At 39.8% G+C, this 53,460-nt stretch overlaps 3 protein-coding genes across 3 annotated transcripts; 2 read left to right on the top strand and 1 right to left on the bottom strand.

Annotated features, from left to right (window-relative positions):
* Positions 1-2,119: 2,119 nt before the first annotated feature.
* Positions 2,120-9,924, bottom strand: acsl4a (acyl-CoA synthetase long chain family member 4a). Its single transcript, XM_037675983.1, has 15 exons — positions 9,861-9,924; positions 7,639-8,162; positions 7,376-7,553; positions 7,189-7,298; positions 6,446-6,584; positions 6,185-6,335; positions 5,862-5,985; positions 5,651-5,722; positions 5,392-5,531; positions 5,106-5,278; positions 4,535-4,609; positions 4,256-4,444; positions 4,021-4,135; positions 2,914-3,071; positions 2,120-2,786 (listed from the first exon to the last, which is right to left on the bottom strand). Exons 2-15 carry the CDS (start codon positions 7,993-7,995, stop codon positions 2,629-2,631), a joined length of 2,139 nt encoding a protein of 712 aa, XP_037531911.1. The 5' UTR covers positions 7,996-8,162; positions 9,861-9,924; the 3' UTR covers positions 2,120-2,628.
* Positions 9,925-13,273: 3,349 nt separating this feature from the next.
* On the top strand, positions 13,274-17,738 carry eif4ebp3l (eukaryotic translation initiation factor 4E binding protein 3, like). Its single transcript, XM_037675982.1, has 3 exons — positions 13,274-13,691; positions 14,991-15,167; positions 17,184-17,738. Exons 1-3 carry the CDS (start codon positions 13,559-13,561, stop codon positions 17,210-17,212), a joined length of 339 nt encoding a protein of 112 aa, XP_037531910.1. The 5' UTR covers positions 13,274-13,558; the 3' UTR covers positions 17,213-17,738.
* Positions 17,739-28,448: 10,710 nt separating this feature from the next.
* zgc:165573 (cysteine-rich and transmembrane domain-containing protein 1) lies at positions 28,449-46,445 on the top strand. The gene is made up of 3 exons (XM_037675980.1): positions 28,449-28,612; positions 34,206-34,521; positions 45,553-46,445. The coding sequence occupies exons 2-3, from the start codon at positions 34,224-34,226 to the stop codon at positions 45,654-45,656; spliced, it is 402 nt and encodes a 133-aa protein (XP_037531908.1). The 5' UTR covers positions 28,449-28,612; positions 34,206-34,223; the 3' UTR covers positions 45,657-46,445.
* The last annotated feature ends 7,015 nt before the right edge of the window (positions 46,446-53,460 follow it).

Here is a 53,460-nt window from a genome sequence, read left to right as displayed (position 1 = left end):
TCAAAACAATCAATCATTAACAAACATCAAAACAATCAATCATTAACAAACATCAAAACAATCAATCATTAACAACAATCAAGTGCTTTAGACAGGATAGCCAACTTGCTACTCGCAGAAACAGCCCGAGGACAACCAAGGCCAAAGTGGTTCAGAAAAAGTTTTGTAAGCTCTATCAGGCCACAGACTGATGAAGTCCTCTGGATGGGGGATGAAACGTTTCTTCACTTAAAGAAACTGGTCCAGATGACACAGTTTAACAGTTTTAACCATTTTTGTTATCTACCTGAATTGAGTTTACAACCTTTTTTTTTTTTTTTAATCAACTCATTGGATTAATACACACCTGTCACCCTCAGATAAAATTAATTTACGGGTAGTTAGGACATTCAAGAACAACTCAAGAACCACCAAAGTTCAAGAGTGCTATGAACTAGAAATCTGTCCACAGTGAAGCTTCACCGTGGACTGAGGATCAGACCAAGGAACAAGCTCTGGACCTAAAGGTGAGACACAAGTTTGACTGAAGTTTGCAGCTGCCCACAAAAAAAAAGTTTGACCTTCTTCAGAGGTTTTCTAGCCTAAAACTGGATCAACTGGCTGCAATAAGAAGTAGTTTGGAGGAGTTAAAGTGAGGCTTTCAAACCTAATAACACAGTAGCATTCAGCATGATGGTAGTAGCATCATACTGTGGTATTGATGCACAAAGTGGAGGGAGTAATGAAGGATAATGTCTTTCAAACTCTTCAGCTAAATGATTGAGACTTGGACACAGTTGGTTTTTCCAATAGGAAAATATTCCTCAACAAATGAACGGATTGATAAAACCCTGACCTCAACCTCATAGAAAATGTGTGGACTGATTAAAAGTTGTGAGGCCAACCAGATTTAAAAACGTTTTGAATAAACTACGAATTGACACATTTCCAGCCTGAATTATGCTAGACGCTTGTTGTCTCCAAAAGGAGTGATTGAGGTGTGACTTGTTGAGGGAAGTTTACACAAACATTAGTGAGAGAATGGATTTATTAAAGCCTGGAAGTAGGTTTGACACTGTACGGATTAAAGAACATCAAAAATACATTAAACTTGTGCACTCAATTCTGCATTAAATCATACACCCCAACTATGTGGAATAATGAGGAAAACAGTCAATTCAACAATAAATATGAAAAACATTTATTTTCTTAAATGATCAACAAGGCATGTGGTCGTAATGATGGGATCAATAACTGCAACAGGTTCCCCCCAAAAGATTAATAAATAAAAAAAGAACAAAGTGAAATGGCCTTAAATTCTAACTTTGAAATCCACCAGAACAGTACTTGAAAAACTACATTAAAACACTCCTATGATGAAAACAGGAACCGACACAAATTCAGATACTTCTCAAACCAAACTTCTACATTAAACTGCTAACTGAGCTCAAATACACACAGTATTACAGTATGCCAGTTCTGACTAGTACTTCTAAGTATTTTAGTCGCTAGGCATGCTTGCTCTTCAATAAATAAGGTGCCCACAGAACTACATGTTCCTATTCAAGAAAAGTCCCCCCTTCTTTGACAATTTCATATACTTCCTGAGTCATGTGACATATTTTAGTCTTCTACCAAAACAAAATAATAAATAACAAAAAGCAACTATAAAAACATCAGTGGTTCAACAAAAGGAGAGAGAAAAAAAAAAGGGTAAACAAACATGATCGCTGCTGCTGTTTAAATAAGTGTGTGTCAGTGGACATGGTACATGTGTTGTAAATCTAACATGGCAGTTCATCGGTGTGTGAAGCTTCTGTTGGCTCCACTGCACAAGCTCTGCAGCCTGAAGGCACAGGTACGTCTGCGCTCCAGCTTCACGAGTATTTGGACCACGGAGGCATGTTTCTATCTGCGACGACAAGAGCCGACACTTCTGATTGGATGGCAGTTATGTGCTGTGAATGTTTCAGGACACCCCCCCCCCCCCCTATTTATTTATTTAAAAATAAATTAAGACTTGTCATCTTCAGTGCAGCTCTAAGACCATCAGAAGTTCTACAAAGAGCAGCACAAATGGATCCACAGCTACAACTATGTACAGCTTTAACTTTTGTATGAAAGACGTTTTTCATTTGAATACACGAGCAGCCTTCAGCTCAGTACCAGCGTTACCATCTTTTACTGGCTTGGAAACCAGAACACTGCTGGGGCTCTTCACGCCTCCGTTTGCTCTGGAAGAATGCGTCTGCTCTCTTCCCATACATAAAAGAAACAGATCTCCACGTGGCCTTACCAGGATCAGTCACAACAGTTAATCTAACGTGAAGCTGCTTTTTTGTGTGTGTGTGTACGACTGGACAGAGGAGAGCCGCTCAGGCACTTTGGTCAACAACCAATGTAGCGGTACCTAATGTGGACAAAGTCTTGCATCTACGAACCTTTCACTAAAAACTGGACGGTAGGGTTTATGTCACAGTAGCCTGCTGTTGCACATACGTGCTAAAATGTTTTGACTTTTTGTGGCTCTACACACTGGAAATCTAAAATGAACTCAAGTTCCAGGCTAGTCCCCGCTTGTGAATTTGGTCAAACTATTTACAGAACTGAACAGTATTGGCGATATTACAGAGTCGTGGTGAAACCCCTCTACTTCCCTCCATACATTCGCTCGATGTCGGACAGGTAGTGGTTCTTCAGCTCTTTCCTCTTCAGCTTGAACGCGTCTGTGACGAGACCAGTCTCCGGAGTCCACGGCTCTGGGCTCAGATGGACTTTAACTGGAATCTCAAACCGTTGGAGTTTAACTACATGGTCAAGCAGAGGAAGAAAACCTTCATGATGAGCAAATTTAAAAATCACAACATCTGGACAACAGAGATATTTAAACAAACGGTCTAGTTGAAGATGCAAGTAATCAGAGTCGGCTCTTACTTTTAGCAGCAACATCTTTAATCTCTCGCAGAACCTCTTTTTCCATCTCGGGGTGAGTGCAGAGGTCCTCCCATTGTCTCTCGATGCCTTTGCTCTTAGCCAGCTCCGTCAGCTTTTTCTGGTTGGGAACTATGAAGCTGATCACATAGTTCTGATCGCTGTAGAAACAGGAGGAAGGTTTAACAAAATTAAAATCAGCAAATTTGCAGTAGAAACATTTACAATTGTTTAATTCATGTGGTGAAGATTTGGTGCAATGGATAGAAAACGTCTATCAACGTGCAGTTGATACAGAATTCAAAACACGTTTCATCCAAGGAATGCACATCGCTCAGCACCGTGCACGTTTTAAACAGACTCCGTGTGATCTGTTCACCGTATATGCTGGGGATCAGTCTACGACCAGATCAAATTTTAACTCAATATCTACATTATTATCCATTTTTTCAATTATTATCTAGGATAAAAATTAAGAAAACTACATGCAAAAATCTTCTGTTGATTTATTTTATTAACAGGCCTTTTATTGTACAGGTACTCAAAATGGAAATAAAAGCCAGACTTTGAATATTTCAAACAAAGGAGGAAAAAAAAAAAAAAAGTGCTTCCAGATAATTTTTTGCTTTGGATCTGTTTGGATGAAAGACCTAGAATTGATGAAGATGATGATTGATGTGCATCTGTTCCTCTTTCCTGTTCCGTTAAGTGCTCTGAGATGACTTCTGTTGTGACTTGGCACTATATAAATAAACTGAACGGGTTTCATCCCAACAGAAAATGTATCGTAACTCGAGAACACCGGAGTCTGATGACGGTTACCGTTTTCCACGCCGCACATTTTCCTTCACACTCCTGCAGGACCTTTGTTTATGCAAACAAATTATCTTCTGTCCACATGTTGTTTGAATAAGATTATGATAGTAAAAGGGAGGTATTGTTCTCGGATGGCACACGAGTTCTTACAAAATTGCAGTAAAAGCAAACGCAGCCTTGTTGGCTCTATACACAGATGTGTCACCGTTTCGTTGGTGTCCGTGTCCTTGATGGCGTTCACTGCATTTGGAACTGTGTGGCCTGTCTCATTGTAATTCAGAGCAACTTACTCACCTGTTGGCGTATGCGCAGATGTTGTCTACGAGCGTGCAGTTTTTCAGAGCTGACTCGACTTTACCCAGAGACACGTAATCTCCGGCCTGCAGCTTGACCAGGTCTTTTTTCCGATCTACATGGGACAATAAGAGCACCTGGTTATCAGATGGGCCGTACAGTTTGTGCAGAAACTACAAGCAGTGTGTGTTTTGGAAACACTGGATTAGCACCGAGTTGGAACGAATATACACACCCACAATTTGTAGACAGCCATCCGGATAGACCTCCCCTATATCACCGGTGCAGAACCACCTCTGTCCCTTCTCGTCCACAAAAAAGTCTTGCTCGTTACTTTCGCGCCTGTAGTAACCCATGGTGACATTGGGACCGCCTATCAGGATCTCCCCTCTAGGATTCGGCTCGTCTTGGCACGTGTAGCCACCTGAGTGACGCACGGATTAAATATCACACATTTTTACCTCACAATTAGGAAACATCTTCTGCGCTGCTCAACATGTTTTTACACGCTTACCCTCAGCCCAGTCCCTGAGTCGGACCTCACAGCAAATCAGAGGAGCTCCAACACGACCGGTGCTGAAATCTGTAACTGTACGATCAGACAGGGAGCGTCATTTTACCGTCTCATCAAACCCTTTTCATGACAGTCACATCCTTCGGGTTTATCCATTTAAACATGCACACATAAAAAAGGGCGTGTATATAAAACTAAAATATGTAAACAAATAAAAACACTCCATAGTTACCCTAACTACTTGTTAGTCACTAAAGTGAGCATTCATGAAAGAAAATTATTCCAGTTACGTGAAAATTTATCCCAATTTAGTTTCATAAACACATCCAGCCTTTATCAACGTTCCTTCAAAAGTCCCTTTCAGGAAGTTTTTTTGGCTTTTTGCTTAGACACACAAAAATAATCTTCCTGCTATTGTGAAGCCAAACAATCCCGGCTTTGCTTTGACATCTGCTAGATGAAGGCAACTTCATCACTAAGACAACAAAAAACAACTTTTCAGAATCAGTTTTTGACGAGTTCATTGCTGACTTCTAGACGAACAACTCGTGTTTTAAAAAAATCAACACACCTTCAGTGATGGTGCCGGCTCCACAGGTTTCTGTGAGGCCGTAGCCCTGACCCACAGGGCAGCAGAAACACACATTCATGAACCTCTGAGTGGCCGAGGACAAGGGGGCTCCACCGGACAACATCATCCGCACCCGTCCACCCAGAAGTTTCTTCACTTTCTTGAACAACAAGCTGCCAAAAAATAAATACATCCGATTACAGACTGATTTTAGGGCAATCTAAAAATGATATGCTAATAAAGGAAGCACTAAAGGAGGAAAAAAAAAACAAAGCAGGTTTCTTACAAATTACAGAGCGGTGCGTCAAAGCCCCTCTTGACTTGCTCCAGTTTATATTTGTAGCCCAATGTAAACAGCGTCCTCTGAATGTAGCCCATTTCCTGCACTTTGCTCATCACATTCTTGTTGATTCGATCCATAATTTCCTTTTTAAAAAAGAGAAAAACGGTTTATTTTAATTTAAAAGAAAAAAATAAATGAGTAGAAACTCCAAATTAAGCAAGAAGGGGAAAAAAACTGATCCAATAAAAGGATGGACTCTTACTGGCACAGCTGCCATCAGGGTGGGTCTGAGCACAGAGCAGTCTCCTTTACTTCCCTTTTTTATTTTAGTGGACTAAGGGGAACAGAAGCAGAAAAACTGATTCATGCAGTGATAACGCCATGAGTAATCCAACACAAACAACGTGTACAAATACGAGCAGTTACAGATGAATAATTACAGTCAGATATAATGTTACAGTCATGGTTCTTACTTGGTCTGACAGTGTCTGAGGGGATGAGTAACCAATCCGGCAGCCGTGTGTGACACAAGAGATTTCAGCCGTCATTTCCAGAACATGAGCCAGGGGCAAATAGGCGATGTAAGTGTCTTTAGGTCTGTCAAAACACAATGAGAGAGACGGGGGGTGGGGGGAATTAAGGCCACCAGTTACCACAGGTTTTCTATACACACCAACTACAAGTTGAAAGCTACTCTAACGTCACGCTGAGTTGAAAAATGTCATCTCCAAGGCAAAGTGCATTTCAGCTACAAATTCAGTAGATTTTTTAAAATCCATGTACTCATGAAACTTACCCCAGTTGAGGGATTCGTTCACACTGGCCTGTCATCCCTCCAATGAGGTTACTGTGAACTATCATGACTCCTTTGGGCCTGCCTGTGGAACCACTGGTGTACATCACCACAGCCAGATCAGAAGGCTGGGGCTTCACAATTGGCCTTTCCACTGCGAGACAAAGCAGCTGTTGTATGGTACTGCATGTGTGAGGGTTGTTTTTACCACCCTCGGATTTGCTTAAAAAGCACACCCCCATAGTAATTCAGACATATACGCACTGTTCTCCTGCAGTGAGCCCAGCTCTTGCACAGCCTCCATGCTGTGGATGGACAGTTCTGCTGGGTAGCCTTCTGTGTTCATTTTCTTCTGGTCTACGTAGATCACGTGCTTCAGTTTGGTGATCGTTGGCAGCACTTTCTGCACAGAAAACCAGACAGACAGGTTCACAACACAGACCTTAACCTTGTGTGAAGCTACTATGCTACTGCCAGGCTGTGAATTTTTTTGCTTTGAAATCACACTGAATTAATCTGTTTGTGTGTCCCATCAACATTACAGAAACTCCCTGCAAAAACCAGGCCAAACTTTGTTGGGGGTATTCTATGCAGAACTGTTGACATCGAGATACAGACTTTAATCAGATGTTGATTAAAGTTAATCCAACGTGTTGGAAACTCTGCATTCACGCTACAATCACCCATCCATGGACACACAGCATCCTAATCAGTGAATGCTGAGAAGTGATGAAATTAAGTGCTGAAGTCGTTTCAGTGTTGAAACGTTTTAAAACGGTGCGTTTAAAATGAAAAACAAATTAATGTCGCGCCTGAAAACATTTCCATGATTACTGAAGTCGTTCTTTCTTTCAGGCATAAGTACACATTCCTCTCCAGTTATGACATTTTTGGTCAGTCTCAGATGAATAGCTCATGATGTACTTAATTAGACACACGTTTTCATGAGAAAAGCCTGATCACTGCTTCTTTTCATTGGTATGGGGGGCGGGTAGAGATCAACTCACTTTCAGTTTGGTCTCAAGCAGCTCAACACTGGTAACCAGATGAGAAACTCCTGTCTCGTTCAGACCATATGCAATCGCGTCTTCTCCCAGTGTGGCGTAGAAAGTCACCACTGCAACCATTACAGAAAACTTCAGATTGGGAACATTATTAGTGCGTTCATTTACCGAACATGCTGTTTGTACTTACAGGGGAAGTTGCGCCTGAAGCACGCCAGGGCTGTGATCATCCACTCTGCTCTGGTTTCACAGAAGATTGCAATGGTGCTTTTGGGCTGCTGCCCCAAAGCTGCCAGTCCACTGCCAAAACTACTCACTATGGAGTCCATTTCATCATAGGACAACCAACTGTAGTCTCCCATGATGAGCTACAACCAGAAATATCTATTTCAGCATGATAGTTTGGTTATTATCATTCATTAAAAAAAAAAAAAAAAGGATGAACCTTCTTACCTTTTTAAAAACTTTGCCATTGGGCTGAATCTCGTTCTCTTCGCTCAGTACCTCCCGGGTGCCAAGACAATGATCTGGTCCGAAACACCGCACAGCATGGCTGAACAGTTTATCCAGTGTATCTATGCCTGGGAACTCTTCTGTTGCCAGGGAGTCAAAGTGGTCCACAGAGCGGTATGGACCCTCCGGGCTCCCGGAGGTGGAGCGGGCTTTTACACGCTTGGACAGAGATTTCTTCTGGCCAGCTCCAGTGATGAAATACCAAGGTAGGAAGGAGAGGACGGAGTACAGCCATATCAAAAAGTGGACTGGCAGGAGGAGGACAGACTGGAGTGTAGAGTCTAACTGCGCACCCATGCTCGCCTCTGAATGTGCAGCAGTCGAAGTCTGGCAAGCCTCGTTTTTCTTAAACCAAAGATTTCTGAGCGCAGTTGTTTTTGAGAATAATCACAGCAGACTGTTTTTCTAAGGGTCACACAGCTGTCTTGTGAAAAATATTTGGTCCAAAGTCCCCGCTGAGTCAGCTAAAGTCGAGATAAAGACAAAAACAACAGGAAAATGGTACAAGTTAAAAAAATATGTGTTTTTTTTTAAACAGTGGTTTCAAAAAGGTAGCTGAAAGACGAACCAACTTTGTCTGACGACAGACTTCACATTTAAAAAAAAAAAAAAATACAGAACTCGTAATAGTTTGTTCCTTAAAACTTAAAAGTGAAATACCAACAACAAGCTGTATCTGAAAAGTACTACAGCCAATCCTACCTGGAGCCCTACTATATACTGTTGATACTACACTCAGTCACATCACTTACCTCCTCCTTGCTCTGCCCCAGTCTCAGTAACTCAATCGGCTTTCAGCGTTTGATTAAATCAACAGCTTACTGAGTGAATCATTCATTCAACATTTTTGTTTAAACACCCGTCTTTCCAGCTACAAAAAGAGCAGGTCATCTAAAAGGTCACCAAGGACCGAAGCGGTGGAGACATGCCCCCTCTGAGCAGACTGACCACTATCCAATGATCACGGCCGCTGTGATAGAGATGCAGACAACCAATGACGACACTCCCGAGGCTCACCCCACTCTGTGGCCAGTGAAAGGCCACTTTAGGGCAAGCTCAGCCTGTCAATGAGGAGGAGGAGGAGGAAGAAGAGCGGGGTTTATAACGGTCCGATAAATGTCTGGATTCTAAGCGAACGAGTGCGTCTGCAACACAGGAACAGGAATGCAAACATGTAAATGTATACATTACAGCTCTCAAATAGGATGTGGAATATCTGAGTATTTTAGAATGTGATCACTGCGGTCAATCCAAATTCAAGATGGTGAGAATGTGTTCAGTTTCACAAATATTGAGACCAGGCCTCCGTTGCAAAAGAGATCCATGATCTGCCTGGTTAAATAAAAAGGTTAGTAAAGTGGTATTAGCTTTCACAACATCTTAAATAAAACTAGAGCAGCAGATCTCTCTGACCGGGCCTCCCTTATCCTGATTGCACCATTCTTCAGAAAATGATTCACATCAGGATTACCAGGTCAAAGCTCTCTCAGTATTTTAGGAAAAAAAAAAAAAAAACCTTGTGCAACGACATTAAATGATGACGCACGCGTGTGCAACAAACCGACTGTCCTTACAACAGAGCATCCGCAAACATTCAAATACCCACATCGTGTGGTTCACAGGAAGTGACCGGTCTCCAACAGAACAATCCAGACGGTTACTCAGCTAACGCAACAGACGCACGTGCATGGATGAGCCATTTCCATGGCAACAATAAGTGTCCGCTTTAAGGCGGATATGGTACAAATCGTATAATTTAAACGTTTTAAACCAAGAGTAACCAGGCTTGTGGTTGTTTTTTTTTTTTTTTTTTACCATCCACTTTTAAAACTATTATAGTCGCCATTAGGAGAATTAAAAAAAAAAAAAAAAAAGATGACGGCGGCGGAAATTCCCGCCGTTAAAACGAGAAGAAACAAGATGTCGTTGGTCTAACAATGATAACAGCGGGGACCGCGGCAGGCGGGTGATGACACAAAAGCCGCCTCAGCTGGTTCCGTTCGAATAACGCACGAGGATGCGCGCGGATTCAACCTGTTCACTGGTCCAAACAAATTAACTCACACACGGTGAAACCACCGGATAAAGGCAGAAATGAGATTAAAGTTTTAGCTAGAGAACGATACCCCCGCTTAACTCTGCGAACCTCGTTACATTCTTACCTTGAGCGAAGGAAAACACAGTCAGTCTGTCGTGCCTCGTATCAGAAATGACCGAAAGTTACCTTTTCACTGAGGTCTAGGAACCCGGAACTATTACGTCATGTGAGTCCATATTTCTCAGCCAATAAGAAGCCGAGGTGGATTTGGCCCCCTTTTTTTTCCTACTACGTCAGCATGACAACAGGAAGTGAGTGATGCCTTTTTTTTTAAATGAAAATCTTTATTAAAAGTAAAACATTACAACGACAGTTATCAACATATGGAACATGAGAAAACAAACTTTGTGTATGATTTATGGGATATTTCCCTAAGAATATTATCAAATTTATGATCTGTCTGGTTTTTTTTGCTTTTGACATGATGGGACTCCAAACAGTACATTGCTCCAGAAGTGAGTCTGTCCCTGGGATGTCTCTCTTGGTTATGCTTACTATTCTTAAAAAATACATTCTAATTTAGTTTTGTTTAATTACAAAAAAATCTGGTGTTTGATGGTCTGACAATATTGCTCTGTTCATCCTAAAGATCCAGTCCCCCGGCACAAACAGAGTAATGTTGTGTATGCTGTTCAGTGTCAGGAGGGCCGTGATCAGTCTTAAATCGGGGAAACAAAACAGCCACTGGCCAAAAGGATGGACCAGCACAGAAGATCAACATCATCAGGCCAGGACTCTGCGGTCTACACACATCTCCAGGCCAGCGGTCACTCTTTCAGGGATGAAGATGTTCACATCCTGGACAGAGAGGAACGATGGTTTGAGAGAGGAGTAAAGGAGGCCATCTTTGTGAAGAGAACCCGTCCATCATTAAACAGGGGTGGAGGCCTCCATGTTTAATGCTGTTATTGCTAGTATCGCTCAGCCCCCTGTGAATAGCAAGCAGCCATCAGTGTACCAAAGATCAAGTGTTAGGCTGATGGTCCTTCTTGATCATGTGAACAGCTAGTTCTGGATGTCAACAACAAACTGGTTGATCCACTGTGTGGAGGTGCTATTTATAAGACTGAGCTGAATACAGCTCCTCAGAATGAAGAAGCCTTTTGGATGAAAGATGAAACGTTTCTACAATTTTTTTTTTTGTTTATTGAACCTGTCCAGAGGACCTGACTTTAAATTTTTTGGATTAAAAGTGGGCTTTTATTTTTTTTTATAAATTTATACATGAACACTTCAATAAAGTTTGTTTCAATGTTAGTGTACAAGGCCAATATGTCTAAAAAAATTGCTGTACTTGTGTAAACGATACATTTCCAGATAAACATCCACCTCAAATGTACATCAGTTTCGCCCTCTAGAGGTCGAAAAGGAAAAAGTACATCTTTTTTGAAAGAACTGCAGAAAAAGCATTATACAAACTGATTATAATCTCCAGATTTACTATTCTTAGTGAATTAAAATCAAATAAAATAACACTGACCTTGGTGTGCCAATGCCAGTATTTTCAAAATGAATATTTTTATATATATATATATATATATATATATATACACCAAGTGCTCCAATGACCACTGGGTCTCCTGACGCTTTGACTCTCCATAACTTGTGTATTTCCTCTTTCAGCCCTTGGTATGTCTCCAGCGTCTTGTGCTTCTTCTCCCTGATGTTTACACTCGCATGGGATTGCTACATCTATCACCGATGTACAAACAGTAAAACAATGATAAATATCATTATATGGTCAAATAAAAAAGCGCTTCAGTGCCATTGGTTTCCCTAAACAAATTCTGATTGTATACCGTGTGCAACAGGTTCATACTATGACCTCAGTAAGAAACACCATAAAACCAAGAGGATCATGGATGTTGCCCTGTAGGGATGAGCATTTCATGAGAAACGTGCTTTCCTCATTCTGACCATATCACACATAGGGGGCAGTGTTATCAAGAGATTGACATTATGAGTGGCTGATGTAAACTGAAACCCTCAAAACACATGGAAGAATGAGAAAGCAGGTTTATTAAAGGGAGCTCCCCTCCACTGGGAAAGTTTTCAAGCATGTTCTACAGCAAAGATTCAACTTTCCCACAAAATAACAACTACTGCTGGTTAGATAATATAAACAGCTAATAAGTTCAGTAAACGAGGACATAACTGTAAACAGATTAATCATATTATATTTGTTCATTTATGACTAATGTTTTAAATGTTTTGTCTAAAAAAGTCTAGTCTGGTAAAGAAAGAACAGACTGCATTAATCACCTCCAAGTTAGATGATGTAACTTCTTATTTTGTCATCTGCCATAATAAACTTGCCTGCCTTTATTCAAATTCTAGATCGTTAGCTTCTTTGTAAAAGTTCACACTCGAGAATACTGCGAAAAGGAGATCATGCCTGTACCGTAGAGCACCACATCAAGTGTGCTCCCTCTACCGAGATTTAAAAAAGCAGCTAAAAAGACACGTTTATTTTCTCAGGTTTTTATTTGATGCTAAAGGTACTCACTGGAATGCATGAATTCAAACATAAAAAGGTTATGCTGGACACATGGTGCAGTTTGAAATGGACTAGAACAGTATTTTTTTTCCAGAGATACTGACATGCAATTTAAAGCAAAGCTTAAAAAAAAAATCTTCATTCAGAGCTTTATAAATCTTTAAATGAAGGTGTGAAAATGTGGAAACTTGAATCATGGGATTGACACATTAGTCTGTGCAGGTAAACAAACTTGGTGGCATTGGACAAAAGTAGGATCTTGGAGATGTTTAGGTGTTAATATAAGAGTGAATCTGCTGTTAAATGCAAAATAAAATAACAGAAGAAAGAAAGAAAGAAAACTGTCGAGACTAATTAAGGAGAATCAAGCTGGGTGTTGGAGTACTATTATGATAGACCTTGGCATTAAACACAAACTTCTGCTACACCGGTAAGATTAATATTTCAACATTAATTGTTGGACTTCTTATTTCCATACGGCTCATAAATGGACGTCATCATTGCTGACCCATTTCAACTGTTTCCATAGGTAAACAAACTCATATGGGCTCTGGTCACAAATTTCACTTACATCTTTTTAACCATATTAAGTTTAATATAAGAACAAAAAAATGTTGTGCTAATATTTTAACTTGGTTTCATATCCATCTTTTTGATTTAAATGGATTTTAATGTTTTTATTTTTATGGCTGTTCCAAAAGCATTCATCACCTTTATGAGTGCACCTGCTGCACAGTGGCAGGAATGAGGAACCATGGAGATATTCTGGGTTTAATTTGTGTCAAATTATATATATATATATATATATATATATATATATATATATATATATATATATATATATATATATATATATGTATGTATATATACATATTATTAAATTATTAGCCACACACGTCATTGTACAGTGTTATCACCGCCCCCGCGGCCTGTCTTTGTGCTCAAATCATTCGCGCGGTAGGACCGTTGGCCCCACGTGTCACTGAGCAGCAGCACAAAAACACAACGGCCGCCCTGCTGCAGCTGCGCGTGCTACAAATACAACGCAGCACATGGTGGTAGCGTCTGGGAGCTGCGCGCGACGACGGACATCATCGGGTTTTTAAACTCCTAGCTTGTTTTAGCTCTTCACGCGCTCAGGTGGGTTAAAGTTTACTTTAAGCTACAAGCTCCGACGTTATCGCTGCACACGGAAAGCTGTGTGAGGAGACACAACTGCGACTCGGACGGGACTTTTTAGACTTGTCTCCCACGTCAAAAGAAACATGTCGACTGGTACAAAACAAGCTAAAAGCTGCCCCATCCCAACCCGGGTCCTCACCCTGAAGGACTGGTCACAACTGCCGGATTGTTACAGCCAGACTCCCGGGGGGACTCTCTTCTCCACCACGCCTGGAGGTAAAACGATCGTTGCCGTCTTATTTTATTTATTGGAGGGGAAAATAAACATTTTGGTTAGGTTTACTCGACTCCTAACAAAAATTCGAGGGGCTACTCGCAAAACGGTGAAATCTCCAAGATAAACTCTCGCGAGAACTTGCGAACAATACCATTTGTACAGTAAAGGCACGAAGCAGGAACTAGTTTGGCTCTGGTTTAGGAATGAATCCAACCAAGAACATGGCAGAACTAAAGAAAACCCAAAGTTGGATCCTCTTTGTGTGCTTCTACAGACTTCTTAAGATCTACAGTAAAAGTTTACAGTTTTAGAGGCAGCTGTGTTCTGTTTGGTCACGTGTTTTGCATTTATATATTTAAAAAAAATGCATTTTAATTTGACCCTGAAACAACTTTTGTTCCCACAATACGGTCGTTTTGGCCTTAAACATCCTGTTTGGAGACAAAAGCAGCTAGCTCGTGACTTTAGAGGAGGCTGTACATGTCTATCATTACAGCAGCCTGATTGGCCTCTGCCTGGATGGTGGGGTTGGAGGCTGTCCTATCTTGAGTTTGAGGAACACTGAAGAACTTTATGTACAAATTTGATGGGGGAGGAGGAGGGGGGGTATTTATTTTGCTTCTAAAGTGGATTGCACAGGAAGTGCCAGTGCTGGGTTTTTACATGCATTCAACCACATGCACAGCTTGGGTTAATGGTGTGTTTTACTGGAGGAACCCCACCTTTTTTTATATAACCATTATACATTGCACTCTAGCCTCGTTACAAGACTCACTCCTGTCTGCTCATCCCCTTCTTTGTCCTGGACAAACCCAGCTGTTACATAAGATGTTTTTTCACAGCGGAGCTGATTCTGTACATAACAGTTCAAATTCCAGTCGAGAAGACTATAAGCAACAGACCACTCCTAACTCGTGTCCTGTTGCACGTCGTCACAGCAAGGCTTTTATAGGCTTGATTGCATGTGGCCCTGGTTGAATTGATGACGGCTTGAAAACATGTCAACATGTTTTTAAATCTAGAGCTGGAGTTGTTGTTTTATTTTTTAAACAAACTAGTACGGTAGTCAGGTGACGGCTGCAGGGTTTAAAAAAAGTCATCTTAACGAGCATGAGCATGCTGCCAGAGTCTCAAACCTCCACAGGAGTTATCATTTAAAACCAAGACTAAATCTTTGCATCTATTTGTAGAGATGCAGTTTAAGTTGAGCTTTAGTTTTAATTTCTGTTTTTGCTTTTGGAGGTGTTTACTCCACATTAAAAGCATCACACGTTCTTAATTTTTCCTATGAAACGCAGGTACTCGCATCATCTACGACAGAAAGTTTCTGCTGGATTGCCGAAACTCCCCTCTTGCCCGGACACCCCCGTGCTGCCTGCCTCAGATCCCTGGGGTAACGGTACCGGCCACACACCCCATGGGGAAACTGCAGGACCTCAAAGAGGAGGCAGAAGAGGAGGAGAAGGAGATCACAGGTGATTTCTTTAATGCTTCTTAAGTGGAGAACAAATGAGAGGTCTGTGCGAAAGTAAAAACAAAACAAAATGTAAATAAAAAGTATTTTAGATTGGAGTCAGTTTTTCCCAACTACTTTTGAATTTGCGATTATTATCAAATAAATGTTTTTTTTTAAATCCTCCATGACTTATTTTGCTTCTAGCAGTTAAACATTTCTTGCAGTGACAGCAGTCATGTGTTTTATTGCTTTAGAGATTATGATTTCTTAAGTGTGGTACTTTTAAAACTAGGCCACCCATTACTGATTACTGATCAGTATACATACCGGTACTGTTGTCTGCTCAATTTTAACTTTAGATAAATCCGTTTAAGCAATTCTGCCTCTGCGTTGCTGACTTACTTGTACAGTAGTCCCTCGCTGCTTTGCGGTTCGACTTTCGCAGACTCTTTCACTGTTTTTCAAAATAAGATTGGACATGACACACAATTGGCTGATTGATGGATGAGCCACACGATTGGCATGGATAGTTTTATTTAAAATAAAATTTAAAAATTATTTAGCACCTGTTGCACTTGTGTGCAGCCCACGGGTGCAGGGATCATGACATGCTCATTTATTAGAGTTTAGAAACATTATTTAAAACACCTTAATTGATAAATAAAATAAAAAAAATATGGATAGATGGATATTAGATAATATTTATTTTATTGTCATTCACATCACATGAGGTGGAATGAAACTATGTACATAGGGTCCCAGTTATGTCCAACAAAAATACAAATTGTAAAGAAAAACGGTAAGATCTGAGACATGAACTAAGAAATACTACATTCACAAAACTAAGAATACACTAATGGTACAAAAACAATGTACCAAAATAACAGCAGCACACATTATATACACACACACACAAAACTACTACTTGTACTTAGGCCTGTTGCAATAAACAATAAGTCAATTAATCCCATGATAAATGAAAATTATCAACCTCATTTTCATTTATTGGCTTTATCCTTTCTTCATGTCTCTCTCTCTCTACTGAGGACACTGGATGACAAAAGGCTCAACTCCAGTGCTCTTCACTGACCCCTTCTTTTCACTGTAAAATTCATCTTAACAATCCAAAATTGTGTTGTTGTTTTTTTTTTTAATCGTTAAAAGCAGCTAAGCTACGAGCTAAGCTAACAGGCTGACTTCGGGGGGGAAAAAAACTGTTGTCGAAGCGCTAAAATTCATGTTTGAAACCCGTGCCTTTGTGTAAAAAGTTGTTTTCTCTGCAAAAAGAAGCTGAGAACTTGTTTACTGATTTTATTTTTTATTAAAAGCTTTGTGTGAAAAATGCCATGCTAAAGAGCTCAAATCACACAAGCGTCCGACATTTTCAGAACAGAAAAAAAAGGAAAGACAGCCCATGTCGCGTCAAAGGGCCTCCCTCCCATTTTTCTTACTCGCTGCTCGCTCCTTCACTAGCCATCCTTCGGTTCAGTTTTATACTACCATCCGGTGGTCAAAAAAGGTACTACATGCAAAACAAATTAAACATTTCTTCTTAAATTTGACAATAATAACGATTTATTGCCAAATTTCAATCAATATCATCTATCAAAATAATTTCGGAGACGGTCGCCCAGCAAAATTTTATCGTTGCAGGTCTACTTGTACTACTCTTCCTACTTCAGTTTTCACTTATCACAGGGGGCTGAGAATGGAAACCCTTTGATAAACAAGGGACTACTGTATTTGTTATGGGCTTCTTTAAAGATGACGACTTCCTGGGATTATAATCCAGTGATTTAAAGGTTTTTGTGTATAAATTCATCAGCGCAGCCCCCTCCTTGAACAAGAAGCTTGGAATAGTCAGTTTGTCTTGTAAGTCTGTTGGTAAACACGGCGTGTTGTACGTCTCCCAGATGAGGACTCTCTTTCTGTGGTCACTTGGGGTGTGGTCGTGTTGGAGAGTTTATAGTCAAATGTTGCCATTTTTAGTCTAACTTGCTTTATTTTTTTTCCTGTCTTGTTTTTTTTCCTACAGATGACAGCCAGTTTGAGATGGACATCTGAGCACCAGTATTGCCTCCTGTGGAGAGTTATTTGTTTAAAAAGCCTTAAGTCATAAATGACTAATGCATTACATATAAAGCTTTTTTTTTTTCACCTTTTTTTATAAAAAAAAAAAAAATAATGCGAGGAACTGAAACGTAAAAATAATTAAACCAGGGTGTTTTTTTTCACTCTGTAAGGAAAGTGTTAAAACAACAAAAAGGGTATTAATTGTTACATCGGGTTGATTGGTTGTTCAACTATTTCATAGCAGCTGTGAGACGAGTAGGAAGTCTAATTTGAGTTGCCTTTTTTATCTTTTGTAAATAAGAAACTTGTCATGCAGCCAATATTTTAAGTTGAGGAAGATTACATTAAGACATGTAGAAAAGGGCGTAGAACGTTTTCTGTTCCCCCAGAAACAGGGAGTGAAACTTTAATTATGATGGGTAGAGGTTGGGTTCCTACTGAAAATCAGCTCTTGCTTTGTTTTGTATGGAGAGAGCGACGAGGTGTGAACGTTTCAAATAAAGATTGTGAACCGTCAGGTGTTGTCTTTTTATTTCCATCCCATCAGTTTTTAGTAATTTTGCGTTTCAGAAATCCACAGCGTGAGTCCTACATGTGTCTTCACTTAGTATTTCTATCACCGCTACCATTAAAGCAGGCGATGATGTAATTGGTGCTAGCAGGTCTTGTATGCATAAAATGTGTCCTGTTCTCGGATGTTAAAACAGGATTATCTTTATTTATTTATTCACACAATCTTAATTCTTGTAAAAGCATGGTTCAGTTTTACTTTTACAGTAGAGCTTGGTTCAGTTTTACTTTATTTACAGTAGAGCTTGGAGTGAATGTTTCATTGTGTTCATTTTACTCGTGACTTGACGATTAATGAATTAGTGTTCTGACAGATTTCCAGTCAGACGGGCTGAATCGGCTCATCTGTTGACTTTAAGCAGTGAAGCTAGACGAGTTACTGCCTAATTCAAGTGATTTATCACTTTTATCTTGATGCAGCATTCAGTTTTAAATGTTAGTCCTATAAATTTCATGTACAGTAAGTTTTTAAAAAGATACAACAGAAACAACTTCTGCTCTTCTATTAACCCTCATCTGTTTTAATTATTTTTTTGATAGGGAACACAAAACGTAATAAACACACCAGGAGGATTAAACCACAATTAGAAGATCTTTAGACCACTCATCTACAGGTGCTGGTCATAAAATTAGAATATCATGAAAAAGTTTTTCAGTAATTCCATTCAAAAAGTGAAACTTGTATATTATATTCATTCATTACACACAGACTGATATATTTCAAATGTTTGTCTTTTAATGTTGATGATTATAACTGAACAAACTTTTAGAAATGTTGGCCAACTGAAAAGTATGAACATGAAAAGTATGAACATGAAAAGTATGAGCATGTACAGCATCAGTACTTAGTTGAGGCTTCTTTTGTCTGGATTACTACAACAATGCGGTGTGACATGGAGTGGATCAGTCTGTGGCACTGCTCAGGTGTTATGAGCCCAGGTTGCTCTGATAGTGGCCTTCAGCTCTTATGAATTATTGGGTCTGGTGCATCACATCTTCCTCTTCACAATACTCCATATATTTTCTATGGGGTTAAGGTCAGGCGAGTTTGCTGGCCAGTTAAGAACAGGGATACCATGGTCCTTAAACCAGGTACTGGTAGCTTTGGCACTGTGTGCAGGTGCCAAGTCCTGTTGGTAAATGAAATCTGCATCTCCATAAAGTTGGTCAGCAGCAAGAAGCAGGAAGTCTCTAAAACTTCCTGGTAGACGGATGCGTTGATCTTGGACCACAGAAAACACAGTGGACCAACACCAGCAGATGACATGGCACCCTAAACCATCAATGACTGGAAACTTGACACTGGACCTCAAGCAACGTGGATTCTGTGCCTCTCCTCTCTTCCTCCAGACTCTGGGACATTGATTTCCAAAGGAAATATAAAATCGACTTTCATCAGAGAACATAACTTTGGACCACTCAGCTGCAGTCTCAGGCAAGACACTTCTGATGCTGTCTCTTGTACAAAAGTGGCTTGACACAAGGAATGCAACAGCTGAAACCCATGTCTTGCATACATCTGTGCATGGTGGTTCTTGAAGCACTGACTCCAGATGCAGTCCACTTTTTGTGAATCTCCCCCACATTTTGGAATGGGTTTTGTTTCACCATCCTCTCCAGGTGCAGTTATCTCTATTGCTTGTACACTTTTTTCTTTCTACCACATCGTTTCCTTCCCTTCACTTCTCTATTAATGTGCTTGGACACAGAGCTCTGTGAACAGCCAGCCTCTTTAGCAATGATCGTTTGTGTCTTGCCCTCCTTGTGCAAGGTGTCAATGATTGTCTTTTGGACAACTGTCAAGTCAGCAGTCTTCCACATGATTGTGTAGCTACAGAACTAGACTGAGACCATTTCAAGGCCTTTGCAGGTGTTTTGAGTTAATTATCTGATTAGACTGTGGCACCAGGTGTCTTCAATATTGAACCTTTTCACAACATTCTAATTTTCTGAGATACTGAATTTGGGGTTTTCATTACTTGTCGGTTATAATCATCAACATTAAAATACATAAACATTTGATATGCAGTAGTCTGTGTGTAATGGATGAATATAATGTATAAGTTTCACTTTTTGAACGGAATTACTGAACTAAATGAAGTTTTTCATGATATTCTAATTTTATGACCAGCACTTGTTTGCTGTTTTATCTCTCCGTGTATCAGCAGGGTCGCGGCCGCGGCTGCTCGCTCGTTCCAGATCTGTAGATCACTGACAGCAGGGGAAGGCCAGGTCTTCCAAGAATGCTGGCAGCTGCACGCTGCGCTCCACACATAGCAAAACCACATCGTCTCATTGGGCAGGAGGACTTATCTTTGTCCAGACGTGCAGCTCCAATTTCAAATTCGAATCATCTGTGGCCTATGTGTTTATTTCAGATTGTGGATTGTAAAGATATTTACGTCGAGGTTCGTCTCGAGCAGGTTCGATGAGCTGTTCTGCGCCCCACGTGTGGCTTCATGATGTAGGTCAGGCTTACGCTGCTGTTCCCGTCCCCAAGGCCTCACAAGCAAGAAACTGCCTCTTCATTCAACACGATCCACCTCTTAAGGTTTAAATCAAGTCAGTGTGTGCAACTATTTCTGAAGATGATGGTTTGTGTCCAGCAGCATAATGTAAGGTTATAAAAGAAAACTTCAGGGTTAAAGGTCACTGCTATCTGTGCTGTTTATGTACAAAAATAGGGAAAAGAAGGTGCCCGGTAACTGATGAGCAACACGTGACTGGCCTGTGTTTCCACGGATTTCCCTTGTACTTGTCACAAAGGCCAAAAACTCCACGTGCATGCGTATAAAAAGCCCAAATTTAATCACTGGCATGCACGTCAAAGAGAATATTTTATTAACAAATGCACATTTAGCGATGTAGCACCACATGTCGTCTATGAATATAAACACAGATTTAATGTCTGCGTTGCAACATTTATCACAAAGACACTTTCTGAGAGTTTCAACAAAATGCATTCAGACATTCTTGAAGTATTTTGCTAACGCACGAACAGGTAATGCAAACGTTCGATTTAAGAGTTTCAGCAAGTTTCAGTGGAGCTTGGAATATGTGTTGGAGACGAGCATCGGCTACTACCACACACAGTTTCAGCCGTGTCTCTGTGAAATCAACCAAGTTATAGCCAAATTTCTATAAGCTAAGCTTGGTTAGCTGTGGTGACCATTTTTAAAGATAATGACTTCAAAATTTAATCACGTGTATAGGTAGACCTAATGGTCCTTTCCTAAAAGCTTTGTTAAAATCCATCCATTGTTTCATGAGATATTTTGCTAACAGACAACGTTGATCCCAATAGATATTTACTTGTCTTAAATAGAAACAGTACTCAAATCAGTTTGTGCTCAGAAAATTTGTTGGGGAATACTCTAAGCTACGTCCACACCAAAACTTAGCTCAACTTCTGTAAAACTGACTGAGTTATAGTCATTTTAGTGTTTACCAAGGTGGGGTAGCTGTGGCAGCCATTTTGAGATGTTCAACTTCAAAATTTAATCAGCTGCAGAAACCTATTATTGGATTATATTCTGAAAGTTTCATTAAAGTCCGTCCTCAGGTTCATGAGATATTTTGCTAACAGACAAACACGCATACAAACGCGTTAAAGCCTGCCTATTGGCAGCAGGTAATAAAACGGATCGAGCAGAACCATACATTTAACTTCACTGCAGTATGTTTGTGGATAACTGACACCAAAACAAAGTGTTGATCTAAACAGATTTTCTATAATTAACTGACACAGTTTTTAATTTTTTTTTTTTGTTTTATTGTGAAACCATGTATTCATGTGAAGAATTCTTCATTGCAGCAGCTGTAACACTCGAGTGGGAGTGGGTCTAAATAGGGTGTCGCTTACTGAGCATGTGACAGTGAAACACGAGCTTGTTTGAAAGTCACTGGAGCAAATCACCGAATTATGATCCAACAATACTAATTTATTACCAAACATTGTGCTAGTAAAATCCAGATTACGTAATCCCTCATTGTTTCTCAGTTTGAATCGTGTACAGACGTGAAGTGTTGTGGAAACTCTTTCGTCGCAGATGACACGTCTTGCTTAAAATGAACCCCGTCAACTCATGCGAGCCCCATCGGAGGCCAAAGACAGGCCGAGGCTCTATTTTAGTTCCCAGCTGAAGCCCAGGGAGCACATGCTCGGGGTAAACATCGTCAGGGTAACAATCTAAATACGCAGCCTGCTTCCAGGTATCCATCAGCTTGGAAATGGATGGTGGGGGTGTCAACATGTGATTCTATAGATGAACACGCTTCACGTTGGGCACATGCTGGAGACGCAGCCAAAAGTCTTTCAGCGTGAGTTCATGAGTAACAAAGCAGCTCATGAAATAACTCGATCCCTCGATTTCTGCTGCACTTTGACACCAAACCTGAGACACAAGCAGCTCTTAACGTCATGGACTTCTAGTATTTGAGTACACTCTATCATTAGAGTAATATTAGCCAGTACTTGGAAAGAGAAACATTAAAACATTTTGGCATTACGTTTTATTGACTCTTTTCTTTTTTCCTCTCTCTCTCTGAAAACAGTCTCTGTTCTGCCTCATCTGACTACTGGTGTATTGTTTTCCTCCAGGCCAGACATTGTGCTGTATTTATATAGAAAGAAAAAAAAAACTTTTTGGAAATTTGCCACACTTTTGAGTTTTAAGTTTCATCCCAATTCACACACAGGCATGAATGTGCACATTGTTGTGCAATATGTTGCAACATCATCCAGTTATGCTGTATATAGTTACACGGATTGTTTAATTTACATTCTACTTTTAGTGTTTTTTTTTACTGTTTTTAATGCCCTCTGACATATTGCTGAACTTATTACGATGAGACTTTTATTCCATCTGCGGTGGCTGTGGCTCAGTAGCGTCGAAATGCACACAGAGGCTCAAAGATTCATTCAGCTAAGTCACTGCAGAGCTGAACGTTCTCAGATTTATTTTAAAAAGGCAAACATCTAACAACTTCTTATGATAGACTGCAGCTGGGAGCTTCTTTTAGCAGCATTAAACATTTGTTTGACAACATTAGATTGTCGGATTCTCTGATGAAAATAAAAACGGTTAGGCTGTTCAGGACCAGACCAGGGCAAGGCAAAGCTCACAGAACGTCAGTGTTCCTGTCCACAGGGAAGCTGGTTTTAAGAGGGCTGCTGACCAAGGAAGAAGCTCCAAGTTTTAGGAGTCAAAGAGATGCTTTCTAACCTAAGAAGGCTGCCTTCAGTCAAGCACGGTGGCGGTAGTTTAATGGCATGGTCCCTTGCACAAATTGACTGCATTGGTGAAGAGGGAGGACCACTTTCAAATTGTTCATCTCAAATCAGCAGCTAGACAGTTAAAAGTTGGGCACAGTTGGATGTTCGTACAGGATGATGAACCTGAACACATCAAAGCTGGTTTCTGATCCTAACATCGAGCTTCTGGAATGGTCCCAACTTCCTGGTGGGGGTGTGTGTTTATCTTTGAGCCTGTGTGTATCAGAGAAACTCTACAATAAATTCAAACTTGTCCTCCCAGTTCTGTAAAAACAACAAAACAACTAGGCCTGTCACAATAAACAATAAATCAATTGATCGCATAATAAAAATAAAATTATCAACCTCGTTTTCATTTATCAGCTCTATGGTTTATTCAATTCACTTTATTTATATAGCACCAAATCACAACAAAGTTGTCTCAGGGCACTTTACAGGAACATTCACATAAAAGCTAATTAGTAAAGTTCTCTATCTAAGGAATCCAGCAGACAAGTTCGTTGCAGTCTCCCATCCTGAGCAAGCACAGTGGCAACAGTAGAAAGGAAAAACTGTTTTAAAAGGAAGAAACCTCCAGCAGAACCAGGCTCAGGACAAGCGGCCATCTGCTTTGACCGGCTGGTTGAGAGGACAGGAAGGAGAGACAGACGAACACAGACTGGTAGGTCCAGGTGTATCTGAAAGACCAAAACACATGTTAAGGATAGAAAAATAATTACAAATACAAAACAGGTAGAGCAGAGTAAGTAAAGACAGTAGCAGAGTGAAAAGTGTGGTCAGTTGTCCTCCAGCAGTCTAAGCCTATAGCAGCATAACTAAGGGACAGCTCAGGAAACCCAAGCCGACCCTAACTATAGGATTTATCAAAAAGGAAAGTCTTAAGCCTAGTTTTAAAACTGGATAATGTGTCAGCCTCACGGACAGAGATTGGAAGTTGGTTCCACAAGAGAGGAGCCTGAAAACTGAAGGATCTGCCTCCCATTCTGTTTTTGTAAATTCTAGGAACCACAAGTAAACCTGCAGCCTGAGAGCGAAGTGCTCTGTTTGGAAAATATAGAACAATAAGATCTGTAATATAAGATGGAGCTAGGTTGTTGAGAGCTTTGTAGGCTAGAAGTAAGATTTTGAATTCTATTCTGGATTTGACAGGGAGCCAATGGAGAGAAACTAAAACTGGATATATATGATCTCTCCTACTAACTCCAGTTAAGACTCTGGCAGCAGCATTTTGGATCAACTGGAGATGTTTTAAAGAAGTATTTGGACATCCAGATAATAAATCATTACAATAGTCCAGTCTAGACGTGACAAATGCATGGACCAGTTTTTCTGGATCATTTTTAAATAAGATGTTTCTAATTTTAGAGATATTACGCAGGTGGAAGAAGGAGGTTCTAGTAAAGTTTTTAATGTGGGTGTTAAAAGACATGTCCTGATCAAAAATAACACCAATATTTTTAACATTAGAGCTGGGGGACAGATTAATGCCATCTAAGGAGGGAGAAAGACTGAAAAATTCATTCCTAAGGTGCTCAGGTCCAAAAACCAAAACCTCAGTCTTGTCTGTGTTCAACAGGAGAAAATTAAGGGTCATCCAGGTTTTTGTCTTTAAGACACGCTTGTAGTCTAGGTAGCTGATTGGATTCATTGGGTTTAATGAACAAATATAACTGTGTGTCATCAGCATAACAATGGAAATGTATCCCATGCTGTTTAATAACTTTACCTAATGGAAGCATATACAGTGCCTTGTGAAAGTATTCAGCCCCCTTGAACTTTTCAACCTTTTGCCACATTTCAGGCTTCAAACATAAAGATATAAAATTTGAATTTTTTGTGAAGAATCAACAACAAGTGGGACACAATCATGAAGTGCAATGAAATTTATTGGATGCGTCAAACTTTTTTAACAAATAAAAAACTGAAAAGTGGGGCGTGTAATATTATTCGGCCCCCTTGTGTTAATACTTTGTAGCGCCGCCTTTTGCTGCAGTTCCAGCTGCAAGTCTCTTGGTGTGTCTCTATCAGTTTTGCACAGAGAGACTGAAATTCTGCCCATTCTTCCTGCAAAACAGCTCGAGCTCAGTGAGGTTGGATGGAGAGCGTTTGTGAACAGCAGTCTTCAGCTCTTTCCACAGATTCTCGATTGGATTCAGGTCTGGACTTGGACTTGGCCATTCCAACACCTGGATACGTTTATTTGTGAACCATTCCATTGTAGATTTGACTTTATGTTTTGGATCATTGTCTTGTTGGAAGATAAATCTCCGTCCCAGTCTCAGGTCTCTTGCAGACTCTAAGACTCAAACATTTGAGGAGTAAACATTTTTAATAATCACTTTAAAAGTTATAAATGTTGTCTTTGGCGCTTGTTTGTTTTCCATATATATTAGTGTGTGTGAATGACAGGCATTAACATAAAACACTTTGAAGTCCATTTCCTTCTATCAGTTGTCCGTCAGTTCTGCCACATCCAATATGGCGGCCACGCCGCCGTACCTCTGCAACGGGCCAGCCCACTCAACCAGGTGTCCACTAAAACTGCCTTACCATTTGTCTGTTGTGAACGCCCTGGCAGATGACAATAGCCAATCAGTGATGGAGAAAGGTCAGGGGAGTTTTGCAATGAAATAATGATGAATGATTGTTTGAAATGTGTTTAATAGGTTAACTCAAAAACTGCAGATCTGATTCCAAATCCACCCAAATTATCCCCACCCGCTCAAAGCAATTTTTACCTGCAAAATCAGAATGAAAACCGCCCAATCTGGCAACACTGGTCAAGAGGCCTTCCTCCCATTTTTCTTAAAGAGACACGCTGCTCGCTCCCTCACTATCCATCCTTCGGTTCAAACAGTCTTATACTGCCATCAGGTGGTCAAAAAAGGCACTACACTCAAAACAAATTAACCAACATTTCTTTTTAAATTTGACAATAATTATTGCCAAATTTCAAACAATATTATCATTTATCGCAATAATTTCTGAGACAATCACTCAGAAAAATTTGTTTTCGTGAAAGGTCTAAAAACAACAAACCCTGAAGTTGTGTTGTGCTCAGTTAATCTGTGGATTGTTCAAATAATTTACACTGGAACACTGAAATAAATATGACATTCATATGCCATATTTATTTGACACATGTAAACACATGTGTGTATGTAAACATATGAACACAGCTGTATTTGTTGTGCTCTTCCTCATCGTGCGAATGTTTATGAAGCATTCACACTGTTGTGATCCATTTTTCTTCCATACGTTTTTCAGCATCGTTCTCATTCCACTGTTTTTGTTTTATTTCAACAAATCATAAATCAAAACGTTCAGCTCTTTCAGGAGAAGGGTGCTATGACTTTTGGTATCGGTGCAACTTTAGCTTTTTGACATATTTAGCCTTTTCTGCCATTTTTTCTCTCATAGAAAATGAATTGAGCTCATTGTACATTCTTAGATCTGTTCACAACCTTTTACTGCTCCTTTCACATTTTGTTCTGCTTCAGCTTCTTTCAGCTTCCTTGTGCAAATAAAAAAATATATCAGCTACTTTCAGCTGTTTTGTGCTCCCTTCAGCTTCTTTCTGCTAACTACGGTACAATTTTTGTGCTTCTTCTAACTTCTTTCAGCTAGCTTCAGCTTTTTCTGCTATTTTAGCAGTTTTATGCTAATTTTAGTTTTTTTTTTTTTAGCAAATTCCACTTAAAAAAAAATTTTTTTTTTTTAGCTCATTTCAACTCTTTCCACTTCCTTTTGGTAATTTAAGCTTCTTTCTGCCTTTTCAGCTATACTTTTCAGCAATTATTTACTTATTTGTTCATTTTTTAGCTAATTTCTTCATTTTTGTGTTTATTTCTACTTATTCAAACCGAATTCAGCAAATATGTGTTCTTTCTTCTTTCTTCTTCTAATTGAGGCTTGTTTGCATTTCATTTACATTTCAGCATTTTTATTTAGCTAATTTCAGCGGTTATTCAGCAAGTTCTTCTGCAATAAGCTTTCACTCTTTCGCAGGAAATGTAATTTCTCTTGTTGTGTGTAGCTGCTGTGCAAGAGCTTTTGATGCTAAACAGACTTTAGTCTCAGTGAAGTCACGTCTTGTTAACAGTTACAGTTCTTGTTCTCACGCTTCTACTGATGACACATCTCTGCTCCTGAATGCAGGACATTTCCTTGCACTGCGTCATTAAGAAACTCCTTCTGCGCCATCTTTTTTACTTTCATAGATCAGTGTGAGTGTGCATGCGTCTCTCACTCTGTCTGCAGAGTCCCTGCTAAAAGTGGCTGCCGAGCTATAACTCTTTCTTGTCATAACAGAAGATAAGTTGCTTCTCTGTAAAGAAGATGTCTTACTCAGAGAAAATATGCAAAGCTTGACCTCTGACCCCCCCCACCCCACCCCGCAGACAGTTGTAAATACATGAATAAACATAAATTGAGTCTGTTTGTTGCACTATAAAACCTAACTTCATGTACATATTTACATACAGTATGCTAAGAAAATATGTTTTCTGTTTTATTATGGATAAAAGAGAATAAGAAGCAAAGCAGTCAACAAAATGCTTCTAAATTCACATCACAGCCTTAATTTAAAAGCCCTCACTGCTTCAAGTCCAATGGCAAGAGCAAGGCAACAATAATGTAAAAAAATGATGAAAAGAGTTGTAGCATAATGTGAACATAATATGCTCAGAATATGTTTGGGAAGGACTTTCAGCCACTACAACACATCATAGCTCAGCATCTGTAACTCTGGGTTACAGCTTTTTTTTTAGTGTTTTCTAAGGTCTGATAATGTGGTGGCTGTCTTAAATGGCTCCAAAAGTCAATCAGCTGGGAATTTACATTAAATGATTATTTCCTGAAAGTTTAATAATAATAATAATAATAATAATAATAATAAAAAAAAATCGTCCAGTAGTTTCACGAGATATTTTGCTAACAGGCAGACAGGCACACAGATGCGCTCAAAACATTGACATCAACACAACTACTGTGCTCGTCTAGACGAGTAGGTCTAGACTGACATCTGCTGGTGGAAAACAGAATTGCATCCATCTTTAATTTAAAGTTAATACACTGTTTTTAAAGACGGGTATCGTTTTTTTTCTACTATTATAATCAAAATAACGTAAATAAGAGTAACGAGGTCACCTATCAGTAAGTGATTAACATTCACGAGTCACTCATTTAAGCGTTTCGTGTGCATTTCGTCAACCTAATGAATGTTTTAGCAAGTCAAATGACCATTGTTTTTCCTCCATCAGAGTCCCCTTGTGTCATCGCTCTGCTTTCTGATTGGTCGCTTTGACCAACGGCCGAGACGGCAGCCAATCAGATGCTTCAGTGTCCAGTTGCCACCCCCCTTTGCGCACGCCTTCTAATGACGTCACGTCCAGCTAACGCGATACTCTTGCTGGACTTTAGAGACAGAGGGGTCGCATATTGCGGTAAAGGAAAAATAAGAAAAAGAAAACGCCGAAAGGAGGAAGGGTTTTGTCGAGCTGATACCCCGACGTCTGTCGACATATTGGAATAGCGTTCGTTTCACGGTAAGCTCTTTAAGGTGCCCGTTATTCGTGTTATTTGGTGAACTCACTGGGTTAGGAGGACACCGAGCTGGACTGGGTTAGGGCCTGCAGGTGCCACATCTGTTTAGCACATCTCTGCAGTCACACAGTTATTATTAAGTGTCATTCATACCCTAACCTAATGATATCCATGATAATAATAGTTTAGAGAAATGGCTTTATTGATACAAGTATACCTCTGCTATTAATTCATATAAAAACCAAATATGACGATAAGCAAGCTGATGCTAGCTTGGTTCTCTTTAATGTGGGGCTTATCGTCACTGTCATTAGTTGTCGTGATTTAGTTTATCTTATCTTTTGGTTGCTCTGAGTGGGTGTTTGTGAAGATAAACGGGCTCCTAATTAAATCCAAAGGGATGTCTTCATATACAGCCATGTCTTTATGTCCCTGGAGTTCATTAAAACCAAACAATAGTTGCTTGGTTACAGATCTGCTCTATGTGTATCTTTCCTACTCCATATCATGTTCCTGTTTATTCAGCTAAAATGGCTGAAATGTGCTGTATGCCTAAATATCTTGTTACTGTTCATGCATTTTCTTACAGTGTCCTTTGAGGTGATTTCCCATGAACTGACCGAGCCTGTTTTTCATTGAATCAGTAATATGATGAGGTTCAGAGGGATTTAGGGCACCCACAGATCATTCAGATGAACCGTCCATGTGTACGCCTGTCGCTGAACATGATATTATCACTGTGATTTTTGTTGTGGAAACATCCTCTGAGCTCGTTCACTGACATCTGTTGTTTCGTTGGAGACAACCAAATGACATGCATGCAAATGGACCCAGAACCAGCCCTGCAGTAAAGATTAATGCAAAAAAAAACCTTTTGTTTTCAGTCAAGAAAAAGGTTAAAAAATATAGATGTTTATATACGGTAAGTGAAATAAAGATGAACTTTGACACTATTGTAAGGCGTCCTTGTTGGTTACAGGTAGGCCTGTCGCAATAAACAATAAATCAATCGCATGATAAATGAAAATTATCAACCTCATTTTCATTTATCGGCTTCATCGTTTCTTCATGTCTCTCTCTTTCTACTGAAGACACTGGACGACAAAAGGCTCACCTCTGGTGCTCCTCACTGCTCCCTTTCTCTTTAAAATCCATTTTAACCGTCCAAAATTGCGTTTTTGGATCGTTAAAAGCAGCTAAGCTGATCAGCTAAGCTACGAGCTAAGGCAACAGGCCGACCTCAAAAAACCTCAGTCTTGTCAAAGCTCCAAAGTTCACGGATGAAACCCGTGCCTTTGTGTAAAACGTTGTTTTTCTCTGCAAAAGGAAGAACTTGTTTACCGATTTTTTTTTTAAAATTAAAAGCTTTGCGTGAAAAATGCTATGCTAAAGAGCTCAAACCACACCAAGCGTCCGCCATTTTGAGAACTGAAAAACAGGAAGGAACAGCACATGTCACGTCAAGGGGCCTCCCTCCCATTTTTCTTAAAGAGACACGCTGCTCGCTCCCTCACTACCCATCCTTCTGTTCAAATAGTCTTATACTGCCATCTGGTGGTAAAAAAACAGGTACTACATGCAAAACTATTCAACCAACATTTCTTCTTAAATTTGACAATAATTACTAATTATTGTCAAATTTCAAGCAATATTATTGTTTATCACAATAATTTCTGGGACAATTAATCGCCCAGCAAAATTTGTTATTGTGACAGGCCTAGTTACAGGTTAATTATTTGAATGGATTGTAATCACCAAAGAAAGAGCCTACTTACAGGAAATAGGGTAAAAAGCTCTGATAACTTTTTCCACAACAGGGATTTTAGTCTTTCCATAGTTCCAAAGGACAAATGAAATTGACACCATTCAGGTGAGCTTTGGGTCAGCTGGTATTGTAAAAGCTGTCTTACCGGTGCATTGAAAATAAATGACTTGGAGTTTCACTGTGACCAAACTTCCAAAGCCTTTGTCGTCATAGGGCTTACACGTTCAGGCACCACACAGTGACGTGTAGTAGATTTAGAAACAGTGTCCTGTTTGTTAGGTTTCATGTTCACACGAGCTTTGCATTTAGAAATAATCTACAACGTATCCTTTCTCCTGGGAGAGTAAATGTCAGTTGCTGCTATTAAACCTTATTATTGCTCATGGTTGAAAGTGAAAAAAGTAAAAAAAAAACAAGCCTGTGTGAGTGCCTGTGTTTTTATGCACTGTCCAGTCTGTCTGTTAGAAAAATATTGTGAACCACTTAACAGATTTTAGCAAAACTCTCAAAGTAGTCGATGACTGTACATCAAGAAATCATTAACATTTGGAATGGACCCAATTCAAGCTGGTCACGACAGCTCATTAAACTTAGCCAACATATACAGGTATAACTATAATTGCCAAGTTCACCAATTTAGAAAATTTGGCATGCCAGTAACAGCACGGTGGCACATTTGGAAGAGCTGCCACCTCTCCAGTGAGAAGGTTGCTGGATCGAATCCCGGCCGGGGACTATTCTGGGTGGAGTTTGCATGTTCTCTCCGTGCATGTGTGGGTTTTCTCCGGGTACTCCGGTTTCCTCTCACAGACCAAAAACATGCATGTTAGGCTGATGGGTGACTCTAAATTGTCCCTAGATGTGAGCCCAAGCCCGAATTTCTGGTCGGGTCGGGCCAAAATGATGTGCTTGATGGGCGGGCCAGGTCAGTCTCGGGCTTTTGATGCTTTTTTAAAATGGGAGAACTCACTCTACATAGCCAGCACAGTGAAACCTGCTGATGTGTGTCAGGTAAGGTGCACGTTCAGGTCCGACCAGCCGGTTGAAAGAGGTTAAAAAAAAAAGTCTTACGTTTTAGATGGATCACCAGATCATCGGTCGCACACGTCTGCTGATCAGCCGGATGGATCACCGGCCGCGCGCGCCCAGCTCCGCACCCTGCCGTCATCTGCAGTGAAGGAAGTAGCAGCATCTACAAAATAATAATAAATATTTTTGTTCCGTCTGTATAATAGCCTATGTTTAGAGCAGATTTTTTTAGGCTATTGGTTTTGTATGCTAATATCCATTTGGTGACTTGTTAATAAACAAGAAATTTTATATCTTCCTTTCTTTGAAATATGTTTTCAAAATATCATGTCAAACTGATTTGCTTACAAAAGCAGCAAAAGCTTAATAAAAAAAAGTATATATATTTTGGGGTTCGGGTCTGTAATTACAGGCAAATTGGTGGGTCGGGTCGTGCTCTGAAAACATGGCCACTGGCTGGTGTCGGGTCGGGTTGTTTAGACCCGAATACAACTCTACTGTTGAATGCAATCAAACTAATATAAACTAATATAACTAATATACTAAACTAGTATTAACTAAACTAATATAAAAAGGTCTTTATACTTAAAATGCAGATAATTCAATATCAGTTTTTCTACTCCAGATACGCACTAAGAAATTAAATGATGTGTGTGTGTGTGTGGCAGATTGCCCTAAATCAGTTTTCTGTTCCAGTGATTGTTGCTTTCGTCTCTGAGGTTTTGACGGTTGGGGCAGATGAGCAGAAAAGAGGGTTTACAGTGTACATAAGACATGACTGAGACATCCTTGGAGGACCGGCAGTGTTTCAGCTCTCAGTCCAGAACATTTTCCATTGTTGTTATTCATGAGCAGGCTTGCATGGTGGTTTGTGATGCATTTGTCTCATCACAAAACATTAGCTGGTTGTGAAATTCACTTTGTTTTAATGAGGTCTAAAGTGGAACAGATAACCTTCAGGCACTGAGAGCATCATGGGCACTTTTTTATTTCAGCGTGATGGCTTAAAGATTAAACCTGGAAGCAGTTTCCCCATCATGTAGGTTTCACACACACCTCTTCCAACATGAGTGTGTGATCTGGTGTGGCTTGTCACATTTGTGTGTGACTGAGGAGGAAAACAAAGTGTGAAAACAATTGGTACAGACATGTCTACTCACAACATTACCCACCTTCTTTCTTTTATTTGATTTACTTGGGTTCATTTCATCAACCTCATCTGGAGCTGTATGAAAGGTGTGTGTGTGAACCATAAGATAATAGTACTCTTCTCTGGATGGGTTGTCATTGATCGCTGAATCGAGAGTCACCGTCTGCAAACAACAATCCGCTGTAGTTTTTCTTTGCTTCGTCACTCTTGTTTCTCTCATGATTTTATAGAGAAGTGAACTGGGGAGAGACACGCGCAGGGTAAACTAGTTAACAATAAAATGTGACAACTTCATTTTCGTCCTTTCTCAAGAAAGATGTCTCATCTGTGGTGAAAGGAATTCGTTATCTAACGCGCCTCTGGAGGTGACTTTTATCTTCCAAAGTGAAAAAGGGCAAAGGTGAACGGGACGTTTGGTTTGTTGGCTGTAAATTATGGACAAGATGTCAACATGTCTCTCTTACATTACATCTTGTCACTGAAAATCAGGTTGGTGTTAATTAGAGTTGGACCAGTCATAGTTTTCTAGACTCATTCCAGTTTCTACCTTTTGTTGAGCTCCAACTTGCCAGTTTCAGTTTCTATCTCAGAACAATAAACAACAACAGACCTTTTTTCTGATTTCTGTTTGAATTGGACATTTGTCTGTGTTTATAACAGTAAGTTTAGAGAAAAAAAAACAATTACATTTTCTCCAAGGTTACAGAGCTTTCTTCGTCTGTGACTACATTTCAGCCTGCATGATATTAGAGAAACATAGCAAAACAATATATATGTTTTTATTTTTTACTTTATTAATCAATACATTGTGCAATCATAGCATATATGTAAAAGTAACATTTGCTGCATTGCACAACATTTAGACTTGGGCTCATTTTCATCTGAATATTATTATCATATTGAATATTGTGAAGAAAACGTCAACATTATGAGTTAAACTCGCATGTCCTGTCCACAGTGTTCACAGCACTCGCTTGTGAGTCCATCCGATTGCCAAATTTATATTTTTAGCATTCATTTTGTTGAATTCTTTGCAAAGTTGATTGTATTCACAGTTGCACACTTTTCTTTCATCATTTACCGGTATACGTGTTAGCTATATTGTGCAACAACCCTATTGCAAATTATAAATGATACAAGTACCAATCCTCCAGGTTTTTGGGCAGAGGAATTTGTGCAAAGAAAACTCATGTACTCTTTACAATCCAGTTTGTAGATCCTTAATATTTTACATACTTTTGCACACCTCAAAGCATAAAAGTGCATCAGTTGAACACTTTGTCGCCAGTTTAGGTGGAAGCTGGGATATGGAGGAAAACAAAAGCCTGAATAGTGAAGTAGCAGCAGACGTCTGTAGAAAATTTAGTTTCTATTGAGTATACTCTTAAATCTCTTGTGCGTCCTCTGACTTTATAGTTAAACACATAATAGATGTTACAAATAGTCATCTATCTTCATCCACTAAAAATCTTTACAACTAAGATGTGCTAGCATGATTTAGCTGCTTAGAAACTGTACATTCACTAACAAAAAAAAAAAAAAAAAATCAAGAATTTTTGATTGGTCACTATGCATAGACATTCATTTATTTATTTTCTGGACTTCAAGAGTCCCTATTTATGCTGTCACTTCTATGCTTCTTATTTTAAAGTGACCCTTCAACCCAGAGATGAATTTCGAACAGCCCCCTCCGTATCCAGGCAATGTCCCAACAGCTCCGGGCTACCCAGCGCAAGGCCCACCTCCACAAGGTTACCCTCCTCAAGGTTATCCTCCACAGGGGTATCCTGTGAACATGGAACAGCCCAATCCAGCTTACCCTAACTACCCTCCTGGACCAATGGGACCTGGAGGTCCATATCCTGGCCCTGGACAGCCTCCTTATGGATATCCCGGTCAACCACAGTACGGCTGGCAGGGTGGACCCCCTCCTGGGCCCATGTATGGAGAAGCACCAAAAAACACAGGTGAGTGTGAAAAGAGACGTTTATGTCGTGAATATAGGTGTGCAGGAGGTGTCTCATACCTCTGATGGCATTAAAAATACTTTGTTTATTAGACTGGGAATACAGCCGAATCAGGAGGCTGCAAGTCAATTATCACGACCAGTAATACTGGCCAAGCTACTTTTACTGCTACCAATCTGTTCTGTTAACTTCTGTGACTAACAAGGTTGAGTCAGGTCCTCTGGATGAATTCTTCTTTGGTGAAACGTTTTTGTCTTTTATCCAAAAGACTTCTTCAGTCTGAGGAGCTGCAACAAACTTTGTCTTATAAATGACACCTTATCATGGTGGATCAACCAGTTTGCTGGTGACAGACAAAACTAGTTCACATGCAAAAAGAGCACCATCAGCCTAACAATCGATTGTTAGTGCCCCGGTGGCCACTCGCTATTCACAGAACTTGCTAATATCTGTGACTAGTTATTCAGATGACTTTATTTATGCTTGGAAAATATACCAGATCATAAAAAGGCAGTGTTAGCTGGAAATATAATTTTTATGCAACAGTGCACTACTAATTGGTCCTTCCTTTTCTGACGATCCAGTTGAATTAGTACATCCAAATGAAATATGTATGAAAATTTAAAAGAAACCAAGGCTGGCAAAAATGTTTTCTAACTCTTGGTACAGAATTTTCTTTAGGTTCATTTACACAGTACAAAAATCCACAAACTCAGTGATACATGTGATTTTATCATAGGTATTATCAGTAGTAAAACTATATTTAGCTTTTTCATCACATCAGTTGCACCTGATCAACTCTTCTTCTTTCGGCTTTTCTCTCTTCAGGGGTCGCCACAGCGAGTCATCCATTTCACTCTGTCCTCTACATCCGCTGTCTTCACTCCAGCTACCACAATGTCCACTTTTAACTGCATCCATATACAAACCGGATTCCAAAAAAGTTGGGACACTAAACAAATTGTGAATAAAAACTGAATGCAATGATGTGGAGGTACCAACATCTAATATTTGATTCAGAATAGAACACAAATCACAGATCAAAAGTTTAAACTGAGAGAATGTATCATTTTAAGGGAAAAATCTGTTGTTTCCAAATTTCATGGCGTCAACAAATCCCAAAAAATTTGGGACAAGTCCATTTTTACCACTGTGTGGCATCCCCCCTTCTTCTTACAACACTCAACAGACGTCTGGGGACAGAGGAGACCAGTTTCTCAAGTTTATAAATGGGAATGCTCTCTCATTCATGTCTAATACAGGCCTCTAACTGTTCAATCGTCTTGGGCCTTCTTTGTCGCACCTTCCTCTTTATGATGCGCCAAATGTTCTCTATAGGTGAAAAATCTGGACTGCAGGCTGGCCATTTCAGTACCCGGATCCTTCTCCTACGTAGCCATGATGTTGTGATTGCTGCAGAATGTGGTCTGGCATTATCGTGTTGAAAAATGCAGGGTCTTCCCTGAAAGAGATGACGTCTAGATGGGAGCATATGTTGTTCTAGAACCTGAACATAGTTCTCTGCATTAATGGTGCCTTTCCAGACATGCAAGGTGCCCATGCCACAAGCGCTCATGCAACCCCATACCATCAGTGATGCAGGCTTCTGAGCGGAGCGTTGATAACAACTTGGGCTATCCTTGTCCTGTCTGGTCTGGATGACATGGCGTCCCAGTGTTCCATAAAGAACTTCAAATCGTGACTCATCTGACCACAGAACAGTCTTCCATTTTGCCACACTCCATTTTAAATGACCCCTGGTCCAGTGCAAACGTCTGAGCTTGTGGAGCTTGCTTAGAAATGGCTTCCTCTTTGCACTGTAGAGTTTCAGCTGGCAACGACGGATGGCACGGTGGATTGTGTTCACTGACAATGCTTCCTGGAAGTATTCCTGAGCCCATTCTGTTATTTCCTTGACAGTGGCATTCCTGTTTGAGGTGCAGTGATGTTTAAGGGCCCGGAGATCACGAGCATCCAGTAGAGTTTTACGGCCTTGACCCTTACGCACAGCGATTGTTCCAGATTCTCTGAATCTTTTGATGATGTTATGCACGGTTGATGATGATAACTAAAAAGTCTTTGCTATTTTACGCTGGGTAACACCATTCTGGTATTGCTGCACTATCTTTCTGCGCAACAATGGTTGAATTGGTGATCCTCTTACCATCTTGGCTTCTGAGAGACACTGACACTCTGAGAAGCTCTTTTTATACCCAATCATGTTGTCAATTGACCTAATTAGTGTTAATTGGTCTTCCAGCTTTTCGTTATATGCTCAATTTCCTTTTTCCATTCACTTATTGCTACTTGTCCCAACTTTTTTGGGATTTGTTGACACTGTGAAATTTTGAATCAACATATTTTTCCTTTAAAATGTTACATTTACTCAGATTAAACTTTTGATCTGTCATCTATGTTATATTACAAATAAAATATTGACATTTGCCATCTCCACATCATTGCATTCAGTTTTTATTCACAATTTGTTTAGTGTCCCAACTTTTTTGGAATCTGGTTTGTACATGTATGGCTGCCTTCTTTATTTTTTTTCCTGGCAGCTGCATTTCTAACATTCTTCTACCAATATACCAACTGTCCCTCCTTTCAATGTCATCCGCAAGCATCATAGTCCACGGGGATTCCTGCCTGACCTCATTTGATAGTTGGTTCATCACCAGAGCAAACAAGAAGGGGCTCAGAACCGATCCTTGATGCCATCCCACCTCCACCTTGAAGCTATCCGTCACTCCTACAGCACATCTTACCACTGTCCTGCTGTCCTCATACATGTGCTGTATCAGTCTAACATACTTCTCTGCCACTCCAGATTTTCTCATGCAATGCCACTCCTCCTCCCTTGGCACCCTTTTATAAACTTTTTCTGAATCCACAAAGATAGAGTTTTAGACAGATCTTCATTGTGTAGCTCATCCGTGTAATTCCCCTGTAGTTGCTACAACTCTGTACATCACCATGTTCTTAAAAATGGACATCAGCATAGTTCTCCATTCCTCAAGCATTTTCTCACCTTCAAATATACCATTGAATATTTAAATCAAAAACCTCACTGCCATCTCTCCAAGACATTTCCAAACCTTCACTGGTATGGTCACTTCAGGTCCTACTGCTTTCCCCTTCTTTATTCTTTTCAGAGCTTTCTGGACTTCACCCTCACTAATTTTTCCCACTTTCTGGTCCTCAAAAGCTTACTTTTGAGATTTCAACAGGAGGTTGGCTTGAAACAAAGCAGTTGAGGCAACCTATGTGTTAAGAAGCACTAATTCTTCCTTAACTTGTCTATTTTAGTTCCAGAGTGTGGGATTGAACATTTTGTTGGGTGCCAAAGTACTACTGTAATGTTTGTTACCATGTGGGTGTGTTCTCTGTGGCAGCCATCTTGTGTTCCAGCTAAAGAGGAAGCCCACCTCAAATCCATCTCTTTTATAGGAAGTGAGCTGATGAGAGCAGGAGTTTGATTGGTTGAGAATTAAAAGAAAGCCACAGTAATTAATTAAAAGAATAAACTGAATTGTAAATTGTGCATCTGTGGACATGAAATGTTTGCTTAGTATTTCTTTACCAATAAATAATTGTTAATGTTTAGATTATTTTTGTGATAGTGAACTTTGTTGTTTTTCCATTCTGGAAGGCTGAGATGACTGGCCAATTTGAATTGAAGTTGAATTGAAGACAGGGTCTGACTGGGTATATATATGGGTGGACTGCTGAATGTACGAGAGTCTGATGGAAGGCTTGTCATTTTGGGAGCCTATGTTTTTGTGATGCCTGGAAAACAATAAACCAACCTTGTTTGCTGCACAGACAAAACAGACGGATGTTCCCTCTTTTCCACACGACACCTCTGTGCAACACTATGGTACCAACCTCTGGTTGGCAGGATCGAGGAAGTCCTCTGGATGGGGGACGAAACGTTTCTCACTTAAAGAAACTGGTCCAGATGACACCATTTAACCTTTTTTGTTGTCTAACTGGATGATTGAGCTTACAACCCTTTTTCCTGGTCCACAGTTTCTATGACCTCTACTCTTCTTTCTCTTTCATTCTCTTCATTCACTGGCTCCTCAAAGTACTACTTCCATCTTCACCAGCATACTTCCATCTTCCCGTCACCCTCTCCTCACTTTTTAGAACATTACCATTCCTAACTTTAACAAGCCTAATCTGTTACACATCATTTCCAGCCTGATCTCTTTGTCTTGCCAATTGGTACAAGTCCTTGTTCTTGCCTTCTTTAGTGTCCAGACTCCCATACAACTCATCATACTGTATGCCTTCTGCTTTGCCTTTGCTACCTCCCTCTTTGCTCTACATTGCATCTCCTTATATTCCTGTCACCTCTCTTCAGTCCTCTCACTGTCATATTTCTTATGACACCTTATCAACTCTAAATACAGAAATTTATTAAGTGGCTCCTGTTTCTGTGTGTTAATTTTGCAGACCCAAGTCCTAGCATTCCTTGAATGAATGCATTGAATTGACTTTATTCAAGGATTCAAGGTTCTTTATTTCCTGATGCATGCTCAAGGTCCTTTATTGTCTTTCACATCACATGTGGTACATGAGGTGGAACAAAATTGTGTACACAGGGTCCCAGTTACATCCAACAGTATCAAAAATATTAAGTGTAAAAAGCAACAGTAAATAAGGATCTAAGATATCAACTAAGATATACGCTAAACAAATGCCCAATGGTGTGCTAGAAGATCTAAGATACGCTAGTCACTAATAGTGCAAAACAGTACACCGAACAAGAGCAGCACGGTTCTCATACGTTCGGTTCGGCTATAATTTACACGCTTAATGCGAGAGGATTCGGGCTCGGAGCTGACCACAAAACTAATATAAACTGGGATTTATTCAAAGCATGCAATAAAAATACAGAAACAAGGTGCCAAAAGTGAAAAATAAATAAATCTATAACAGCACGCTCCTATTGGCAGAGTGGTTCTGATGACAGTGAGGTTATCTTAACAACATGGTCCCGTTGACACAATGGTACTGTTAGCGATGTGGTTCAGTTAGCGGTGCGGTTTTGTTAGCAGTGTTAGCAGTGTTAGCAGGTCTTGTTAGCTGCTTGATGGTAATAACAACCGCAGCAGCAGCCCTTCCAGACTGCCCTCCAGAACCGGGTCCGGCAGACAGAGAACATCCAATGTTTCCCGACAGAACCGGCTTTATAAATAAAGTATAATAATAATAATTATTATAATTATTATTTATTATAATAATAATAATAATAATAATAATAATAATAATAATAATAATAATAATAATAATAATTATTATTATTATTATTATTATTATTATTATTATAATACTTGGTTGGGAATCCCTTTGCCTTAATCGCTGCTTCGATGCGACGTGGCATTGAGGCAATCAGCCTGTAGCATTGACTGGGAGTTATGGAAGCCCAGATTTCCTTGATGCTTGCTGTCAGCTCTTCTTTGTTGTTGGGTCTGGTGACCTTCATTTTCCCCTTGAGAACACCCCATAGATTCTCAATGGGGTTTAGGTCCGGTGAGTTCACTGGCCAGTCAAACACTGTGGCATGGGCATCAAACCAGGTTTTGGTGCTTCTGGCGGCATGGGCATGGGCCAGGTCCTGCTGGAAGATGAAATCTGCATCTCCATACAGATCCTCAGCAGCAAGAATCATGAAGTCCTCTAAAACATTCTGGTAGACTGTTGCGGTGACCTTGGATTTAATTAAGCAGAGTTTACCAACACCTGCACCGGCCATTGTACCCCAAATCATGACTGACTGTGGATATTTCACACTGGATCTCAAGCAGTATGGGCTCTGTTCCTCACCCTTCTTCCTCCAAACCCTTGGACCTTGATTTCCGAATGAAAGGCTCACTTTACTTTCATCAGAAAAGAGGACCGAGGAACCCGACAGTTGTAGCCCATCTCCCGGATGCGTCTGAATGTGGTGGTTTTTGAAGCTGTGACTCCCGCCTCATTCCACTCTTTCTGGATCTCTGACAGATTCTGGAATCTTCTCTGTTTGATAATCCACTGAAGCCCACGGTCATCTCTTTTGCTGGTGCATCTTCTCCTGCCACATTTTGCCCTTCCACTAGACTTTCCATTGATGTGCTTGGACACAGCACTCTGTGAACAGCCAGCCTCCTGAGCTATGAACTTTTGTGGCTTACCCATCCTATGGAGGGTATCAATGATGGTCTTCTGGTCAGTTCTTATGTCTGCAGTCTTCCCCATATTGAACGGAACTGAGACAATTGAACCAAACTGAAGCAATTTAATGACACCTGGGGAAACCTGTGCAGGTGCTTTGAGTTTAGTAGATGATTAGTGTGTCACAGTCAGTTTAAAACATTTATGCCCTGCAAAATTTGGGCTGATTTCTCCACAGTATTCTAATTTTTTGAAATTCTGTTTTCGTGGGTTTCATGAGCTGGAAGCCCAAATTATGTAAAAATAAACAGATAAATACTTAAAATTGTTTAAATTGTGGCCCCTGAATCTTTCATCTATTAAAAAATAACTTTTTGAATGGAATTATGGAAGTTTAAACAACTTTTCCATGATATGCAAATTTTTTGGAAAGGGTCTGTATTGTTCTTTTTGAACGATTTAATACAATACAATTACATTTTAATTTGGACTGAATTTGAATGAAAGGCAATAAGATTTGTTAATTTGAAAGACATTATATAATGACACATTTTTCGCTGTTTATGTAAGTCCTCTAAATTTGGACCATAAGGTCTTTAAAAAGTTTTAACTCCGTAAATCTAGCAGAAACCTTGTAGATGTATTGGAAATGACACCTATTACCATACACACATTCACCAGATTGACCTTGTGTTTTTATACATTCTTAAATAATTTGCATGTCAGTGGTAACTAATGTAAAAAGGATATGGTTTCCTGGAATATTTGTGCAGTTAATCCCAATGCTAAATTAGGTAAATGGTTCCTATGGTTGTCTCCTCTTGACTGTTTGTGAAGTGAGTCTTAAAAGTTTTTGCAAACGTCCAAACTTCCATATATGTTTAAAAGTGGTCTTGAACTACAGCTCTGTTGGATGTCTGAAGGTCTTTTTTTTAAATAATAATTTTCCATTAGTAGCTTTTTAGATTTACTTTTTCAGGTGCTTCATCTTATTCAGGGGCTCCCAAACTTTTCTATGGTATGGCTAAGCCTGTCACAATAAACAATAAATCAGTTAATTACATAATAAATGAAAATTATCAACCTCATTTTCATTTATCAGCTTTATCATTTCTTCTTGTCTCTCTTTCTACTGAATTATTTTTATTACACCTTTATTTAACCAGATAAAAAACTCATTGAGATCAAGAACTCTTTCACAAGGGTGACCTGGCCAAGAACAGGCAGCAGCAGCACACGTCATAAAAAACAAAACAAGGAGCAAGATTATGAAGACTTCAGAAATATATAAAAATATAAAACATACAGTATAACAGTAAATGGCAATAATTATTTAAAACAATAACAATTTAAGATCTAAAACACAGGCACTGTTGACAAGATATCCTTTGTCGGTTTTTTAAAAGTTTGCAAAAAGCACTAAAAGTAACAAGTTCTGTCAGTTTTAATTCAGCTTGCAAGGCATTCTAAGCTGAGGGGGCAGAAAAGCTAAAAGCTTTCTTGACCTTTTCTGTTCCCACACGAGGAACATGAAGATGCAAACAGTCCTTAGAGCGTAAGGCATAACTACTGTCCATTCTTTGAAGACACTGGGTGACAAAAGGTTCAACTCCGGTGCTCTTCACTGACCCATCCCTTTCTCTTTTTTCTTTAAAATCTGTTTTAACTGTTCAAAATCTCGTTTTTGGATCATTAAAAGCAGCTTAGCTGATCAGCTAAGCTACGAGCTAAGCTAACAGACCAACCTTGGGAAAAAAACCTACGTCTTGTCGAAGCTCCAAAATTCACGGTTGAAACCCATGCCATTGTGTAAAATGTTGTTTTTCTTTGCAAAAAGAAGCTGAGAACTTGTTTACTGATATTTTTTATTAAAAGCTTTGTGTGAAAAATGCTATGCTAAAGAGCTCAAACTACACCGAGTGTCCATCATTTTGAGAACCGAAAAAAATTGACAGCCCATGTCACGTCAAGGGGCCTCCTTCCCATTTTTCTTAGAGACACGCTGCTCACTCCCTCACTATCCATCCTTCGGTTCAAACAGTCTTATATTGCCATCTGGTGGTCAAAAAAGGCACTACACTTAAAACAAATTAACCAACATTTCTTCTTTAATTTGACAATAATTAATTATTGTCAAATTTCAAACAATATTATCGTTTATCGCAATAATTTCTGAGATAATTAATCGCTCAGCAAAATTTGTTATCGTGACAGGCCTAGCCATGGCCCCCCAAACAGCATTACCTTCTGGCCGAGGCCCTCTCGCAAACCCACAAGCAATTCTACAAAAATGTAAAGAAACATAAACTTTTAGAATGTTTTAATTTTTATTCACTATATTCAGTTAATTATTACAGCTGCTGAGCATAAAAATGTTATTAACTAACATGTTTTAAACACTGTAATCTATATGAAAAAAACAACAACAACCTTTCAACAAACTTTTGACCAGAACAAACGAAATCTAACCTCTCTCAAGCGTGTTTATCCCATTTTATTACAGTAATTTGTGTGTGTATATAAATATATAAATTTTTAGCTTTTTTTTTCTTCTCTCCAGCTTTCTGAGGCGCTGCTAGTGGGCCGCAGCCCCCACTTTGAAAATCACTGATCTAATTAACCAGTTTCGGAGTATTAAAATCCCCCATCTTAACCACTGACATGTTCAATCCACATATAGCAGCCAACTTAGCAAATAACTAATTTTAATCAAGCTAGCTTTGTGGGAATCACCTTTTTTATGGGGGGACAATATAGTTGACACCTGTCCACCTGTCTTTTTTTTTTTTTTACAGTAACAATTAGACCAAAAGTTTTATATTTATAATTTTTGTACCAAAATGCTTCTCTGCACTAAAGCAGATTTTTTCTGTATTTTTTCTGTATAGACTCAGCACAGCCTTATTATTTCAAGTAGGTCTTTTTCATTTTACACTTGAATGATTAAAAGGTCAACGTTAAGTTGTTTTACAAGCAACACTTGTTCTTCACAATGGTCAGGTACAAGGTCAGGACTGAAAAGAAGTTAAAAAGCAGCCAAGAAAAAAAAACCCTGCTTCATCTGAATAAAACGTAAAGGAATTAGTCCAGCCTCGAGACAAGACTGTAGGTTTTCAGAGCCATTTATATCAGCTGGTTTTATGAGTGCAATTTAAATGGTGAAAATAAAAAGCATTAACAGTTTTTTTTAATCCAGCTCCTTAGATCTATAAACTCCAGCAAAATTGTCTATACTAGAACAAAATTGTTTTCTAACTTTTATGTAAAATTGTTGAAACAATTCAAAGCTAGTTTATTAGGTGTTTATAGTTTTGTCATGTATCAGGTAGGGGTTGCACGACTTTGTTTTTTAAAGTCGACCTCAACATGATAAAAGTCGACTAGTCGCTGTGATGTCATAGGAACTCAAGACGCTATATCATATTCGCAAAAAAAGCCATTTATTATTTACCAAAATAAAATCTGTCAAATAATAGTTTTAGCTTCATTCTGACCTGTAACATGATATAAGCAAGGAATTCAATATAAAGTTGCAAACTCTGGGGAAAGTTCAAAGTCGGAAAGTTTCCATGCAAAATAAACTTTTATAGGAATTAACAGGAATTTATGGGGATAATGTTGAAGGCTGAATTTTTGAATGATGGCCCTCATCAGGGATTTTAAATAAAGTTGGCAAAATGTATTTTGGTGTAATCTTGAATTAAAACAATCAAATGTCATCGCTGTACCATGCAATGAGCAAAAATGATCAACCGAGTCACCTGAAGATCAAAAGTACTTCTTGAAAAAAGTTTTGTTCATAGTTTTTTTTAGTAAAATGAAATGAATTTAAAAGTTAAAATTAGCAGAGTAAAATTAGTTTTTACGTAGATAAAATGACAATTGATTTTTTTATTCGAATATGATCATTTGTTGGAATTACTCCGAACATTCAGTAATTCCCTTCCAGAAATCGTTTGCTCCTTTGCAGCCATGGTAAAGATTCTTTAGTGTAAAATCAAGTTGGATCTGAAATTTAAGGTGATATCGTGACAGCACGTCTCAAACGAGCATCCAGTAAACGACCAGACGTTAGCATCAATGTTTTAGAAAGCGGTGAGATGTTTCTGCTCCTGTATTTAACCCAAGATCTGCTCTGCTGGTCCGTCAAATTAATCATCCTTCCAGCTTTCTGCTGTGAGACTTTGATCGAGAACACTAATCACATGATCGTGATATCATTATCAGAACCTGGCTTTACCTTTTGACTGGAAGCAGGCCACTTAAAGCAGCGTGTCAGACGGTACCAGCTGTTAAAAGCTGGACGAGTGTTTGCTTCCACATAAATCATTAATCACACACAAGGAAGGGGAGATGTTTTTATTCAGGTCTTTTCTGTTTGACTCGTTTGTGTCCTCAGGCGAGAACTCAAACCTCATGCATGCAAACACAAATTCTTACTGTTTCTAATCATATATATATATATATATATATATATATATATTATATATATATATATAAAACCATTAAAACAGAATTAAAGCCACTGATGCACATTAAGAAAAGGAAACTATGTGGTATGTTGTGCTGAACGTCTCTGATGTGGCCAGTAAGGCAGCAGCACTGAGGGTACTTTGCTATCTGATCATGGCTCGTGGCTGCTATGACATCACCATGGAGACGTGCCTCCTATGAGGAACGTAATTAGAGGAAATCATATCAGCCTTGGTTACCCTTGAACTCACCGCTGGAGACTTAACGAAGTAATTCCAAGAATTATCTCCAGTTTTATGCAGTTTTGGACAAGAAACCACTTAATTGCTTTCATTTTGCCTGCTCGTCTTTTCTAACCCTTTTCACACTCGTTATTTCTTCTTCTTTTTTTTTTTACAGTGTATGTGGTGGAAGACAGGAGACGGGACGACACAGGAGACACGTGCCTGACAGCCTGCTGGACAGCCCTGTGTTGCTGCTGTCTCTGGGACATGCTGACATAACGCTGTTCCTCAACGGTTTGGCCCTGTTACCCTCTCGACCCCCGTCTCTCTGCAGTCCACGCCACCTTTCCCCTCTATCTGCCTTAAGCCCCGCTCCGTTCTACCGCTCTCCCTCTGTTTTCTTTACTTGTCTATAAATGAAAGCCTCGGTCCCACATGGAATGCTCTTCACCTGACGTTAAGCTCTCAACACTGATTCATTTGTACATAGGTTACACTGAAACTCAGCTTCTACACAGATGAATCTCAGGCCTTATGTCCAAAGTTAGGTACATACACATAACCACACACACACTCCAAGATAAATAAACAATCATGCATACTGTAGTACAGTGTATGTGGATCTCAGGCTTGTCTAGTGCAATGCTCTTTGGCACTTTACAATGATTACCTCTGTAAGATATCACTCCTGCCTGCCTGTTTTCTCATTTCCTTCACCCCCTTCTGCCTTTAAACGTCTTCAGTTCTTTTACCCACAATGCCTAAGGACTATCCTTCATTCTGGCCTCTGCTCCCAAAGTGCTCCAAGACCCGCGAGCTGATCTTAGATCTGTGTCTTTGGAAGGAATCAAATGAAAACAGAAGTTTTTAAAGACGACAGTGATTTATGTTTAATTACTTTCAACATTTAATGGCTGCAATATATATTTTTTAATTTATTTTATTGCTTACATTGATATGAAAAATTGTTCTACACATTTTTTTTTTATTATAAATTCTGGAAATAAATCTGAATATATGACACAAGTTGTAATGGCTGAACTGGAAAAAAACCCACATTACTCGTAGAATGCCTTTTTGCTTTGGATGAGTCTTGCATTAAAGTAATTTATTGCAATAATTAAAGACGGTGTCATTTCCAATTATTGGGTGGACTGCAGCATGATGTGTGCATGTACGTGGTTTATGGAGATCAATACTGCAGCTGCTGAAGCCTGATTGGATCTGTTCAGCATTTTTCAACATTGCTTCCAATGCAGGGCTGTGTTTGCAGCTCGTTTTTGGGCCCAGTTCATTAAAAATGTGCTCTATGTAAAATAAACCTCAACTTTATGCTGCTTTCAGCTCTTTTATGCTATAGATTTATAATATATTTGGTTTACTTTGGCAGAAAACATATTGGACACACAAAGAAATTGTACAAAGTATGGTCACATCAGGAGGGAAAGCAGGAGACACTCTGGACTTTGTCTGAAAGCTTCTGCTTAAAACAACTTGTTACTGGCTTTAACTCTTTATGATGGAGGGAAAAAGCTACATATTTAGAAGTGTTATAAAAACAAGAATGAACTGTAGTAACAACAGTGGTGATTCCTTACAGTCCTCACCTGTTGGTTTTTTTTTGGTATAGTCACACTTTCTTAAATGCGACGAACTGAGGCCAAATATTAAAGCACCATTCACACCAGTAAGGCCAGTGACAAAAATGAAAGGCGTAATCTACTCACTGTTTACTCTAGATTTAGTTTGAAGTTCCGTTTTAACAAATACAACCCTAATTCCAAAAAAAGTTGTGACATTGTGTAAAATGCTAATAAAAACTAAATGCAATAAATCTCATAAACCTTTTTTTTTTTTTACAATGAAACAGTAAATCTATCAAGTATTCAAGAAATTTGATAATTTTCAGAAAAGAAACGGGGGTAATTTTAAATTTGATAGCAGTATCTCCAAAATATGGCTGCATAATGTGGTAAAAGTAAGAAACGCTGGAAGAGCATTTTACAGAAGCTTTTCATGGTGTTTTCAATGGTAGGTGTTCAGCTTCAGTTTTGTAGCATGTTTTGCTGATGACGACAGTAAAACTGTTTGAATCTCTCAAAAGTAAAGATGGGCAGAGGTTTACTACTCTGAAAAAAACAACAAAAAAGTGGAACAATTTTGGAATAATATTTCTCAATAAAAAATGGGAATATGATGAATATCCCATCCATCCATCCATTCATCCTTTATCTTCTGCTTATTCTGAAGTCCGGTCTCGGGGGCAGCAGCTTGAGCAGGGAGGTCCAGACGTCTCTTTCCACAGCCACCTCTTCCAGCTCTACTGGGAGGATTCCAAGGTGTTCCCAGGCCAATCGAGAGACAGTCTCTCCAACGTGTCCTGGGTCTTCCCCTGGGTCTCCTCCCAGTCGGACATGCCCGAAGCAGCTCCCTAGGGAGGCGCTCAGGGGTCATCCTTACCAGATGCCCAAACCACCTCAACTGGCTCATCTCGATGTGGAGGAGCAGCGGTTCTACTCTGAGTCTCTCCCAGATAACTGAACTTCTCACCCTATCTCTAAGGGAGAGTCCAGCTACCCTGCAGAGGGAACTCAATTTAACTTCCTGTATCTACGATCTCATTCTTGTGGTCACTACCCAGAGTTCATGACCATAGGTGAGGGTAGGAACGTAGACTGACTAGTAAACGGAGAGCTTTGCCTTACAGCTCAGTTCCTTCCACCACAATAGACCGGCACACAGTCTACAATATTGTAGATGCTGCACCAATCCGTCTGTCAGTCTCGCACTCCATTCTTCCCTCACTTGTGAATAAAACCTCGAGATACTTGAACTCCTCCACCTGAGCCAGAACCTCGACCTGAAAAGAACAATCCACCCTTTTTCTGGTTGAAGACCATGGCGTCAGATTTGGAGGTGCTGATTCTCATCCCATTCTTTTCACACTCTGCTGCAAACCGCTTCAGTGAAAGCCGAAGATCACAGCATGATGACGCCAACAGGATCACATCATCTGCAAAGAGCAGAGATGGAATCATGAGGCCACCAAACCAGACTCCCTCCGCCCCCTGACTGCACCAAGAAATTCTGTCCATAAAAGTTATAAACACAATTGGTGAACGGGCAGCCCTGGCAAAGTCCAACTCCCACCCTGAAGGGGTCCGACTTACTACCGGCAATGCGAACCAAACTCTTGCACTGCTTGTACAGGGACCGAACAGCCCGTAACAATGGGCTCCCAATCCCATACTCACGGAGCACCCACTACCGTGTACCCCGTAATACTTGTACACTGCCTGGCCAATAAAAAAGTCACCACCTGGATTAAACTAAGCAAATAGGTACGAGCCTCCTATTGAATAATTACTGCATGGGTGATTATGTTTCAGCTACAACAAGTTATTTAAGCCCAACTGGTGCAATGAGTTGCTTCTCATTTCTTAAACAACCATGTTGAAAGACACATCACATGGTCGTGGAAAAGATGTCGGGTCTGTTTGAGAAGAGTCAAACCTTTGGCATCAAGCAGAGAAAACATCTGAGGAGATTCCAACATTTTTCAGTCAGGTCATCTGGACAGTTTCTTTTTTTGTGCTGAAACATTTCGCCTTCGATCCAGAAGGCTTCATCAGTCAAGGAAACACACAGCATAAAACTGGTTCTTCCCCCAACTGCTTACTCCAAAGTGGAACAAACCAGTTATGTTGGTGCTAAGATGGACTCTTTGTCACGCCCCCTCCTCCACGTTTCAGCACAAAAAAAGAAACTGTCCAGACCTGACTGAAAAATGTTGGATTGTATACCTGGATTATTGAGCATGGACTTTGTTGATCTAAGGAGATTGCAGAAACTACTAAAATTGTGTTAAGAACTGTCCAACGCATTATTAAAAACTGGAAGGCTGGTGGGGACCCATCGTCTTCGAGGAAAAAAATGTCGCCGGAAAATAAATCCTGACTGATCGTGATCAGCGATCACTTAAACGTTTGGTGAAATCAACTCAAAGAAAAACAACAGTAGCTCTCAGGGCTATGTTTAATAGTGAAAGTAAGAGCATTTCCACACACAAAGTGAAGGGAACTCAAAGGACTGGAACTGAACAGCTGTGTAGCCTTAAGAAAACCACTAACCAGTGAAGCTAACTGGAAAAAAAAGGCTTCAGTTTACTAGGGAGCATAAAGATTGGACTCTGGAGCAATGGAAGAAGGTCATGTGGTCTGATGAGTCCAAGTTTACCCTGTTCCAGAGTGATGGGTGCATCAGAGTTAGAAGAGAGGCAGGTGAAGTGATGCACCCATCAAGACTAGTGCCTCGTCAACAGTGAAAGATACTGGTGAAAAATTAATGCAACACTGGATGGAAATAGATCTTGTGACATTGCAGAACCTTATCAAAACAATGCCACAGTGAATGGATGCTGTAATCAAAGCTAAAGGCGGTCCAACAAAATATTAGTGTGTTGGCGACTTTTTTTTGGTCCAGGCAGTGTAATATCCCATTACAAGTATAGTATAAACACTGCAGCACGGTGGCGCAGTTGGACCCCCGCGACCCGAAAAGGAAGAACGGGTAAAGAGAATGGATGGATGAATATATAAACAGCTTATAATGTCAACAAGAGTTCAAGAATCTGGAGAAACCTGTCAGCTCAAATGACTAGACAGTATTAAATGTCCATGATCTTCAGGTGGAATTGCATTAAAACGGGTCTGATTTGTGCCAAATAGTCGTATGTAAACATCATTCAGAAAAAAAAAACAATTTTTTGCAAACCATGAACGTCAAGAAAGGGACTATTGGACCAGTCGTCAGCTCACCGTTCAAAAGCCTGCTTCTCTGATGGTATGGGGGCACATTTGACTGGGAGAAGACTGGGACAACCTTTCCAGTGACTCCAGCAGCTGGTCTTCTTAGTTCTAGATGTTTACTGATGTTAAAAGAAGATGAGATGCATCACAGAGAGAAATATGGTCCTGTCCCAACGTTTCTGAAATGCCAGTTCAAAGGGATAAAATAGGTAGTATTACAAGTTTGATGCCATCTGCATCATTTGAACATTAAATCTGGTGCAAGTACTAAAGAAACCTCCCACCCAATCTGATCTGCATATTTGCACAGTAAAATACTGTGTTAGTATACAAAATTAAATAATTTTGGGGTTCCCTTTGGTTTTTGACTTACCGCGAGGTCAAGCTTAAAATGATTCCACTTGGGAAAGCAATTTTAAAAAGGACTATTTTAGCTCAGTACAGGTCCTTCTCAAAAAATTAGCATATTGTGATAAAGGTCATTATTTTCCATAATGTAATGATAAAAATGAAACTTTCATATATTTCAGATTCATTGCACACCAACTGAAATATTTCAGGTCTTTAATTGTTTTAATACTGATGATTATGGCATACAGCTCATGAAAACACAAAATGCATGTCCCAAAAAATTAGCATATCATGAAAAGGTTCTCTAAACAAGCTATTAACCTAACCATCTGAATCAACGACGTAACTCTAAACACCTGCAAAAGATTCCTGAGGCTTTTAAAAACTCCCAGCCTTGTTCATTACTCAAAACCGCAATCATGGGTAAGACTGCCAACCTGACTGCTGTCCAGAAGGCCATCATTGACACCCTCAAGCAAGAGGGTAAGACACAGAAAGAAATTGCTGAACGAATAGGCTGTTCCCAGAGTGCTGTATCAAGGCACCTTAGTGGGAAGTCTGTGGGAAGGGAAAAGTGTGGCAGAAAACGCTGCACAACGAGAAGAGGTGACCGGACCCTGAGGAGGATTGTGGAGAAGGGCCGATTTCCAGACCTTGGGGGACCTGCGGAAGCAGTGGACTGAGTCTGGAGTAGAAACATCCAGAGCCACCGTGCACAGGCGTGTGCAGGAAATGGGCTACAGGTGCCGCATTCCCCAGGTCAAGCCACTCTTGAACCAGAAACAGCGGCAGAAGCGCCTGACCTGGGCTACAGAGAAGCAGCACTGGACTGTTGCTCAGTGGTCCAAAGTACTTTTTTTGGATGAAAGCAAATTTTGCATGTCATTCGGAAATCAAGGTGCCAGAGTCTGGAGGAAGACTGGGGAGAAGGAAATGCCAAAATGCCAGAAGTCCAGTGTGAAGCACCCACAGTCAGTGATGGTCTGGGGTGCCATGTCAGCTGCTGGTGTTGGTCCACTGTGTTTTATCAAGCGCAGGGTCAATGCAGCTAGCTATCAGGAGATTCTGGAGCACTTCATGCTTCCATCTGCTGAAAAGCTTTATGGAGATGAAGATTTCATTTTTCAGCACGACCTGGCACCTGCTCACAGTGCCAAAACCACTGGTAACTGGTTTACTGAACATGGTATTACTGTGCTCAATTGGCCTGCCAACTCTCCTGACCTGAACCCCATAGAGAACCTGTGGGATATTGTGAAGAGAAAGTTGAGAGACGCAAGACCCAACACTCTGGATGAGCTTAAGGCCGCTATCGAAGCATCCTGGGCCTCCATAACACCTCAGCAGTGCCACAGGCTGATTGCCTCCATGCCACGCCGCATTGAAGCAGTCATTCATGCAAAAGGATTCCCGACCAAGTATTGAGTGCATAACTGAACATGATTATTTGAAGGTTGGCGTTTTTTGTATTAAAAACACTTGTCTTTCATTGGTGGGATGAAATATGCTAATTTTTTGGGACAGGCATTTTGGGTTTTCATGAGCTGTATGCCATAATCATCAGTATTAAAACAATTAAAGACCTGAAATATTTCAGTTGGTGTGCAATGAATCTGAAATATATGAAAGTTTCATTTTTATCATTACATTTTGGAAAATAATGACCTTTATCACAATATGCTAATTTTTTGAGAAGGACCTGTATATATCAAAACAAAACAAAACTATGGTTTCTGTATAATTTAGAGTTATTCCGATCACAATGGCGCTCCACTATAAGTGGAATTGAGTACCATTTTATTCAAATCACATCATTAGTGCAGAATCAGTTATTTTTGTCTTCTCTTTCAGAAAATGGCCATTGTATTAAAAATATTTTAATCTTAAATTATAGCTTGATATGACCTTACTACTGTTGGACTGTTTAAACCAGGGCTATTCAAGTGGCGGGCCAGGGGCCAAATCAGGCCCACGGGTGAGCTCAGTTCAGCCCACCAATGGGTTCATTTTTAAATAAAACTAGATTTTAAACCATAAAACAAACTTAATGACAATAACTGTTGGATGTCGGGCCCCTGAGCTTGGTTTTAAGTAACTGTGGCCCCCTGAGCAGTTTAGTTGAATAGTCCTGGTTTAAATAGATTCATATTAATTCTACCAATCATCTGGGCACTAAACCAGACTTGGATTCAGATCAGAGACTCTGATCCATTGTCAGTCTAAATCTGAGACTTATTTCTTAGCCAATTTAGTGTTCTTTCACACCGGCGTGTCACTTTAGAGTAATAATTGTTTTATAACCCTGATGAATGATGCATTTTGTTCTCTTAGGTTAGCCGTTAGTCTAGTGAAGACTTCTGCTCTTTTCTTTATACCCTGTACTCTAGGGGCCTGTTTACACAACGCCAGTCTAAAGTGAAACCATAATATTTCTGCTGCGCTTCAGCTGTTGGTGTACACGACAACAGCAGCCATTGTCTCTGAAACCAAAGCTTTTTGAATCCGGGTCTGAGAGTGGAGATTTTTGGAAACGCTGGGCATTGGTGTGAAATTGCACGGCTGCAGACACAATTTATCTGTGCTTGTGCAACTAGATCAGGGGTCTGCAACCTTTATGATCAAAAGAGCCATTTCTGCCCCTTCGTTCCCTAAATGAAACGTGTCCAGAGCCGCGAAACCTGCTACAATTGTCATTATCAACTGGTGGCCCATGGGCCACTTGAAGTTTGTTAGAGTGGGGGGTTTCTGGCCAGTAGGCGTGAAATTATAAAACTGAAAACATCCAATGATTGTTAACATTTATTGATATTTTACATTTTGAGACAAAAGAAAAGAGTGGATTCATTCCGTCCATCCATCCATCCATCCATCCATCCATCCATCCATCCATCCATCCATCCATCCATCCATCCATCCATCCATCC

This window comes from Nematolebias whitei, chromosome 4 (genome assembly GCF_014905685.2).
Source record: "Nematolebias whitei isolate Nwh7 chromosome 4, NemWhi1, whole genome shotgun sequence".
Lineage (NCBI taxonomy): Eukaryota > Metazoa > Chordata > Actinopteri > Cyprinodontiformes > Rivulidae > Nematolebias > Nematolebias whitei.
Note: the sequence above shows the minus strand (reverse complement) of the source record. Positions and strands in the feature narration are given on the sequence as shown.

Coding starts and splice junctions, on each gene's coding strand:
- acsl4a (XM_037675983.1), bottom strand. CDS start 7,995: ATGGGTGCGCAGTTAGACTCTACACTCCAGTCTGTCCTCCTCCTGCCA. Junction 5,986..6,184: donor GAACGAATCCCTCAACTGGG/GTAAGTTTCATG, acceptor GTGTTTTGACAG/ACCTAAAGACACTTACATCG. Junction 5,723..5,861: donor CTCAGACACTGTCAGACCAA/GTAAGAACCATG, acceptor TGTTCCCCTTAG/TCCACTAAAATAAAAAAGGG.
- eif4ebp3l (XM_037675982.1), top strand. CDS start 13,559: ATGTCGACTGGTACAAAACAAGCTAAAAGCTGCCCCATCCCAACCCGG. Junction 13,692..14,990: donor CTTCTCCACCACGCCTGGAG/GTAAAACGATCG, acceptor TATGAAACGCAG/GTACTCGCATCATCTACGAC. Junction 15,168..17,183: donor GGAGGAGAAGGAGATCACAG/GTGATTTCTTTA, acceptor TTTTTCCTACAG/ATGACAGCCAGTTTGAGATG.
- zgc:165573 (XM_037675980.1), top strand. CDS start 34,224: ATGAATTTCGAACAGCCCCCTCCGTATCCAGGCAATGTCCCAACAGCT. Junction 34,522..45,552: donor AGAAGCACCAAAAAACACAG/GTGAGTGTGAAA, acceptor TTTTTTTTACAG/TGTATGTGGTGGAAGACAGG.